The 67,502-nt window shown below is 44.2% G+C and overlaps 3 protein-coding genes across 4 annotated transcripts; 1 reads left to right on the top strand and 2 right to left on the bottom strand.

The window, feature by feature from the left end:
• Nucleotides 1–15,683: 15,683 nt before the first annotated feature.
• DDX25 (DEAD-box helicase 25) lies at nt 15,684–33,871 on the bottom strand. Its single transcript, XM_052661996.1, has 12 exons — nt 33,692–33,871; nt 33,121–33,187; nt 32,830–32,874; nt 32,222–32,357; nt 30,720–30,812; nt 30,532–30,634; nt 29,383–29,497; nt 27,810–27,987; nt 20,836–21,073; nt 18,968–19,130; nt 16,869–17,057; nt 15,684–15,787 (listed from the first exon to the last, which is right to left on the bottom strand). Exons 1-12 carry the CDS (start codon nt 33,869–33,871, stop codon nt 15,726–15,728), a joined length of 1,569 nt encoding a protein of 522 aa, XP_052517956.1. The 3' UTR covers nt 15,684–15,725.
• Nucleotides 33,872–35,493: 1,622 nt separating this feature from the next.
• On the top strand, nt 35,494–45,686 carry PUS3 (pseudouridine synthase 3). Of its 2 annotated transcripts, none has more exons than XM_052662203.1 (5): nt 35,494–35,516; nt 43,253–43,673; nt 43,786–44,351; nt 44,875–45,065; nt 45,182–45,686. In XM_052662203.1, the coding sequence occupies exons 2-5, from the start codon at nt 43,296–43,298 to the stop codon at nt 45,490–45,492; spliced, it is 1,446 nt and encodes a 481-aa protein (XP_052518163.1). In that variant the 5' UTR covers nt 35,494–35,516; nt 43,253–43,295; the 3' UTR covers nt 45,493–45,686. The 2 variants fall into 2 exon arrangements, with proteins under 2 accessions (XP_052518163.1, XP_052518165.1); XM_052662205.1 differs by lacking the exon at nt 35,494–35,516 and adding an exon at nt 37,488–37,597.
• Nucleotides 37,961–42,653, bottom strand: HYLS1 (HYLS1 centriolar and ciliogenesis associated). The gene is made up of 2 exons (XM_052662206.1): nt 42,598–42,653; nt 37,961–38,891 (listed from the first exon to the last, which is right to left on the bottom strand). The coding sequence occupies exons 1-2, from the start codon at nt 42,609–42,611 to the stop codon at nt 37,961–37,963; spliced, it is 945 nt and encodes a 314-aa protein (XP_052518166.1). The 5' UTR covers nt 42,612–42,653.
• Nucleotides 45,687–67,502: the final 21,816 nt, after the last annotated feature.

Raw genomic sequence — 67,502 nt, 5'->3', positions numbered from 1 at the left:
CAGGCTTTTTCCCTAGTTTCAGGGAGCAGGTCCTGCTTTCTAGGTGCAGTGCTCAGCTTCTCATCGCAGTGGCTTCTCTTGCTGCGGAGCACGGACTCTAGGGCATGTGGGCTTGCTTCAGTAGTTGAGGCTCGTGGGCTCAGTAGTTGCAGGTCCCAGGTTCTAGAGCTCAGGCTCAATAGTTATGACACACCAGATTTGTTGCTCTGAGGCATGTGGGATCTTCCTGGATCAGAGATCAAACCTGTGTCTCCTGCATTGGCAGTCAGATTCTTTACCACTGAATCCCCAGGTAGGTCCTACTTAGTTATATTTTTAAGTAAAAATAAATTGATTTACAGATATATTTATACATCTATGTCATGTGAAGATTGGCAAAGAAGGTGATAACAAAGAGTGATTGAAATCTGGGCAGTACTGATGCAGGGAAGGGCAGAGAACAAGGATTCAGACAGGCCTGCAGTCCAATGCCAGACCTGCTGCAGGATGGAAACCACAACCTCTCAGCTGCTGCATTTATCAAAAGGGATCTTTTCTTATTTCTTTTTCTGTCTGGTTTATTTTACTTAGCATAATGTTCTCCAGGTTCATCCATGTTGTTACTAATGACAGGTATTCCTTCTTTCTCAGGGTTTAACGATACATTTCATTTCATTTATATACACTACACCTCCTTTTCCATTGATCTTGGTGTTGTTTGATCACCAAGTTGTTTCTGACTCGTTGCAACTTCATAGACCATACACTGTAGCCCACCAGGCTCCTCTGTCCGGGGGATTTCCCAGGCAAGAATACTGGTGTGGGTTGCCATTTCCTTCTCCTGGGGATCTGCCCCGATCCAGGGATTGAACCCAAGTTCAATCCTGCAATGGCAGGTGGATTTGTTTTACCACTGAGCCACTTGGGAAGCCCTTTCCATAGATCTATTGATAGTCAAATAGGTTTCCCAGGACTAGTGAGGATCGAGTTACTCCCTCCCTCTCTTCTTCCCATCCTTCCTAAGGAGGCAAACACAACCCCCATCTTTAGGCTGCTAACAGTCTAGGAGACACACTCTGTCTGTCATCTTTAAAAGCTTAGAAATGGTAGGAGTTGTTACAGTCCTGATTCCCCATCCTAAGACAAAACCCAAAGCCCTCCCTCCCTCTGGCTACAGCCCAGGACTCTGGAAGGAGTGATAAGCCCAGCCTAGGGGGCAAGTGGAGGGCCACACGGGCATCCCCTCCTGGATGAGCAGACCAGCCTCCCTCTGCTCCAGAGTCCTTCCCTTTGGGGCAGCTGTTCTGTTCCTAGTCACACTGCCTCAGGTTAAAAACACAGCTGCTTGGTGACTCCTGAGCCCAACCCCACGTGAGAGGGCAGGACCCAGGCCTGGCCCAGGAAATCCACCCAGGACAGAATCCACATTCATTTTTTTTAGAGCAACAAGGCTGACTTCATGAGCCTGCTGTCAGTGGTAGTAGGGCAGCAGGAAAGAGAAAAACATGACTTCATGAGACAGGAAACCCAATATTCTTGGGACGATCTGCAAGAAGAAACCACACTGGGGGGCGGAGGGCTGTTGGGGGTGGGGCACTTCAAGGAACTCAGACCAAACCCAACTAGGGAGAGGCGGCCTTTTAAGCCAACCCCCTGGGTTCGTGCTTTTGGCTGAGGCCTCTAGACTCCAAGTGGGGTTCCCGTTCTGCCCCCAATTCCACGGGGCTTTCTGCTCTCTGCCCTCCTCATTTTAATGATCTCAGACAGACATAAAAACAGCTGAGCTCAGCACAGGCGACTGAGACAGGAACGTTGCCTCAGGGTCCCCCAGGACCCCAGCTGGGTACCATGCCGCCCTTGGCTCCATTTTGAGGGGATAAAGTGAACTCATTTATTCGGTTGTTTTAAGTGAGCTCACACCAGGCAGTGCCAGAGAACGGAGGAGACATAAATCTCTCCTGGCTCACGGAGTCACTGCCAAACACCTTGGATAAAACTCTCTGCCTGTTCGAGACAGTTTTCCCCCCTTTCAGAAATGAGGAGGAAAAAAGTACTAAAAATCGAAGGGAGTCAGGGGAGGGTGTTAGCAGATTCTGGGAATGACAAACTTGTCAACGCTTTTGCCTAATAAAAATTCTTCCAGTCACAAAGGCGAACTTTTAACTCAGAGATTTTCCTGAGCGGGCTTTCGGGGGCGGGGAGTAGGGTGGAAGGTGTTGCTGGTCATCTGGCTGGGGAGCGGGTTAACCCTAAAGGGGGAAGCAGGGGTTTTCTTACATCCTTCAAGGCTCTGTCTGCACCAGAGGTGGGCAGCTGGTCACGTTTCACCCTCAGTGCTGTGGGTACAGCCTCAAATGTTTCTAAACTGGAGCAAACTCAGGCAGGCTGTTGGAAAACATTTTGAAAACTCCCCAGCCAGAGAGCAATCTTACCTCCAGGGGTGTAGTCACTCAGGGAAAGGACAATGAGTGATGCGGCCTGGCCAACCCCCAGTCACCACGTGACCAACCACTGCTTTTGCTTTCCTGCACCGAGAGAGGTCTTTAGGGTTTGTACTCTTTGCAAACACTGAAAGCAACAAACACATAATTGAAAGTCACCCACAACCTTATCAGCCCTGTGATGCAGGGGTCCTCAACCTTTTTGGCATCAAGGACTGGTTTCATGAGAAGACAGTTTTCCCACAGTGGAGGGGATAGTTTCAGGATGATTCAAGTGTATTACATTTATTTGCTCTTTATTTCTATTATTATTACATCAGCTCCAATTCAGATCATCAGGCATTAGATCCCGGAGGCTGGGGACCCCTGCTATAATGTATCCAACTGTTTTGTTTCCACATTTCTTGTCTACACACAAACTTTTAAAGCATCATTGTGGCTAAGACTCCAGGCAAACCTCCTGTCCACTACCTCTCCTTTTTTAGCCAAGGAGTCTCACCTAGATCGGTGTTCTAGAATTTCACTACTCAGATGTGCTCTGCAGACGAAGGGCATCATAGCCACCCAGACCTGGGATCTCAGGGCCCCAGCTTCCCTTGGTGGTTTTGTTTACACTCATGGCTGGGAGAGGGGACTCTGAACACATTCAGGTCAGTTCAGTTGCTCAGTCGTGTCCGACTCTGTGCAACCCCATGAACTGCAGCATGCCAGGCCTCCCTGTCCATCACCAACTCCTGGAGTTCACTCAGACTCACGTCCATCGAGTCAGTGATGCCATCCAGCCATGTCATCCTCTCTCGTCCCCTTCTCCTCCTGCCCTCAATCTTTCCCAGCATCAGGGTCTTTTCCAATGAGTCAACTCTTCGCATGAGGTGGCCCAAGTACTGGAGTTTCAGCTTTAGCATCATTCCTTCCAAAGAAATCCCAGGGCTGATCTCCTTCAGAATGGACTGGTTGGATCTCCTTGCAGTCCAAGGGACTCGCAAGAGTCTTCTCCAACACCACAGTTCAAAAGCATCAATTCTTCGGCACTCAGCCTTCTTCACAGTCCAACTCTCACATCCACACATGACCACTGGAAAAATCATAGCCTTGACTAGACAGACCTTAGTCAGCAATGTCTCTGCTTTTGAATATGCTGTCTAGGTTGGTCATAACTTTTCTTCCAAGGAGTAAGCGTCTTTTAATTTCATGGCTGCAGTCACCATCTGCAGTGATTTGGGAGCCCAAAAAAATAAAGTCTGACACTGTTCCCACTGTTTCCACTCTTTCCCCATCTATCTGTCATGAAGTGATAGGACCAGATGCCATGATCTTAGTTTTCTGAATGTTGAGCTTTAAGCCAACTTTTTCACTCTCCTCTTTCACTTTCATCAAGAGGCTTTTTAGTTCCTTTTCACTTTCTGCCATAAGGGTGGTGTCATCTGCATATCTGAGGTTATTGATATTTCTCCTGGCAATCTTGATTCCAGCTTGCGCTTCTTCCAGTCCAGCGTTTCTCATGATGTACTCTGCATAGAAGTTAAATAAGCAGGGTGACAATATACAGCCTTGACATACTCCTTTTCCTATTTGGAACCAGTCTGTTGTTCCATGTCCAGTTTTAACTGTTGCTTCCTGACCTGCATACAGATTTCTCAAGAGGCAGGTCAGATGGTCTGGTATTCCCATCTCTTTCAGAATTTTCCACAGTTTATTGTGATCCACACAGTCAAAGGCTTTGACATAGTCAATAAAGCAGAAGTAGATGTTTTTCTGGAACTCTCTTGCTTTTTCCATGATCCAGCAGATGTTGGCAATTTGATCTCTGGTTCCTCTGCCTTTTCTAAAACCAGCTTGAACATCAGGAAGTTCATGGTTCATGTATTGCTGAAGCCTGGCTTGGAGAATTTTAAGCATTACTTTACTAGCATGTGAGATGAGTCCAATTGTGCGGTAGTTTGAGCATTCTTTGGCATTGCCTTTCTTTGGGATTGGAATGAAAACTGACCTTTTCCAGTCCTGTGGCCACTGCTGAGTTTTCCAAATTTGCTGACATATTGAGTGTAGCACTTCCACAGCGTCATCTTTCAGGATTTGAAATAGCTCCACTGGAATTCCATCACCTCCACTAGCTTTGTTCCTAGTGATGCTTTCTAAGGCCCACTTGACTTCACATTCCAGGATGTCTGGCTCTAGATGAGTGATCACACCATGGTGATTATCTGGGTCATGAAGATCTTTTTTGTACAGTTCTTCCGTGTATTCTTGCCACCTCTTCTTAATATCTTCTGCTTCTGTTAGGTCCATACCATTTCTGTCCTTTATCGAACACATAGGCACGGTCTAAACTCTTCTATAAACTGGGACGATGCCATTCCTTCCTTCCCCGCTCTTCCTGTAGGAATGGGGCCTGAGTGAGCAGCAGGCACTGGTCTGGGTGCAGGATGGGTTAAGAGGGTACCTTCTTGCACCACCATGTCTTACCCCCCACGAGGCAGAGATGAGAAGGATGTCAGAGCTGGAGGGGACCTTGGGGGATGGGACTAGAAACCAGGTCTTTTGACCCCTCCAGACGTGTCAGTGTCTCTCACCTGGACTCCCTCAGGCAGACAAGTCAGCAGGTGGGCGTGCCCAGCCCAACCTGGGAACACTCAGAGAGATTCCTCACTTCCCCACCCTTGGTGCTCACAGCCCCTTGTGTCTTGGCTCCAGGTGTGCTTACTGACCTTTTTGAGACAGGAAAGATCTACCTCACAATTCAATATTGTAAAGAAATCAGTTCTCCACCAACTAATGTATGTACTGAGTAAATAAATTATTACTCCCAAGTGGGTACAGATAAAAATTAAGAGGGTTTTTGAAAGTTGAGGACATGGATCTAAAATTACTCTTGAAGAATAAAACTGGTAATGATATTTTTTTAAAAAGATGAGAATTAAGATAGCCAAAAGGAGGAACAAGTCCTAGAGCAGGGTCAACATTCTAGAACCAGCAGACAAAATCCATAAAACTATTGAATTATTTCACTACAAAAATGAGACAGTTTTGTGTGTAAAAGCCATAGTACAAAAAAAAAAAGGGTAAACTAGAAAAGCATATGTTCAGTAAAAAGTTAACCTCTTTATTTGGAAAAACCAAGTCACACAGGTATTTCACAGACTTAAAAAGGACAACATTAAGATCTCATAAGATAAATGGGCAAAGGACATCACAGATGTTTTTTAAACAGTGAACCACATGCCAAAAAAATTTTTTTAAAAAGGAACTTTGCATTAAAAGAAATGTAAACCAGAAAAAGTTACCAATATTGAAATGAAAATGGGTAGGTGAGGTGAAATGAGTGAGACTAATATAAACATCTCTAATTCTAAGAAATAATTCAAAATAATGGGCAAGATTTCCTACAGCTTTTTTTTTTTTTTTTTTTTGGCCTGTTGCATGGCTTGCAGGATCTTAGTTTCCCAGTTCAGTTCAGTTCAGTCACTCAGTCACGTCCAGCTCTTTGCGACCCCATGAACCACAGCACCCCAGGCCTCCGTGTCCATCACCAACTCCCGGAGTCCACCCAAACCCATGTCCATCGAGGCGATGATGCCATCCAACCATCTCATCTTCTGTCATCCCCGTCTCCTCCTGCCCTCAATCTTTCCCAGCATCAGGGTCTTTTCCAATGAGTCAGCTCTTCGCATGAGGTGGCCAAAGTACTGGAGTTTCAGCTTCAACATCAGTCCTTCCAATGAATACCCAGGACTGATCTCCTTTAGGATGGACTGGGTGGACCTCCTTGCAGTCGAAGGGACTCGCAAGAGTCTTCTCCAACACCACAGTTCAAAAGCATCAATTCTTCCGCACTCAGCTTTCTTTATAGTCCAACTCTCACATCCATACATGACCACTGGAAAAATCATAGCCTTGACTAGACAGACTTTTGTTGGCAAAGTAACGTCTCTGCTTTTGAATATGCTATCTAGGTTGATCATAACTTTTCTTCCAAGGAGTAAGCGTCTTTTAATTTCATGGCTGCAGTCACCATCTGCAGTGATTTGGGAGCCCAAAAAAATAAAGTCTGACACTGTTCCCACTGTTTCCCCATCTATCTGTCATGAAGTGATGGGACCAGATGCCATGATCTTAGTTTTCTGAATGTTGAGCTTTAAGCCAACTTTTTCACTCTCCTCTTTCACTTTCATCAAGAGGCTCATTAGTTCTTCTTCACTTTCTGCCATAAGGGTGGTGTCATCTGCATATCTGAGGTTATTGATATTTCTCCTGGCAATCTTGATTCCAGCTTGCGCTTCTTCCAGTCCAGCGTTTCTCATGATGTACTCTGCATAGAAGTTAAATAAGTAGGGTGACAATATACAGCCTTGACGTACTCCTTTTCCTATTTGGAACCAGTCTGTTGTTCCATGTCCAGTTTTAACTGTTGCTTCCTGACCTGCATACAGGTTTCTCAAGAGGCAGGTCAGATGGTCTGGTATTCCCATCTCTTTCAGAATTTTCCAGTTTATTGTGATCCACACAGTCAAAGGCTTTGGCATAGTCAATAAAGCAGAAATAGTTTTTCTGGAACTCTCTTGCTTTTTCCATGATCCAGCAGATGTTGGCAATTTGACCCCTGGTTCCTCTGCCTTTTCTAAAACCAGCTTGAACATCTGGAAGTTCACGGTTCATGTATTGCTGAAGCCTGGCTTGGAGAATTTTGAGCATTACTTTACTAGCATGTGAGATGAGTCCAATTGTGTGGTAGTTTGAGCATCCTTTGGCATTGCCTTTCTTTGGGATTGGAATGAAACCTGACTTTTTCCAGTCCTGTGGCCACTGCTGAGTTTTCCAAATTTGCTGACATGTTGAGTGCAGCACTTTCACAGCATCATCTTCCAGGATTTGAAATAGGTCCACTGGAATTCCATCACCTCCTCTCGCTTTGTTCCTAGTGATGCTTTCTAAGACCCACTTGACTTCACATTCCAGGATGTCTGGCTCTAGGTGAATGATCACACCATCGTGACTATCTGGGTTGTGAAGATCTTTTTTGTACAGTTCTTCTGTGTATTCTTGCCACCTCTTCTTAATATCTTCTGCTTCTGTTAGGTCCATACCATTTCTGTCCTTTATCGAGCCCATCTTTGCATGAAATGTTCCCTTGGTATCTCTAATTTTCTTGAAGAGATCTCTAGTCTTTCCCATTCTGTTGTTTTCCTCTATTTCTTTGCACTGATCACTGACGAAGGCTTTCTTATCTCTCCTTGCTAGTCTTTGGAACTCTTCATTCTAATGGATATATCTTTCCTTTTCTCCTTTGCTTTTTGCTTCCCTTCTTTTCACAGCTATTTGTAAGGCCCCCTAAGACAGCCATTTTACTTTTTTGCATTTCTTTTTCTTGGGGATGGTCTTAATTCCTGTCTCCTGTACAATGTCATGAACCTCCGTCCATAGTTCATCAGGCACTCTTTTCAATCAGATCTAGTCCCTTAAATCTATTTCTCACTTCCACTGTATAGTCATAAGGGATTTGATTTAGTTCATACCTGAATGGTCTAGTGGTTTTCTCCACTTTCTTCAATTTCAGTCTGAATTTGGCAATAAGAAGTTCATGATCCGAGCCACAGTCAGCTCCCGGTGTTGTTTTTTGCTGACTGTATAGAGCTTCTCCATCTTTGGCTGCAAAGAATATAATCAATCTGATTTTGGGGTCAACCATCTGGTGATGTCCATGTGTAGAGTCTTCTCTTGTGTTGTTGCAAGAGGGTGTTCACTATGACCAGTTCGTTCTCTTGACAAAACTCTGTTAGCCTCTGCCCTGCTTCATTCTGTACTCTAAGGCCAAATTTGCCTGTTACTCCAGGTGTTTCTTGACTTCCTACTTTTGCATTCCAGTCCCCTATAATGAAAAGGACATCTTTTTTGGGTGTTAGTTCTAGAAGGTCTTGTGGGTCTTCATAGAACTGTTCAACTTCAGCTTCTTCAGCATTACTGGTTGGGGCATAGACTTGGATTACTGTGATATTGAATGGTTTGCCTTGGAAACAGAGATCATTCTGTCATTTTTGAGATTGCATCCAAGTACTGCATTTCAGACTCTTTTGTTGACCATGATGGCTACTCCATTTCTTCTGAGGGATTCCTACTCGCAGTAGTAGATATAATGGTCATCTGAGTTAAATTCACCCATTCCAGTCCATTTTAATTCGCTGATTCCTAGAATGTCAACGTTCACTCTTGCCATCTCCTGTTTGACCACTTCCAATTTGCCTTGATTCATGGACCTGACATTCTAGATTCCTATGCAATATTGCTCTTTACAGCATCAAATCTTGCTTCCATCACCAGTCCCATTCACAACTGGGTGTTATTTTTGCTTTGGCTCCATCCTTTCATTCTTTTCTGGAGTTATTTCTCCACTGATCTCCAGTAGCATATTGGGCACCTACTGACCTGGGGAGTTAGTTTCCCAACCAGGGATCAAACCTGAGGTCTCGTCAGTGAAACTGTGGAAACCTAACCACTGGACCACCAGGGAATTTCCAGCATTATTTATAATGTTGAAAAACTGGACAAACACATAAATTTTCAACTAGGATAGTAATATGCATTGTGTTATATTTACCTGATAGGATAATCTGATCAATCAGTGTTATTATAATAATTCCAAAGACTATGTAGTAACATGAAAAAAACACTTTAATGTTTCAAATCAGTTCAGTTCAGTCGCTCAGTCGCATCCGACTCTTTGTCACCCCATGAACTGCAGTACGCCAGGCCTCCCTGTCTGTCACCAACACCCAGAGTTCACCCAAACCCATGTCCATTGAGTCGGTGATGCCATCCAACCATCTCATCCTCTGTTGTCCCCTTCTCCTCCTGCCCTCAATCTTTCCTAGCATCAGGGTCTTTCCCAATGAGGCAGCTCTTCGCATCAGGTGGCCAAAGTATTGGAGTTTCAGCTCCAACATCAGTCCTTCCAATGAATGTTTCAAATAAAAGACACAATACCATCTATGCACTACAACCAACCACAGTCATATTAAGATGAAAAGGGCCATTTCCAGACAGTAAGTGTTATAATAATTTTAACAATTATCCCCATCACTTCTGTTTGCTGTTTTATTGCTTTCATTGTGTTAGTCACTCAGTTGTGTCCAACTCTTTCGACCCCATGGACTGCAGACTGCCAGGCTCCTCTGTCCATGGAATTCTCCAGGCAAGAATACTGGAATGGGTTGCCATTTCCTTCTGTTTGCTTTTATAATGTAAATATTAAATAAAAATCATCCACATTCCGCATGTGAAGTGAAGTTGCTCAGTCATGTCCAACTCTTTGCAACCCCATGGACTGTAACCTACCAGGCTCCTCTGTCCATGGGATTTTCCAGGCAATAGTACTGGAGTGGATTGCCATTTCCTTCTCCAGGGGATCTTCCCAACCCAGGGATTGAACCTGGGTCTCCCACATTGTAAACAGATGCTTTACCTTCTGAGCCACCAGGGAAGTCCTCACATTCTGCATAAACTGATGAAAATAGGTATAATGGCTACACAGGGAAGATGGTTACACAGGGAAGTTAGCACATCTGATAATTAAGGCAGGTAAGAGTTATTCACTCCAGGGACTTCCCTGGTCCAGAGACTAAGACTCCATGCTCCCGATGCCCAGGGGGCCCAGGTTCAACCCCTGGTGGGGGAACTAGATCCCATATGAGCAACTAAAGATCTTGCGTGCCACAACTAAGACCCGGTGCAGCCAAATAAGCAAATACATTTTAAAAGGAAAAGTTAGCCACTCCATTTTCTTTTTGCTTGTGGGAAACAATCTTCCTGTGTACAAAGCTCCCATGGCACGTACTCTCCTCTGTGTGTGTGTGTGTGTGTGTGTGTGTGTGTAGATCTGCTGTGTGGGGTCATAGGTGGAGTCTCAGAGATCATTTTATTTCTGACTCCCAGCTAATTCAAGAACCAGAACTACAGTCTCCATTGCAAATAAGTGTAATGGATGCTTCTGAATGATTGAATATTCCCTCAAGTGGGGAGCTCACCACCTCACAGAGCAGCCTGATTAGGCTCTGCCTTCTCAGACACACCCAAGGCTGCTGTGCAGAAACACACCTCCAACCCTCACACAACGCGGGGCTCCCTTGTCAATCGCTTCCTTCCACTGAGATTTCAAGTCACAAATCACAAACTAAGGGACTGAGTGAGACTGCATCACCTTCCTAACAAAAGGAAAACCAACACAAAATAAGAGATGATCCCTATTCATGTCAAATGTATAGTAGAAATGGGAATGTAGAAACCCACGGCTACTCTATTGAATAGAAAAAAAAAAGTTATTAGAAAGCAATGAATCCCTAAAGTGCAACAGATAGTTGCCTATGCTTCTCTCTAAAAACTAAAGGTTTTTTTTTTCTTTGTTTTGGTCGTGCTGTGCAGCCTGTGGGATCTTAGTTCCCTGACCAGGGATCAAACTTGTGCCTCCTGCAATGGAAGCTCAGTGGAGTCTTAACCACCAGACAGCCAGGGAGGTCCTGAAACGAAAGACTTTTAGATCTATAAAGACTCTCATTTAGAAAATTCCTTCAGTTGTTCTGAATACCAGACGGGGGAGGCCATCTTTTCTGTGCTCATCTTTTGCATTATCCTAGCGCTTCTGGTTGAGTCTAAGCTCAGCACCAGAAGTACAAGGCTGACGAGCGGAGAGGGAGGGCTGGCAGCCCCACATGGGCAGTGGAACTCTGCCTTGGGTTTGCAGGACACACGAGTGCTTCTCTTAACCAGGAATCATCCCATTTCACATGTGTTTCCTGTATTTTGTGAGAAGAGCTCAAAAGTTTCATGTTTAAAGAAGGGGTGGAAGACCACATTAAAAAGACATAATGGTGCTTCTGGTGTGTGTCAGTCGCTCAGTTGTGTCTGACTTTTTGCGACTCCATGGACTGTAGCCCACCAGGCTCCTCTGACCATGGAATTTTCCAGGCAAGAGTACTGGAGTGGGTAGCCACTTCCTCCTCCAGAGGATCTTCCTGACCTAGAGATTGAATGCAGGTCTCCTGAATGGTAGGCAGATTCTTTACCATCTGAGCCACTGGGAGAGCCTACTGTCCTCCACCCCAAATTCACGTGTTGCAACTTTAACTGCCTTTTGCCTCACCATGTGATGGTATTTGCAGGTGAGGCTTTGGGGAGGTAATTAGGTAGTGAAGGGGGCCCCCAAGGTGGGACAGTGGGATTAGAGCCGCCAGGTAGAAGCCATGTCCCTTTCTTTCTCTCCAGACCAGTCTGCACTTCATCAGAAGCCGACCCTGCCGGACCTTGATCTCAAATTTCCCGGCCTCCAGAAATTTAAGGAAATACATTTCTGTTGTTTAAGCCCCCCAGTCTATGTGGTATTTTTTAATAGCTTGTTTAAAAATTTTTTTTAATTGGAGGATAATTACAACATTGTGATGGCTTTTGTCATACAGCAACACTAATCGACCATAGACATACACGTGGCCCCTCCCTCCTGAACACCCCCATCTCCCTCCCCATCCCATCCCTCCAGGTTGTCAAAGAACATTGGCTTTGGACGCCGTACCTCCTACATCAAACTCCTGCTGGCCATCTATTTTCCATCTGGTAATGTATATGTCTGAATGCTAGTCTCTCAAGTCACCCCACCCTCTCCTCCCACTGAGTTCCAAAGGCTGTTCTTTATGTCTGTATCTCCTTTGCTGCCCCGCACGTAGGATCGTATCATCTTTCTAGATTCCCTATATATGTGTTAATATGTGATATTTGTCTTTCTCTTTCTGACTTGGTTCACTCTATGTGGCATTCTGTCACAGCAGCCCGAGCCCACTAAGACACAAAGCAGGAAAGGAAATGGAGGGAGAGGGCAGTGTCTCTGACAGCAATCCGGCTGCCCCATCCCTCCTTAGAGAGCCCAGGAGAACAAAAAGGAGAATGTGGGCCTGAGGAGGGAGCTGCACCATGGGGGAGGAGTCAGCGGAGAGGAGGGAGGAGTGGGAGCCCCAAGTCTTCTCTCAGCTGATGAGTAAAAAGCATAGAAAGATGCTGGGGTGACTTCTGTAGGAGTTCCTCCCAAGGCTGAGAACTGGTGCTCCCCACTGCATAGTGCAAGGCTGGGGTTTTTCTTGGTCTGTGGGATACCATGTCATGAGGGTCTTCAGTATACAAGCTGACTCCCTGAAGGTGGTGGAAGGTGGAATAGGGGGAGGAGTTAACAGGACTCAACTCTTCTGTTGTTTCTTGGGGGAAACTAATGTGGCCTCTGGACCAGCCTGCAGGGCTGCCTGTTTGGCAGCAGCAAGGGCCCTGAGCTCAGAGGGTGAAGATGAGCAGGCCCATGGGGAGCCCCTTGCCCTGGACCCCACTGCAGCATCCGTGCCTGCAGTTGTGCTGTCTAAATCTGGGTCCTCTAGTCAACCTGCCCGTCCCCCCCCAAACCCACCCTGACTTGAGTCCAAGGGAAGGAGGCTGAGCCTCTCAGGGAACCAAAAGCAGAACTGAGGCTGGACACTGGCTCCTCTCCTAGGGTCTTGTCTGGAAAGGTACCACTCATCTTCCCAGCAACCCTCCAGACTTTCCACCACTGACATGTGTGAAGGTGGCCAGAGCTCTCCCGGGGCCCGAACTCTGCTGGGAGCATCAACGCTTTCTCCAGGGCAAAAGCCATCACACCTCCTGGGAAGGGCTGTCAGACACCCTACCAGCCCAGGACCCACGCATTCGCCTCTCCTGTCATTCATGGTTGCCTGTGATCCAGCACCTAACGTCCAGGACCTGTGCCCCCCGCGGCGAGGTGTTCACTCACAGCTCCCACTGGAAATCATAACCCTGCTGTACGTAATCGGGAATTTCAATATGCTCACGGTCTGAAGCTGGCCAAGATAAACCGAATGGGTCTGGTTTAGTATCTGGTGCCAAGTAATACACAGCTGATTAACCCAGCTCCCAGATGCGCTGGAATCATCTGGCCATTCCCAGCTTCTCCATGGACTCTTTCTCTCAGGCAGGCATCCATGGAGAGACGATCTGGCCCGGCCAGGCACGAGGACGCGGAGACTGCTGGCAGTTCTGAGCAGGGTGCTGCTCCCCGGAGACAAGCCTTGGGAATGTTGACTTGCCAAGCCGGACAATCAGTGTGCGGACAGACAGCTGAGATGTACACAGGACGGGGATGGCTTTCTTCCTCCTCAGTAGCGAGACAAAGGGAAGTGCGGAGAGGGGCAAAGAGAGGGGAGAAGGGTGCACACTATGTGCAGACGCTGTGGGAACAGCTGCCAAATGGAAGACGCTTGCCAGGGTAACTGGTGGAGAGTCCATTAGAGATCAGGTCCGGAAGAGGAAGTGGTAGAGTCTTGTTTAGGAGATCCGCAATGCTCAGCTGACTGTGATGCAAAGTCCAACTCAATTCTCAAATAGTGAGAGAGGTCTAGCGATCCTGATACACTTTCTATGGATATTCATCTTGTGCTACAGGACTGGGGTTCAAAACTAAGATGGCAAACATCAGGGAATGACATTAGTGAATGAAGAAATGGCAAGAGAATATTTACACAAAAGAACAAGAATTTACAGAGTGCGTATTAGGCGCTGGGGGCTGGGTACTGAGTGGACAAGCGTATTTGGCCCAGAGAGGAAGGCAGACACGTAAAACGAGAACACGCATGGACCTTCAGAGGCAGAAGCTCCACGTTTTACAGATTCTGTCCCTGGGACTTGTCTTTGCCTTGGCATCTCCTCCCTAACACAGTAGTCCAAAGGACCTGTGGCTTTACCTGTTCTCAGCTGACAGGTAACTGTGCTTCTGGGCTCTACCCTAAGAGAGTCTGGACTTCTGTGCACAGTATGGGAAGAAAGCTGTATTTTTCTCCCAAGTTCTCCAGGTAACTCTGGTGGTGAACAGAATCTGGACCTGCTAGAGGACAGCAAGGTGGTACTAAGAACCTGACAGGAGGCACCTTGCAACCCGTGTCCTCTCGATGAAAGGAAATGCAGTGTCTTCTCCTCTGGGAAGTTGGCCCCCATGGTGCTGGGGGTCCCTCCTCTGTGCCCCTTATTTAAGCAAACACCATTATTAAAACAAAGCTGGCTAATTCAGAGTCTCAGCCGTGAGGCTCTGAATTTAGAAATGACTGGTACATCTTACTCATCTCGCCTCCTTGGTGTGTAGCCTACAGGATGCACAATAAATACCTGTTGGAGGATGAGGATGTTGGATGAATTTAATCTGTCTGAGCCCTGCCCATGGGAATAAAACATTGGCAGGTGACATGCACGTGGAATACCAGGAGAGAGAGGCCGGGAACCACCTTCCAACCTGGGATGACAGGCGCACTCCCCAAGGGCACTGGTGGCCGCCTGGTGTGACAGGCGCAGATTGCAAAGCCTGCTCTGGCTTTCTGGGAGAGTACTGACTCCCCGCCGCCACCCTGCTTACTCAAGCCCACTGTTTCCTTTTTCTAGAAGTAAATGTAAGGAATGAGAAGCTTGTCATCGGGACTTGTAGGAAAATGTCTAGGATTCTCACATCCACCGTGAGATTCTGAAAATCAAACCTGACAGCTCCCTGAAACGTCACCTCTTTAATGAGGCAAGTGGGTTCCCCCAATCCCCACTGCCTGTCTTAAAGAAATGCCTATAATAAAACCACATTTTCATAGACTATAAAATAACTGAGGATGGAGTAAATCTTCTCTCATTTGAAGACATTAAGAACTAAAATAGAAAAATATTTTGAAATTCTCTCTGTCAGTTGAAACGTTAAAAAAGAAGCAAAATGTTCTCTCCAACTGTTTTACTTTGTAAAGATTTACCCTGCACTCACAGGGAGGAGTGTGTATCTGTGCGTGGGGTGTGTGCATGTAGGGGGTGGGGTGGGGTCGAGACGCTAGGGCGGGTCGAGACCCTAGGGCGGGTCGAGACCCTGGGGTGGGAGGCGCAGCGCTTGTCAACCACTCAAATTCCAAACCAGTGACGTTCTACTGCCATCTCGTGGCACCCTGAGCTATTCACAGGCAGCAGGACCACCTCAGGTGCTTTATATGAACTAAATCCCACAACATCCCAGTAGCCCTGCAAAGATGTTTGTCTGTGAAGAGACTGGAGTAAGAAATTATCTCACCTTTTTATTCAAAAGAATCAACTGCTTCACATCAATTTGGCTCAAAAAAACCTCAGGTCTTAAAACTAAGGCTACCATGACATTTATTTTGCCATACGTAACAGCTTCATGTTGAAAAAGGCTCAACATAAAAAATTACCTTCAAAACCTACATTCTCACATAAACCAAAATACATCTAAATGATAAAGTTATTTCTTCAATATTCAATCTTTTCAATTTCATCCATGTCTTCAGGGTCGAGTTGCTTAATACTGCTGTCTAAAAGAGCAAAAGAGAATGGAACAGTCTTATCCCGGGGCCCAAATGAAATTTCATTCCATCCAACTACATTTCTGAAGACAATGACACCTCATATGGGAATCCTCAAGATAGGAACATTCTCTAGATTAGGTGAGGATGGGCAGGTGTCCAAATAACCAACTCACACCAACCACAACAGCATCAAATGCACCACACAAGAGAACATACATGTCTATATACCTTGGGACAAAAAAAAGGCCAAAGTGCAGTGAGGGGAGCCTGCGAAGGGGCCTGGCTGAGTTCATGGGGAGTGAAGTGGGTGTGTACATGCATGGCGGGGATGTTGCTGGCTGGCAACAGGGAGCATTGATCAGCACAGCAAAGGCAATCTTAATGGGTCTTTCTCCACACACATCCCTGCTCTGTTATCCTAACACAGGAGTGCTTAACCAACTTCCCTAAAGGGTCCACAGTTAGCAAGCAAACCTTTTAAAATTATATTTCAAATTCCACCTCTGTGCCTATGTGCACTCCCCCAGGGACAGTATACTTTATTTCCCACAGAGGATAAGTACCACTGTCCTAAAGGTGAAAGATAACGTTTGGAGTCCTGCAAGGGTTCCTCTTCCCCTGCTCCCCAGCCATCTTCCCAGCAGGTTATCAGAGCCTGTCTTGTTTCGATGAGGGGAAGGAGGGCTGGAGGAAAGCAGCAAGACTCAGGATTTAGAACTGCCTAAGCTGGTCACTGGGACAACAGGGTAGAGGAAAATGTAGACAAAAAAAGGAAGCTGGGGACACAATATAATCTTACAGGACCTCATTAGTTACGGTGGTTCTTTATGGATGCGAAATCTGCTTCAGATCCCAGAATGAGCAATAAAGTAGAAATCTGAGCTCAGATGAATTCCACTTGGTTTTTGGGTCTTTCTCTACCCCCGTCTCAGGTTAGGAGTTCTGACACTGAGAAGTGGATACCTACTACTGTCTGGTTCCTGCCCCCACCCTATTGTATCATGAACCCCAAGCTCGAGGCCCATGACACACGGCCACTGTCAATGTGGGCAGGTCCACAACTCTGACTGTGAAGGGTGCCACTCACTGAAGTGGTCCTGGATCTTCATCAGTAGAGGCAGCTTATCCACCTCGATCATGTTGAAGGCAAGCCCTTTTTTCCCGAAGCGGCCCGTGCGCCCGATGCGGTGGAGGTAGGTCTCGTAGTCCGGTTCCTCTGCTTGGTTCACAGGGAGGTCAAAGTTCACGACGATCGTGACCTGCTTCACATCAATCCCTGGAAGAGAAAGGACACCACAGGGCCCTGCAGCTTCCACCTCAGGACCCAGCTATCCAAGAACCACATTTGCTGAGGGAATTCTCATTTCACAGACACAGTCTAGAATCAAGCTTGCTTTGACATATATTTGTTTGTAAGTATGTATGTCTACGATGCTAGGTAAGAGTGCCAGTAGAACTGAACTCTACAGAAGTCTAACTATGTACAAAGTGTGTGTGTGTGTGTGTGTGTGTGTGGCGGGGGGTGGGGGCTCTCACGGAGCCAAAGAGCCCCCTCTCTCTGCTCCCGCTGTGCTGAGTCCCCTGCAGCTTCTCTTCCCCATCAGGGCCCCAGCTCCGCCCCATTCCACAGCCACTGTTCGCATCAATTTTATCCAAGGCCTCAATTGTTATGATAATTTCTGGGCTGGCTCCCCAGTCCCTCATGTCCTACCCCTCTAATCCTCACCACGGTTGCCACAGCGATGTCCAGAGCACTTGTGTTTAGAAGCCGGCTGCCCAAACCGTACAGGATAAAGTACACACAACTCAAGACTTCCAAGGGTTCTCCCCTTCCATCCACACCTCTCACTCCTCCTGTTTCCAGGAAGACTTCTGGGCTCGCCTGGGGCCTCCACGCCCAACACTAGCAGGCTGTCTGGCCCGTGACCCTGGTCCTCCCTGTGCTGCGCTTTGACTCTGGGGCTCTCTCTGGCGTTCTGCAGACGTGCTGTACAGTAATGGTAACCATGAGCCTCACGAGGCTGTTTAAATTAATTCACATTAAAAATCCAGTTCCTCAACCACACTAGCCACACTCCCAGTGCTCAAAAGCCACTGTCTATGGCTTGGACAGCAGAGAATAGGAGATTTCTCTCAGTGCAAGCATTTCTATTGGACAGCGCCGGTCTAGAGGGTCAGGAGGTGGTGTGCTCCTGAGGGGAAGGCCCTTTTTCAGGCTACTCCTCCAAAATGCCAGGCTCAGCCCTCATGGCAGGTCCTCAGTTCTGTTGGGCGAACCAGTAATACACTAGCAAACAGGGTTTGAGTACGTGGTATAGGCAAGAATACAATGGGAAAGTGAGGAAAGTAGGAAGACCCTTTGCTTGAAAAAGAGATTTTCTCCCCAGCAGTCAATAGTTTTAAAATTAAAAACACCTCAGAGATGACCAACATCATTAGTCATTAGGGAACACAAGTAAAAAACACAAGATACCACATACATCTACTGGAAAAGTTAAGATGAAAAAGTGTCAATACCAATTACTGACAGGGATGGAGAAAACTAGAACCTGCCTGTACTGCTGGTAGAAATGCAAAATGGCATGGCTACTCTGGAAAATAGTTCTGCAGTTGTCTCTAAAGCATACATTGACCCTATGACTGAAAAATCCTACTCCTAGGTATTTACCTAAGAGAAAAGAAAATGTATGTCTGCATGAGCCCTATACATGAATGTTTATTACAGCTTCAGTCAAAGTAGCCCTGAGCTGTAAGCAATCCAAATGTTCATCAATGGGTAAATGGATGTACTAATTGTGGTACACCCATTCAATAGACTACTACTCAGCAATAAAAATGACCTGTTGATACATGTCACAACACTGATGCATTCCAAAGTATGATGTCAAGAGGAATAAATCAGACACTGAGGTTACCAACTGCATGATTTAACTTACATGGTATTCTGGAAGAGACAAAAATAGAGGCAGAGATCTGGTTCAGTAGTGGTCAGGTGCCATTAGTTTCAGAGACTGATTGCAAATGAGCACAGAGAAATTTTGAGGGGAGACGGAATTGTTCTGCATTTTGATTACCGTGATGGGTACATGACTACATATGTTTGTCAAAACTCACTGAACCACATCCTTAAAAAGAGTGAATTTTATCACGTGTAAATGATAACCTCTTTAATACACACACACACACCTCGAGCACAGACATTGGTGGTTATAAGGACTTTCTCCTTCCCGTCCCGAAACCTCTGGATGATGGAAGCTCGCTGATCCACAGTCAGCTCTCCGCTCAGCAGAGACACCTGGTGGCCATCCTGCATCATCTCCACAGTCAACCATTTGGCATTTCGACGAGTCTGCAGGAAAATCACGGAGAAGGCGATGGCACCCCACTCCAGTACTCCTGCCTGGAGAATCCCATGGACGGAGGAGCCTGGTGGGCTGCAGTCCATGGGGTCGCTAGGAGTCAGACACGACTGATGACTTCACTTTCACTTTTCACTTTCACGCACTGGAGAAGGAAATGGCAACCCACTCCAGTGTTCTTGCCTGGAGAATCCCAGGGACGGGGGTGTCTCTGGGGTCGCACAGAGTCGGACACGACTGAAGCGACTTAACAGCAGCAGGAAAATCAAAGCCCAGCATCATACCCAAGTTGAAGGAGCCTTACTGTGTGTGCAGCACTCATGTCTGCAGGGCATGGGAGCTGGAGGTACGGGGGTTGCAGAGGGGTTTTGCTCCCCCTTCCTTTCAGGCCTAGAGAGACCTGTGAATGTGGCAGGGAGTTCTCCTGCCCCCGGGCCTCTCAGGGGCACATCCTCTCAACCTGTCAGAGCTCTGCTTCTCAGCCCTGAAACAGAGAATAAAATGCTCCGTCCACCTCTTGCAGTGGTTGGATGACAAAATGAGGTAACCTAACGATGATGGGCTCAATGGTAAAGGATCCGCCTGTCAGTGCAAGACAGCAGGAGATGTGGGTTTGATCCCTTGGTCACAAAGACCCCTGGAGAAAGAAATGGCAATCCATTCCTATTCTTGCCTGAGAAATTTCATGGATAAAGGAGCCTGGCAGGCTATAGTCCATGAGTCTGCAAAGACTCAGATGTGACTCAGTGACTGAACAGCAACGATGACGAGTAAGTTTTTGTGTGTGCCAGGCACCCTGCAGAAGCCTTTACTTATGTCACGCTCATCTACTCCCACAATGATCTGACGAAGGAGGTGTCTAAGCTCATTTGAAAAAACTAAAAAATTAACCTAAAGCATAAAACCTTTAAGTGGTCTGCCCAGGGTTACATGGCTAGTCTGTGGCAGGGCCGCACTTTCCTTTACTCTGCAGGTGTGTTTCCAAGGCCATCCACTGCTGGGCGGGCCTCTTCCAGGATGGGGGCATGGAGGTATGTAGAACAGACTTTGCTCTCACGGAGCTGACAGTGTTCACGTGGTGGTGAAAAAATACAACCCAGAACAGGAACACGAACAATGTCAGAGAGAAACAGTAAATAAGAAAATGAAAATAAGGGGCTACCAACAGCGAGTAACTGAGCAGCTGCCTTGCTCATAGTAAGTTTGGAAACGAAGAGAACGTTCTTAACCTGATAAAGGGTATCTGTGAAAACAGCCACAGTAACATCAACTTGAATGGGGACATGTTAGAAGCAGTCCCTCTAAAAGAAGAATGCCTGGGGAGTTTCCTGGAGGCCCTAATCCTAATTCCAGTGGGTAGGATTCTGGGCTTTCACTGCCATGGCCCAGGTTCAATCCCTGGTCAGGGAACTGACCAAGTTGCATGGCATAGCCAAAAAAGAAAAAAAATTTTAAATCAACATAAAAGGAGGATGCCCTGTTTCATGTCATATTGAAGTCCTATTTTATCACTTCAGTGTCAACCATAAAATACAAGTAATCTCTATGCAAAGTTGCTCTGAAAATTGACCGACATCATGAATAAACAGTGTAGGACACAGGGCCCGGCTCCCTGGCTCTCACTCATCTGACTGTCCCCTGTCCCTATCTGCACGGAAGTCTGGGCACGAGGAAGGCGAGCCCCAGTGGAGTTACCTGGCAGAAGATGATGGCCTGGCCTATGGTGATGCCGCCGTAAATGTTGCAGAGAGCCTGGTACTTGTCTTTCCTGTTTCCGCACAACACGTAGTACTGTCGGATGTTGTTCAGGGTCAGCTCCTCTTTTCGTAACTTGATAACATTGGGGTCAGGAATGATTCGCTCGGCAAACTGCCACACAGAGTCTTCAAAGGTCGCTGAAAACAGGAGCATCTGGCACTCGGAGGGTAAAGCTCTGGGAGAGAGAAGGGAAAAGGGCATCACCCAACTGCCAGGCCTGTCCCACTCCAGGGGGCAGCTTCCAGCACTGGATGCCCATGGCCATCAGCTGCCCCCTACGCCCCTGCTCCCACTCCAGGGTCACCGTGAAAGGCACTGTGGACACAAAAACTACACCTGCTACAGAGTGTCACGTGTCAGCCCCTCCTTCCCACCCAGGGTTTGGGGAAACGCATAAACTGAACATAGGGCTCCAGAGTGAAGGTCAGCTGAGAGATCTGGAGGGCTTGGGGGTTTACAAGCCAGTCTTCTCCTTAGGAGACGGCTTATGGAGCCTAGGGTGTCAGTCCAGGAGCTGTCTATGGCAATCATCTCACACAAGCTCCATGCAGATGAAGGGCACAGAGGCTCATCACTCAGCGGCAGGTGTTCTATCTACTGAGTGGGAAAGAACAGTCATGTGAAGTCTATGTGGAATGGGAAGACCCGGATATAACAGGGTGCAGAAGGGGAAGATGCTGCTGCATGGAAAATGCAAACTAAACCCACACTGAACACAGGACAATTGATACCCCAGTTCAAAAATAGGTAAGATGAGCCCACAGAGTCTGCAGTTAGGTCAGAGCTAAGTCTGAGGAGAAGAGAGGGCTGCAGGGCACTTTCTGGAGCACAGCTGAGAAAGATCTCGGTCGTGATCAGATCCACTGTCCCATAAGCACAGCCTCTCTGTGATAATTCATCCAGTGTACACTTAGGATTTGGATATTTCTCTGTACATATGTTAAACGTCAATTAAAAAGTTAGTTTTCAAAAAAACAGAAGAGACCAGAGAGAAATCACTGCCTTTGAGAAGACAACAGAGGTCTTAAAAGGAAAAGTCCTTAGTGCTAAAAGAGAACAGGAGAGTTCATACAGCTCAGTGATTCCCAAACATTATATCAAGCCTGGGACCTGAATCCCCAGGAGCTTTTCACACAACTGGACCGATTTCGGGTTGACTGTGGGAAACTGACTACATGTTACCTTCTCAGTGTCCCACCTCACACTTATGTGATTATAAAGGGATGAAGATATGAACTCACAAAACGTGAGGAATCCAAGAAGAGAAACGGGTGGAAGAGACATTTCAATGTAGTTTTGCAAGATGGAAAAGCATGATAGCGGAGAAGGTGCGTGAAGGAAGCTAAGATAACGTGTGCTACAGAGGGAACGCTGATGCAAAGGCAGTGGGTGTGAGAACCCTGGGAGGCCTAAGACCTGTGAGACCAGAGAGTTCAGAGGAAGGACTGGCAGCGGGTCGGGGCTGTGAAGAGACTGGAGGAGAATCTGCACTGGCCATCTGTTCTAACTACAATCTTTCATCTGAAAAAGACGGCCCCAGGACTGGTACCCCAAGGCTGGGGCCATTTCCTTCCAAAAAGTAAATTGATACAAACTATCCAAGGGAAAGAAACATGGGTTGTTCTGTAGAACACTGGACTTTAAAGACTTAGTATACAAAAAAATGCAGACTATTGTATTAATAATTTTTATACTGATAAAATATTGGTTACTTGTTAAGACATTCATTTTGATATCAAATGAAATAAAATGATTTTTTTCATAGCATGAATTTCACCTGTTTCTTTTTTTAATGTGGCTACTAGAAAATTTTAAATTACACATGTGGCTTGCATTGTATTTCTATTGGACAGTGCTGTGGCTTAATGTATTTTAAACGAAAGGAAGGAAAAACTAAAAATTGGAGTCTTAAAAACATCTTGACTTCTATAAAGTTTTTATACAACACAGAAAATATAGAACAAAAGGCTGCTAGATGTTGTTTCCAAACACAAACCAGCCTCTGTTCAACCCCAGCAGGAGCAGCAGACAGAGCAAATATAAATTCTGGCAGATTCCATTCAACCTATGAACTCCTTACCAAAGAACACGAGCAGCTCTTACCAGCTAAACGTCTGCATCTTTGTACACAACACTACTAACAAGGCATACGATTCGCTTCCCTGTGATACTGAGCTGTTCACTACCAAAGTTTTGGGGCGCTTTGTTAGGTCAAACTTGCAGAAGCCTTGTAAGATTTCTTTCTGTGAAGAAATGGAAGCAGAGTGTTCCTTTGGACATGTGTCTACAAGATGCCAGGCATTGTAGCTGGCCAGTGAAAGGACTGAAAATGTTAGTCTATTTTCAAAGCTTGAGACAAAAACAATGCCCATCTCTAATTTAGAAATAAATTAAGGATGAGAGAGAGATGACAGTAAAACAGAATTAACACACGCTATCTCCACAACGGTCTGAGGACCAATGAAGATGCTGCATACTGACTGTGCCCGAGTTGTCTGGTGCTCTGTAAAGGCTGCAACAAAAACTCACAGCAGACATTTAAAATGGGGAACTAACAAGGACCTACTGCACAGCACGTGGAACTCTGCTCAATGCTATGCGGCAGCCTGGATGGGAGGGAGGTTTGGAGAAGAATGAATACATATATATTAAAAAGCAGAAACATTACTTTGCCAACAAAGGTCTGTCTAGTCAAAGCTATTGTTTTTCCAGGAGTCATGTATGGATGTGAGAGTTGGACCATAAAAAAAGCTGAGCGCTGAAGAATTGATGTTTTTGAACTGTGGTATTGGAGAAGACTTTTGAGAGTCCTCTGGACTGCAAGAAGATCCAACCAGTTCATACTGTGGCCACCCGAGGCGAAGAACTGACTCACTGGAAAAGACTCTGATGCTGGGAAAGACTGAAGGCAGGAGAAGGGGATGACAGAGGATGAGATGGTTGGATGGCATCACCGACTCTATGGACATGAGTCTGAGTAAGCTCTGGGAGTTGGTGATAGACACGAAGCCTGGCATGTGCAGTCCGTTGGGGTCACAAAGAGTTGGACACGACTGAGCAACTGAATTGAACTGAGTCCCTTGGCTGTTCACCTGAAACTATCACAATATTGTTTACTGGCTATACTGCAAAACGAAATAAATAGTTCAAAACGAAAAAAAAAACCTCGCAGCAAAAAAATGACTTATTTTTCCTTTTTTAGAAATAAAACTGCAAAACTGCTTCCAAAGTCCAGCCAAGTTGAGGACTTTCTCATTTCTTTACTAAATTTGTAAGGAATCCATCTTTTAATTTCACAAGTTTAAGTCACCTCTGTGGTTTATAATCTTTATCCCTGAGGAGGAGAGGTTTCACTTATGATGAGATCTAATAGACTTTGGGGTGTTTGAAAATGACGGATATTTTAGGTACGGATAACCCAGACGATGGATTTACGGATGCAAAGGATCTGAATGACAAACACTTGGTCTACTAAAACAAGTGTGTGGATGCAGGGGAAGGACATCCCGAGGGAGCTGGAAATTCTTACAGGTCTCAAAACCACTGTTGCTAGCTCCAAGTATTCTACGCTTGGACACTTTTGTTCAGAGGATATCTCACTGGACTGTGGGCTTCTCATACATACACACACACACACACACACACACACACACACACACACGTGATAACTAGAACAGATAACTAATAAGGACCTACTGTATAGCACAGGGAACCCTACTCAAAACTCTGTAATGACATATACAGAAAAAGAATCTAAAAGAGAGTGGCCATATGTATACCCGATTCACTATGCTGTTCAGCAGAAAGTAACACAACGTCGTAAATTAACTGTGCATGTGTACTACACTCCAAAAAACTTTTTTAAAAAAAGAATCAGTGTGGGCTTACTGATGGCAGAGCTACAAGTCAAAATGAATTTTACATTTGATTATATTCTGTTTTACTGCCACATACAAGGAGAGAAGGCTGCAAGGAGTCTCAAGGACACTGGAGAAGAGAAACATCCTGTAGCACTGTGAGACACAAAGCAAAGCGTCATGACTATCTCTGTCATTAGGTACAGGTAGTATGTGTAACTAGCTCTAATGGATTTACAGTCTCTTCATAAAAAGCTCCGTAATTCTGTACTGTAAGAATATACAGTAGGGACTCCCCTGGCGGTCCAGGGGGTAGGACTCTGTGCTCTCACCACCAAGGGCCAGGATCGATTCTCGGTCAGGGAATTAAACTCCCACGAGCTGTGTGGTGCCGGTCAAAAAATATATATACAAACAGCACAGCCTCCAAAATTTAACATCCAATCATGTTTTAAAAGATTAAATTGCTGTATCAGAGATCAAACATTATTGTATTTTTCTCATGCATATTTAACTACTTCTCCTAAGAATTACTACCTATTGCCACAGTTTAGTTCGATGGTTTTGTTTAAACAGAAAAGTACATAATAATATATAATTTCAAATAAATACATATTTTACATATTTTTATGTTAAAGTAATAACACATGTGCATGATTAGTTCTTCTGTATTATATTATTATATATACATGATATATATATATGTGTGTGTGTGTGTGTGTGTGTATTTCCCTGCTGTGAATTTCCCTGTGTGTGTATTTCCCTGCTGTTGGCTTCCTAAAAAGTTGGTCACTGTAGGGAAAGAAGTAACGTAAGAAATTTCCCCAGATCTGGTCAACACAAATTCTGGAAATGAAAAGCATGTGCCATGTGTGTAGTACAATGAAGGAAAAAAAATCTGAACCAAGCTGAGAAGTCTCATTATACTGTGGATAAAAAGATTCCAAAGTCTTCTAGAGAAGAAAGAATGTCACAGACAAAAGTCTGGGGATAAGGATGACATTAAACTTTCCAGTAGCAACACCAGAAACAGAGTATTAACTACAGTAGAAAAACCAACCAACCAAACAAAAAAACCACCACCATTTTTCTGTTTTCAACACTGGTTCTGAATTTATATGGAGAAAGCTTTCTAGGACAAGATTCCACATCCAGGCAAAATCAACTCAGAGATCAGATTTACAGGCACAATAAAAACATTTTCAGACAGGCAGGGGCTAGAAAATGGACTTCCTACACTTCCTTTTGCAGGAAGTCACTGGACTGTACATTCCAGCATATTCAGCAAACCAAGAAAAAGGAAGCACAGGACAGGAGATTCAAAACTGGGAATGAGGACAGGGGAAACTGACATGACCATGGCTGCAGGAGTGCAACCAGCCCAGCTAAAACCAGAGATGGTGTGTGCGGGCGACCTCCTGGAAAAAAGAAACCACTGGCACTTTAAGATGCGTTTGACTATCTAGAGATATCACTGACATATGACACCTCTGATGAAATAGGGGAAAAACGGAAGGCTCCTACATAACGACAGTGCCAAAAAAGGAAAACAGGCGACTTTAGGGGGAAAAGTTACACACAAAAAAACATAATTAGAGACTCCCTTGTGGTCCACTGGTTAAGAATCTGCGTTGCAACGTGAGGGACAAGGGATCGATCCCTGGCCAGGGAACTGAGATCCCACAAGCCACAACTACTGAGCCTGCAAGCTCTGGGGCTGAGGTAGTGCAACTAGAGAAAGTCCATGAAATTCAACAAAGACCCAGTGCAGCCAAAATAAACAACAACAACCCACATAATTATAATAATTGAAGGTTCCACAGGGAACAATACTTGTGTTGTGATAATAATATTAATACTGACCATTAATGTAACCAAACTCTTATGATACAACCACCGAGGCCATGGAGGGGACAGGACAGTGAGAGTGGGGGTGGGAGAGGACTAAACTCCCACTTTCTCTAACGGGAAGCCAGCTGTTGTTCAGTTGCTCAGTCATGTCCAACTCTGCAACCCCATGGACTGTAGCCCGCCAGGCTGCTCTGTCCAAAGCATTTCCCAGGCAAGAATACTGGAGTGGGTTGCCATTTCCTTCTCCAGGGGATCTCCCCAACCCAGGGTTCGACCTGCGTCTCTTACACTGGCAGATTCTTACCACTGAGCCACCTCGGAAGAGACAACATACAATGAGAAGCAGCAACGCGAGCTTGTTATTTAAAGATATGACAGTTGATGCCAAAACGGACAGTGTTCTCTAGGCTTTGGGGGCAGGCGATTACTGGTTTTCATTATAAGTCTTTCAATATCCTATTTGAATTTAACACAGTCCCTTGTAGCTCAGTTGGGAAAGAATCTGGCTGCAATGCAGGAGACACAGGTTCAATTCCTGGGTTGGGAAGATCCCCTGGAGAAGGAAATGGCAACCCATTCCAGTATTCTTGCCTGGAAAATCTCATGGACAGAGGAGCCTGGTGGGCTACATACAGTCCACGGGGTCGCAAGAGTTGGACACGACTCAGCGACTAAACCACCACCACCACAAACACTTTAAAAATAAGTGATACAGAGAGGCCCACTCCCAGAAATTATGATTCCATAAGGTTCAGATTAGGCCTGATAATCTGAAATTTTATGCCCCGTGGTGATCCTGGGAGAGAGGCCTAGCAAAATGACAAGATTTACTTAACAACTTACAGGCAAGGTCAGGACTAGACCACTAGGTTGCTGACCCCAGGTTACTGCGTCTTTACAATAGCGCTATGGGGTTTTAATAAATTCTCTTTAGAATTTTGCTCAAATATAAGATTATTGGCAAAATTTGGTGCAGACCCACTATGAGCCTGCAGCACAAGAGTAAAGCAAAGTTACAAGATGAAGTGGGAAACTGCAGGAGGTCGAAGGCTCACTGAGCTGCTAAAAATGATGAAAACCCAACCTGCTTTAAAGGAGAAGGAAGCGAGGAATAAGCAGTAAAGACAATGAAGAGCACTGGACACATGAAATCCCTTATCTGGACAGAAGATCCAGGAAGAAAAGGATGGGCGTGAAGGTTACCTTTGAATACGAATGCTTTGGTCTGCAAATCCCTGCGTGTCGATCATCACATCAGCTTCATCCAGGACAAACACACGAATCCTAGTCAAATCAATTAATTTTCGCTTGAAACACCAATCCAGGACAGTCCCAGGAGTGCCAATTACAATCTGTTTGGTGACATCCGTGCCTCTGGGAACTATGGAGAAAAGGGTTGGAAGGTCTTTAGCTGGAAACCACTCTAACCGTCTGGAATTCTGAGTCGCACAACACATTTCCTACTGGTTTCCCAAGGGCAAACCCTAAGGATCATTGTGGTTTTTGATTTTACAGAGTTTTAGGAGAAGCCCCCCGAGTTTCTTGGTTTACAGTAATGGTAAGAGTCCTGAGTAACTGATTCTGCCTCACAGTCATTTAAGAAGCCGGCCTGCAACATCTCCACCATCCTACAGGAAAGTGGCACAGTGGTGAAAGGCCTTCAGACCTTCCCCAAACGGAAAACCACCACAATGTCCATCAAGAGGTCCCATGAAAAAAATGATGGAATGTTATACAGCTGGTCAAAAGGAGGATGTGGGGCTATACACACTGACATGAAAAGATGTTTAAGATGCGTAAGTTTTTGAACAGTACGAAGAAAATGCTCCCATTTTTTTGTCAACAGTCAAAAACAAAACCCCCCACAGATTTGATAACAAAACCATAGTTGTCTTTGGAAATAGGTTTTTGAAAGATGAGAAAGAACAACTTATACTTTTACCTTTAAATTTTCTGGGTTTTAAAGACTTTTTTTAAGCTATATGCATGTAGCACTTTCATGAAGAAGTGAAACAATAAAACCTGTTCTGTACAAAACAACTGAGCCTCACAGAAGAGAACAGGCAAAGGCAGAGCTGTTGTTCCAGCTGTGGGAGGGATAAGCTAACATGCACTGAATCTTTATTACACGCTGGAGGTGTACACAGTGCTTCATCTCTGTCATTTCATTAAATTCCAGTTAACAACTCTATGATACAGGTGCCATTATGTCCTCATTTTAGAGGCGAGAAAGCAGACAAGGTATTAATATACCATGATTGGTGGAGTCAGGATCTAACATATGAGCCAGGGAAACTTCCCTGGCAGTCCAGTCATTAAGACTTCAATGCAGGCAGCGCAGGTGTGATCCCTTGTCAGAGAACTAAGATCCCACGTGTCACAGGGCTCAGCCAAAAGAAAAGATGAAATTTAAAAGCTGGCTGCTGCTGCTGCTAAGTCGCTTCAGTCGTGTCCGACTCTGTGCGACCCCATAGACGGCAGCCCACCAGGCTCCCCCGTCCCTGGGACTCTCCAGGCAAGAACACTGGAGTGGGTTGCCATTTCCTTCTCCAATGCATGAAAGTGAAAAGTGAAAGTCAAGTCGCTCAGTCGTATCCGACTCTTAGCAACCCCATGGACTGCAGTCTACCAGGCTCCTCCGCCCATGGGATTTTCCAGGCAAGAGTACTGGAGTGGGGTGCCATTGCCTTCTCCTAAAAGTTGGCTAAAAATAAGTAAATAAAATAGTTGATTTAAATATACATATATCAGCCAGGACTGGCTCGCTGGTACATACTTTGATTTCCTCGAATGGCATACATCACTTGAACATCCACACAGAATTTCCCCATCCGTTCGACCACACGGCCAGTTTGCAGAGCCAGTTCATAAGTAGGAGCCAAGCAGAGGCACTGACAGAGAGATAAGGGGGAAGGAAAAAGCTTCATAAGAGCCATTATGCAATTCTGAAATACAATTAAAATTTGTGGAGGTATAGTGATATTATGTATAAAATAGATAACTAATGAGAAGCCACTATATAGCTCAGGGAACTCAGTGCTCTGTGGTGACCTAAATGGGAAGGAATCCAAAAGAGAGGGGATATATGTATCTGTGTGGCTGATTCACTTTGCTGCACAGCAGAAACGAACACAACATTGTCAAGCAACCACACTCGTGTCTGCTCAGTCATGCTGGGCGTGCTCAGTCAGGTAATGATTCTTTTTGGCCTCATGGACTGGAGCCCACCAGGCTCCTCTGTCCATGGGACTTCCCAGGCAAAAATCCTGGAGTGAACTGCCGTTTCTTTCTCCAGGGGATCTTCTCGACCCAGGGATTGAACCTGCATCTCCTGTGCTCCAGTTCCAGCCCCTGCTCAGCCACTCTGTGACAACTGTCACCTCACAGGCAACCTCTCCCTCTCCAAGGCTGTTTCCTTCCGCGTTAAGTAAAAGGGACTGGGTGAGCTACAGCCTTATAGCCATCACTCCTGAATGCTCACTTTATGTTGAGCATAGTGCTAAAACTGTGTATTGTTTCACTCAATCTGCATGACACTCCTATGAGGCAGATACCCATTCATTCAATGTTTAAGGAGCGGTTTCTACAGGGCAAGCACCGTGCTTGGCGTAAGGGCTCAAGGGCAAACTGGACAACTGTGATCCACACCTTTATAGATGTTATTTTTATTAACAAGAAAATGTACACCAAAAGATTTACTAACTCTCCTAAGATTTTCCGCTGGTAAGTAGAGAGGCTGGTATTGGAACCAGTCGAACTATGAAGACTGTGCTCTCAGTCACTACCCTATACTGCTGCCTATAACCCTCTGATTTTAAGAAAGAACGTCTATTCTAAATGTCACCACATCATGGCAGCACTACTGCCCATTACTAAAATACCACTGGCGCTGCAAGCATTCCTATCTCTCTCAGCCTTTCCTTACCTGTGGAAACAATTTCAAGGCATTAACTCTGCTGAGCATTGCCAAGACAAAAGCAGCTGTCTTTCCTGTTCCAGACTGGCTCTGGGCTATGAGGTTCTGGGGTCTGTGGGAAAGAGGAGACGCTGGCCATCAACTGAATTTGAGACCAAAAATAACCAAGTTGCAACACTATTTCCCTGGAAACTCACGGATATGCCAGCATCATTGGAAGAGCCATCTCTTGAATTTTGGATGGTCTATTAAATCCCATTGCATAGATCCCTTTTAGCAACTCTTCCTTGCTGTCAAAAAAAGAAATCAAATACTTTAAGGCTATGATGCATCAGTAGCCTCAGAAATACAAACATGAAAAGTGCATTTCTAAATTAGGCCACTTTGCAACGGAGTATGAAAAGTATTAATAACATATCTAAATCTCAACTCTCAAACATATACAATCATGCCTGTACATTTGGAGCACTAAAGCAATAAGTTATGTTATTAGCTTAGACCAAGCATAGTAGTAAGGGCCTAAAGGTGAACTCTCTCTTGAACCAAGAGAAAAAAAAAAAGGGAAAACTCATCTGAGAGAAGTACAATTTTCCAGGAGAGTTTTGTTTTCCACACAAGCAGAAAACTAAATGATATTTAGCATTTATTTCTTTTTAATCAATGACAAACTTCTATGTTTTAATTGCAATTTTCAGAGAAGACAAAATTTCATTTAGGTGATTCTTATATCAGTTCTATCTAGGAGAAGAAGATGCAACAATAGCTCATTCTTCTAAGCTGGTATTTTAAATGCCTTTTTCCTGGGCAGGGCGCGGGAGGGGGTGTCTCAAGACAGGTGTTCAGAAGAGAATAAAGTGAAGTAGGCTGGAATACTTCCACTACAGTGACATGCACAGTCTGGATGTGTTTAATTGGTAGATGAACTGCTAGATTACTGGCAGCCAACTTTTCATCATAGGTAAGCATCTCCCCATTTAGAAAGAGGGCATCAGGATTTTGGGTTTCTCCACATCAGTAACTCTCCCTGTTAAAATACATTTCCTTAATGCCAACTGATAAATCCCTAGGAAATACAAACCAATTTAAGAAAGTTATTTACATACCATTTGAGACAAAAGTAAAGAGGTAAAAGTTTGTAACTTATCTCAAGGGATATTTGGGCCACCTAATTTCCTGTTATCTGTATTCTGGTATTGCTATTGCTGTTTAGTCGCTAAGCCATGTTCAACTCTTTTGCGGCCCCATGAACTGGACTGCAGCCCTCCTCTGTCCATGGGATTTCCCACGCAAGAAAACTGGAGTGGGTTGCAACTTTCTTCTCCAGGGGATCTTCCCAGCCCAGGGATTAAACCTGTGTCTCCTGCATTGACAGGTAGATTCTTTACCACTGAGCCACCAGGGAAGCCCTGTATTTTGGTATGGAGAGTAGCAATGTGGCTGTGTCTGGCTTAGCTATCCCCCATAGCCCAGCAAGGTTAAAAATTTTACTTTCAGAAAGGTTCTCAAGTCATTGTACAACTCAGATAGCCTGGTGTTCCTCTTTAAGCTGCATTTTATTTCCAGGCAAAATGTCCACATCTCAGTTGAATGCTGATTATTAGAACATGAAGGAGAATCTGATGGATTTTTTATTAGCAGATTAGTTTGTTCTGTGCTACACTTTCTGGCATTTTCCCACACTTAAGGCACAAATACTCACAGCCGCAGCTCTTCAAATGTTTTCACTGAGTAGAGTGGAGAGCTGGGATCCTTTTGTAAGACTTCAACCCGGTGACTGGATTCTACTAAGGACTGCCGGATTAACTTGTTTAAGAGTGAATTAGCTGCCAAATCCACTAGAAAAGGAAGGATAAAAAAGGGGATGTTGCAGGGGAAAAGTCAAGCCTCCCGAATGACATCTAACAAGTTGCTTCCTTCCATTCAGTGACTGTGTATCAAGAAACTGCTCCTGCTGTCATTTTTCTTCTAAAAGAAGGTTCTAGAAAGGATGACAGAATTCTTGTTTCTTAGACTCTGCCCTACACCAGACTCGATCCTCAAGCAAGCCTACATCCATTGCCACCAGACCTACTTTGTCCTTGCCAGCTGAAAATTCTTAACCCATTCCTACATATTCTATTTCAATTTTCCTCGGAAGAGGTAATCCCCACTCCCAAGTTAGTGTTTTTTCTGACATTCACTATTCATAAAGAAAACAGAAGAAAAGATGGTTCTTTTCCACTTAAGATATTATTCATTCACATTGTGAAGTCATGATTACATGAAACAGAATGCGAGTAAATACCCACAAATGGATTTATTTCCTACCTACATCATCTTCATCATCGTCTTCAATCCTATTAACAGAACCATCTAAAAGGATGTGAGGGAAAAAAAAAAAACTGTAAAGATAAATGCCAAGCATAAACATCTAGTATATTATCCCAGTTTCTCTTGCTGACTCTACAGTGTGCACAAAAGAGTCAAGCAGTAGAGAAGAGGGTAAAAAGACTGGGAAGGTGGTGGAGGGCCCTGAGTGTTAAGGGAGCTAAAGTTGGGATATGAGGAAAACAACACTTTTTCAAGGAACTGAGCCCAGTCTCCTTTAACAGCACTCACCTACGTTTGGGATGGTAGCACTCTTGATACCCAGAAGGTTCTTCTGGGAGTGGATGAGGTTTGAAAACTATTGAAAGATACAAAATTCAATCAGTATTAGGAAGCAAACCATCAAGCAGCCCAGGGCTGCCCCCTAACAGACTGGAAGGAAGAAAGGGAAGATTCCCCCTCCCAATACTGTTTCTTTTGCAATGTTATGTATAAATGGATTCCTTTCAGGAACTGGTCTCCTGTATGAATTACCCTAAAATTGGAAGGAGACTTTCCGCTGCTCCTGCATGTGAAATTCCTCTTTTAAGCCTCTGGTCTAAATGGGACGGTTCTTGGGGGGTCCCAGGACAAGCAAAGGAAAGTGGACAGGAAAGCGTGTTGGTAGTTAAGACGAAGATGAAGGCTAGCCAAGGCCTAGTGGTCAAATTGGGAGAACAGAAAAGTCGGGGTCTACTTGGGGCCACCAGCTGCGTTCCCTCCCGGCGCAAGTGTCTTCATTTTGCCCTTTCCAACCCGAGGTCTTGTTTCTCTCGGAGTCTCCCTTCCGATGGCCCGCTTCCAAATCCTTGCCACATCTCACCTGACACCCCACTCCAAACGCTACCGGGGCTCCCCCTTCCCCTCCCCAGCACATCTCCCTCAGGGAGTGCTGTTCTGGCTCCCACCCGCAGGCCCTCCCCGGCTCGGTGGCGGTTACGTGGCCGTTCAGCCGCTCGCTCTCCGCGGCCCCCGCGTCGCCTCCCCAAAGTAACGACGCCATCGCTGCGACGGCTGCTTCCGGCCCCAGCACGTGCGACAGTCACAGGCGCGAGGGAGCACGCGGCCCCACACAGCGGCCAATGGGCTTTGCTCCGGCCGGGCGGGGGCTGGGGGTGGGGGGTGGGGAGAGCCACCACCCGCCGCGCGCAGGCGCTCTAGCTCCGGGGAGGTGGGAGGAGTCAGGGGCGGAGGGCGTGGTCCGGGGAGGAGGGGGCGTGGGTAGCGGTCCTCCGCCCAGCCGCAGGTCGGCTCTAGGAGTTAGAAACCCGGCACGGGCGCTTCTTTGGCGAATGTTAGAATGTTAGGCGGACCTCTGCTGAGCCAGCAGCGGCGTGGGAGACTAAGCGGCAGGAATCTCCGCAATGATTCGAGAGTCCTACCTCTTCTCCCCCACCACCCTCTCCCCAGACTATTCTCCAGGTGGTGGGGCAGGACCCCCGCACCCCGCTTCAAACTCGCATGTTCGCCTTCCCCCGAAATTTCTGTTGCTACGTTGCAAGATGTCAGAAAGGCTAGTAGTGAATGGCAAAGGAAAGTGGAGTCAGAAGGAGTGAGGCTCACTGGACAAATGGGAAAGATGCAGAAAGGAAGTAAAGTTATTCAAATTCTAACTACTGTCCCTGTTACTCGATACCTGTCATGTTTCCAAATACCGGCTTGTTTTCATCTTAGTTCTGATACGTGTCTCTTGCTGAAACAACGCGGAGAAAACTGTTTCCCCTTTGGTACAGCCTTCACCTCCCACCTTCACCTGCACAATCAGGGATAGATTCTTTGCACCAATGGCTGCTAAATCTGGACAAAAGAAGCAGAATATTTTTTTCTTCAAATTTTCTAACCGGAATCTTGAGATTTCAATCAGCATCTCTAGAAAAACGCGCAAAAGCCTAGTTATGACCTCTCCGTGGTGCTGAAGCAAGACTCCCCATCCTTGTTTGGTTACTCAGACATCTCGGTCATTTGTTATGAGACGATCACATTCCTTTTCAGCCCTTCGTGTGGAGTCTAATTGTAAATGGTTTTGACGTTCAATGATAGCTTTCTACTAATTTAACTACGAGTAAAATCGGGTCTGCTACTGCTGCTAAGTCACTTCAGCCGTGTCCGACTCTGTGTGACCCCATAGATGGCAGCCCACCAGGCTCCCCCGTCCCTGAGATTCTCCAGGCAAGAACACCGGAGTGGGTTGCCATTTCTTTCTCCAATGCAGGAAAGTGAAAAGTGAAAGTGAAGTCGCTCAGTCGTATCCGACTCTTAGCAACCCCATGGACTGCAGCCCACCAGGCTGCTCCTTCCATGAGATTTTCCAGGCAAGAGTACTGGAGTGGGGTGCTATTGCCTTCTCCAAAATCGGGTCAAGTTCTTTAAATTTAACGTTCTATTATTTTAGCGGACTAGAAATTATCCTATCTTTTATTCTTGTCCTCGCGCAGGCCCCAGATCATGCCTTGTTGGAGGTGCACAGATGGCGGCCGGACTACAAAATATTAGGCAGATTTCAGTGTTAAACCTGCACTCCCGGCTCTTAGAACTACAGTTCCCATAAAGGTGGACTACATTTCCCATGAGGTCCCGGAGGAGCACGTAGAAGACGCAAAGTGACAGCTTCCTGTCTCGCGGAAAGCTGCGTGGCCGACAACCGGAAGGTAAGTGTGCGGGTTTTGGGGGGTGAATTATTTTCTGGGTTCTACAAAGAGGAACGAACAGATGGGCAAACAGATGGACGTTTCTCTCATTTCCCCTATGCTCCTTTTTCTGTACCTTGATCTTTTCAAGAAAGCACTCTTTTGAGTATGGAAGTGGAACCTCACTAAAGACCCTGTGTTTTTGTGTCTGATGCTTCTTGGAGCAGTCGTCAGAAACGTGCAGCAGTTAGGAGCTTGCTTACTTCGATTTGTTGAGGGCCCTGGGACTGCGGAGTGTAGTCTCTTCTGCCTCAGAATTCGTTTGCTCATGGAACCAAATAGAAATGGAGATTCCGGTAGTATGTGGAGTGTGGAGGTGTGGCAATATTTTCCCCCAAAATTTGAAAATTGGTTTTATAATTCGGTGACCCCTTTCCTGGGCTTCCCTTGTGGTTCAGCTATAAAGAATCCGCCCACAATGCGGGAGACCTGGGTTCGATTCCTGGGTTGGGAAGATCCCCTGGAGAAGAAAGGCTACCCACTCCAGTATCCTGGGCTGGAGAATTCCATGGACCATATAGTCCTTGGGGTCGCAGTCAAACACGACTGAACGACTTTTACTTCACTTCCTGGTATTACACGGCTGCTTGAGAACCACTGCACTTCACCCTGAGGAGCGGAAGTGGTGTTCTGGGGAAAACTATATTGAGTCAATTCTGTTTTGCCAAAAATGTCTTATTACCGGTTTAATACCTTTGGACTAGTTAATTGGTTTAATAAGGTAGGTAATATTGGGCTTTGAGAAATATATGAAGAAGCAAACCATTGGGAGTTTTTTTTTAACTGATTTGTATGTAAAAAAATACCATGTGGCTGTTAACTTTTAAAAGAGGTACAAACTACCTTGAATCCCACTACCTGGAGTTAGGTGTGTTGATCTTTCCTTGTGCTTTGTGTGTGCAGCAAGACAGTGCGCGCAGCCTATTTGTTTGATCTAGTTTTCATTTTTCTATTAGCTTCCCGTATATTTCCAATGACTAACTTCTGATTACTTCACTATTGTTGGACATTTGGCAGTTTTTGCTTATTTGCAGTGAATGTTATATGTATCTTTGAGCCACTGATTATTTTTCTCCCTGATGAATGCTTAACAATGGAACTGGGTGAATGAATGAATGATGTAACTTAAATATTACAGAGAAAATATATTTTAGCAGGTAGTAATGGTCAAGTGAAAGTGAAGTCGCTCAGTCGTGTCCGACTCTTTGCAACCCCATGGGGTGTAACCTACCAGGCTCCTCCGTCCGTGGGATTCTCCAGGCAAGAGTACCGGAGTGGGGTGCCATTTCCTTCTCCAGATCTTCCCAACCCAGGGATCGAACCCGGGTCTCCCGCATTGCGGGCAGATGCCTTACCATCTGGGCCACTGGGGAAGATTTTTGTTACATGGCTGTTTTTCCCTTGAACAAGCAAGCTATTTCTGCTGTCACTCTTCTGGCTCAAATGCTAAATCTGACAGCCTCCAGGTTTTAGGTATTATTGGACCAGAAATCAAGAACAAACAGATCTAAGTTCAGATGAGCTCAGTTAGTGATTTGACCCTAACAGGCCAGATTCATTTTGGTTATTGTCTGCATCTGGCTCCAGCTGCTAGTAGTTTGAAGCTCTGTTGCAATGTGGCAATAGCCTTCAAATGACAGACATGATTTCTAAGAAAATCTCAGAGGCAAATTATGAAAAGTATGGCATTCCAGAAGTAAATGGAGGGCAACATATTATTGAAATAATTCTGAAACAAAACTTGGGTTAGAACCTTGCATGTGGTATCGTGCTATTATTAAGCATCTATTAAAAAACATTTAACATGGCTAGTGGAATTACTGTATTCCTTTAGTAACAAAGGTTATCTTGCTGTTCCTTCATGTAGGATTGTGTATAAAGGGCAGGTTTTTGTTCATTCCCTTTGGCTCTCATTTAGGTGCGGAGAGTATGATGGAGAGTATAATTGGAAGCAGAATCATAACCTAGGTTTGAGATTGCCTTTGGAAAATATTTAAGAGAAAATAAGGTCAAGTTCACAAATTTCCAAAACTGTTTAATAGGTAAGCTTACTGCTCAGCAACTTTAAAAACACACTGATAAAAACAGCAACTCACATTGGCCAAAGGTAACAAGTTCATGAAACAAGTGCTGGCTTTGCTCACTAAGACAAAACAGAAAGCCTAGGTCTGTTTTTCTGGCATGATTCCTCTTGCAGTTGCTAGATTTGATGGTCATTTGGAAGTTAAGTGGTAGATACCAATGTGACATATACCTAGAAAAGACCAGTGATGGGTGAAGTCCTTACTCTATGTTCCATGGTATTTTGAGTTAGTTGTTTCTATTTAAATAAAGGAGAGGTACTAAGAACCAGGTTATGCAAACAATCCTGTGAAAAGAGAGACAAGTTTAAAAAAAAAAAAAACTTAAGAAGGAGAAAGAGGGAAGGAAGTAAGTTTCTTGGGCATCACACCATTTGCAAGGTCACAACGAACACCCCAGCGAAGGGCAGATCGTTTCTTCTCAGTTGGCACTAGGTAATTGTTTGGAACATATATATGCTGAGGCTTGGACTGGGCTTCTGCACGACAAAGCATCTGCTCTCGGATACCCCAGCGTAATTCCTTCCTATGATCTTCACCAGGTAACCGCATGGAGTCCCAGTCTCGTTTATATTCAAAATAGCGGGCTACCCGGTCTACCTTGCCCCGGTTTCGGCTCAACTGGTCCAGCCTTGGGAGGATAAAGGACTTGGGCCGGCTGGCAACAATCAGGTCTTGTTCATAAGCTGGAGGGCCCATTTCTTCTCTTCGTAGATAGCAAATGAGCTTATCTTGAGAAATTCCTTGGTAGTCACGTGGTAGACTAAATTTTTGTGACATATCAACTGGAGATTCCCTGTCTTCCTGGAAGTGCAGATTCATCAGCCTTTGTCTTAAGTCCCAGACATCCATGTCACTTTCTGTACCAGACTCTGATTCACTGATCATCGACTCATCCGTCACTAATACTTCCCCACCTGGCTTTCGACGCAGCACCTTTCTCTTCATAACTGGCTTTCGGAGTCTTTGGGAGGTCTCTGAGACTGCTTCTGAAGGGGCATTGCTTTCTGTATGTGGGTAATGCGGTTGTGCAGGAAAAGCAGGTTGCTTTCCTGAGGTTACTGAGGCTTTACTGTAGGGATCATACAGGAGGGACTGGGCTTCTCTTCTGACATCTCCCTCACCGTGGCCTGCACAGATGTGAGGGAAAGCTTTAGCGGCTACTAACATTCGTTCTTTTGGATCCATATCAGCCCATTTTTGTCCATCAGGTCCCACAAGTGCCTCCACTGCTTCCCCTACACTGAAGGACCTTCTGTAAGAGAAAATCACCAATTAGTTTCCTGACAATAAACTCCTACCTCAAAAACCATTCCCTTCCTATGTACTATTTTATAGCAGTGAAACAGAACAGTCATAAGTACAACAGTTAAGTATATGGCCAAATACAGATTAGTACAGGCAGTAAGGGAGCACTTTGGAGGGGCATTAACTCAGTTCAGTTTAGTCGCTCAGTTGTGTTCGACTCTGCGACCCCACGGACAGCAGCACACCAGGCTTCCCTATCCATCACCAATTCCTGGAGCTTGCTCACTCAGGTCCATCGAGTCAGTGATGCCTCCAACCATCTCATCCTCTGTTGTCCCTTCTCCTCCTGCCTTCAATCTTTCCCAGCATCAGGGTCTTTTCCAATGAGTCAATTCTTCCCATCAGGTGGCCAAAGTATTGGGAGTTTCAGCTTCAGCATCAATCCTTCCAATGAATATTAAGGACCAGTTCCCTTTAGGATTAACTGGTTTGATCTTGCAGTCCAGTGGACTCTCAAAGAGTCTTTTCCACCACTACAGTTCAAAAGCATCAATTCTTCGGTGCTCAGCTTTCTTTAGAGTCCAACTCTCACATCCATACATAACTACTGGAAAAACCACAGCTTTTACTAGACAGACCTCTGTTGGCAAAGTAATGTCTCTGCTTTTTAATATGCTGTCTAGGTTGGTCATAGCTTTTCTTCCAAGGAGCAAATGTCTTTTAATTTCTTGGCTGCAGTCACCATCTGCAGTGATTTTGCAGGTATTAACTTAACTCAGGGTTTATTACCCGCTTTCATTTCCAGGCTCTTCTTAATCATTCCCAATTTAACTGCCTGGAAGTCTTGCCACCTTTAGTAGCTCCTAGGATAGGTGGGTTCTGGCATAACAAAAGCTCAAGAGATTAATGATATGGGGCATAATGGTTCATGTACATTATCTAACTTGTACTTAAGAGGGACACTTTATGTACCCAGCACTATTTCTCTGTCCTTGGGATTCTCTGGGCAAGAATACTGGAGTGGGTTACCATTTCCTTCTCCAGGGGATCTTCCCAACCCAGGGAATGAACCTGGGTCTCTCACATTGGAGGCAGACGCTTTAACCTCTGAGCCACCAGGGAAGCCTTTTGTGCTTTACATTTATTAATTCATGTTAATCCTCACAGCTGTGGGATAAGTACTCTTCAGTTCAGTTGCTCAGTCATGTCCAACTCTTTGTGCCGCAGCACGCCAGGCCTCCCTGTCCATCACCAACTCCCAGAGTTCACCCAAACCCACGTCCATTGAGTTGGTGATGCCATCCAGCCATCTCATCCTCTGTCATCCCCTTCTCCTCCTGCCCCCAGTCCCTCCCAGCATCAGAGTCTTTTCCAGTGAGTCAACTCTTTGCGTGAGGTGGTCAAAGTACTGGAGTTTCAGCTTTAGCATCATTCCTTCCAAAGAAATCCTAGGGCTGATCTTCAGAATGAACTGGTTGGATCTCCTTGCAGTCCAAGGGACTCTCAAGAGTCTTCTCCAACACCACAGTTCAAAAGCATCAATTCTTTGGCGTTCAGCTTTCTTCACAGACCAACTCTCACATCCATACATGACCACTGGAAAAACCATAGCCTTGACTAGACGGACCTTTGTTGGCAAAGTAATATCTCTGCTTTTGAATATACTATCTAGGTTGGTCATAACTTTCCTTCCAAGGAGTAAGCGTCTTTTAATTTCATGGCTGTAGTCACCATCTGCAGTGATTTGGGAGCCCCAAAAAACAAAGTCTGACACTGTTTCCATGGTTTCTCCATCTATTTCCCATGAACTGATGGGACCAGATGCCATGACCTTCGTTTTCTGAATGTTGAGCTTGAAGCCAGCTTTTTCACTCTCCTCTTTCACTTTCATCAGGAGGCTTTTTAGTTCCTCTTCACTTTTTGCCATAAGGGTGGTGTCATCTGCATATCTGAGGTTATTGATATTTCTGGCAATCTTGATTCCAGCTTGTGCTTCTTCCAGCCCAGCGTTTCTCATGATGTACTCTGCATATAAGTTAAATAAGCAGGGTGACAATATACAGCCTTGACGTACTCCTTTTCCTATTTGGAACCAGTCTGTTGTTCCATGTCCAGTTCTAACTGTTGTTTCCTGACCTGCATACAGATTTCTCAAGAGGCAGGTCAGGTGGTCTGGTATTCCCATCTTTTTCAGAATTTTCCACAGTTTATTGTGATCCACACAGTAAGGCTCCTTTTCACAGATGAGTAGCCTAAGGCATGGACAGATTAAATAGCCCAAGGTTATAGCGCTAATAAATGGTTGAGCTGGAATTCTAACTCAGGCCATCTGGGTTGAGAGTCCATGCTTTTAACTGCGAGAGTGATTTAATCCAAAAGACCATCACATGCACACATTCCTTATGCTTAAGTACTTTAAGTACCCAAACCAAACACCCAATGCCAGCTTCCTGACTGGATCTAGAATAGGTATCTACTGCCCACTATTTCCTGTATCTCTGCTACTTTTCTTAAGCTGAAAAACTAATACATGTAGTTTAAAGCAAGGACTCCCCACCGCCCAACCCAAAGCAAGTTTCACTGTCAAAGGCAGCTTATCATTTCTCCAATAATTTTCCATATTGACATGCACATTTTTATACCATAAAGATTTCGAATCGACAGTCTTAGTGGTCCAGCTTTGTCAGTGTCAGAAGTAACAGACTGACTTCATTGTTTAAAGGTACATGGAATTCCAAGGTATGGACGCACCATAATTTATTCAACCTGTTCCTGAGTGATTTACTTTAGTGATTTTATTTTTGTTCTTAAAAATGAGTCTTATAACAAATATCTTGTAAGTTTTACATACTTGTTTAAGATATGTGTACATTCAATTTCTAGAAATGTAATAGGTGGGTCAAAGGCATGTGTGCACTCAGTTTTGATAGCTGTTGCTGATTCCCTATAAAGAAGTACTGAGTGTGTGTGTATTCCAAAGCTTGTTTCTCATTCCTCTCCTCTCTTCCAGGTGGTATCCTATCAAACACTCTCCACTTTGCAGTCAGTTTGATACAGAAAACAGTCCTCCTATATACTGGCATTTATTTACATTGAGTAAATTTTAGCATCTTTTCATACATTTATAAGATTTTTTTCCCCTCTGTATGAAATATGCATGTTTCCGTTTACCTCTCAGGTTGTTGGGTTTTTTAATTGATCTTTATATTAAAGCTGATTATATATGAAATACATACCATCATTACATTTTTCTTCCTAGTTTGTTATTTAACTTCTGACTTTTTGCTGTTAGAAACATATTCTTAGGTGGTTGCATTTTTTGGGTTTCTGCAATGCCTCACTTATGCCTTTCCTACTTCAAGATTATAAGAAGGTTATGTTATGTTTTCCCCTAATACTTTTATAGTTTCATTTTTTACATTTATATTTGTAATCTATCATAGATATAGAAACTCAAAGAGCAAAAAACTAAATTGAGTTGCCTAGACTTAAAGTAACCATCAGCCCAAGACTGTCTAGTACTGTCCCAGTTTACAGATGCAGTACAGTTGTCCTCAGGTTATTGCAATACGTCAAGAATTCCAACACTGATATCTAAATTGTCCAGACTGACTTTATTTTCCAGCATGACAATTTTAACTGCTAGAGGTACAGAAATCTCTTATCAGAACATGCATTAAATTTGACTTAAAAAGATCTTAATGCTTAATTACCTTCTTTGTGCCATCAAAGCTGCTTAAAGGGGTATAATCTTGATTCCAGATTCTACTTCCAATATGAAGTACAATCACTGACAAGTTTCTTCCACTGGGCCAGCTTCTATTGCACCACCTTTGAGACAGAACTGTTTTAGATGACAGAACACACAACCAACCACAAGCACTAATTTTATCTGCAATATTAGAAAGCAACAGAAACTTGGAGTAGACATAAATACTCCATATAAAAAGATTTTATGATTGGAAGATAGCACAAATATAATGAGAAGTCAAAAGGAAATGTTTTAGGGGAAAAATATCAATAGCATCAGTCCTCCACCATCTCAGCTCATGAAGAATAGAGAAATGAAATCTACATTTCCCCTAAATTCTCACTACTTAAATCTTAACAATGCTAGCTGGATTTTTTTTGTTTTTGATGCTACCTTCCTTTTCCACTGTGAATTGGCCAGACATGATGGAAAAGAATAATATCTAGATGATTGACCCATAATAATGAAGCTAATGCTTGTATCGCTGGGCAGAATCAAAGTCTATATATCCTTTAGGCCTCAAATTAAATCTTAGATACTGTTTGAACATAATGGAATGATACCGACATCACCAAGGCAATCAGCACTAAAATTTTATCTCTTTACTCTCTTTTCAGATAGGGTGGATCTCTCTGTATTTATTCCTGAAGTTGTCGTATCATGGCTGAAAATGACGCAGACAGAATCCAGACTGAGAAACTCCTACAAAGAGTACAGGAACTGGAGCAGGAGGTAAAACGACTTAAAAAAGAACAGGCCAATAACAAGGACTCAAACATCAGAGAGAATTCTTCAGGAGCTGGGGGAAAAGCTAAGCGTGCCTTTGATTTCAGTGCTCATGGTCAAAGACATGTAGCTCTAAAGATCGCCTATCTGGGCTGGGGATATCAGGGCTTTGCCAGTCAGGAAAACACAAGCAATACAATTGAAGAGAAACTGTTTGAGGCTCTAACCAAGACTCGACTGGTAGAAAACAGGCAGACATCCAACTATCACCGGTGTGGGCGAACAGACAAAGGAGTCAGTGCCTTTGGACAGGTAAGGGCCATTGTACTCTTTTGCAAAGCAAGCGACAGTAATATATTCTAGGTGTACATACTGAGGATTCAGATCATTTGTATCTCTAAATATCTTTCTCTTAATTCCACAGGTGATTTCTCTTGACCTACGTTCTCACTTTCCAAAGGGCAGGGATTCTGAGGATTTTAATTTAAAAGACGAAGTCAATGATGTGGCTACAGAGATCCGTTATACCCACATTCTCAATCGGGTACTCCCTCCAGACATCCGTGTGCTGGCCTGGGCGCCCGTAGAAACTAGCTTCAGTGCTAGGTTCAGCTGTCTGGAGCGGACCTACCGCTATTTCTTCCCTTGTGCTAACTTAGACATTGTAACCATGAACTATGCAGCCCAGAAGTATGTTGGCACACATGATTTTAGGAACTTATGTAAAATGGATGTAGCCAATGGGGTGACTAATTTTCAGAGGACTATCCTGTCTGCTCAAGTACAGCGAGTGGGCCAGAACCTGGCCGAGGAGGGATGGCAGGAACCCTTTCAGTTATGCCAGTTTGAAGTGACTGGCCAGGCGTTCCTTTATCATCAAGTCCGCTGTATGATGGCTATTCTTTTTCTGATTGGCCAAGGAATGGAGAAGCCAGAGGTTATTGATGAGCTGCTGAACATAGAGAAAAATCCCCAGAAGCCTCAATATAGGTAAGTTAAAAACACAAACCCAGGTTGCCCCCCCAAAAAAAACAGCTTTTGCCTGTAGATATATTAGAATATATTTTAAAATATTCTTCCTCTCCCCACCATTGTCTAAAAAACTAAATTTCTGATTCTCCCTTCATGAGGCTTTTACTCTAACTTGTAGAATGTTGTAAACATGTAACAGTGATTATCTTTTAATTTTCTTCTGTCATTGTTCTATCCCTTTAGTAAGTAACAGGGGTCTGGACCAGGCTCCTTAAATAGTTTTACAGCATTATGGTGGGGCCAAGTCAACTCACTTCTAGGTGACTTGTTACAATTGAAATTTAATGTAGATCAAGCCTAACTAAGTGATCCATGGTTTGCTGCGTTTTTCTTTAAAGTTCAACATGAGGGATGGTGTCATATTTTCTCAACTATTAGATACTCAATATTGACAAAATTTCCCCCCTCCTAACCCAGCTAATCCTGTTTTTTAAGAACTGTTGGATGGCTGCTGTGTATTCTCATACTATTTCTTCTCTAGTATGGCTGTGGAATTTCCTTTAGTCTTGTATGACTGTAAGTTTGAAAATATTAAGTGGATCTATGACCGGGAAGTTCAGGAATTCAACGTTACCCACCTTCAGCAACTGTGGGCTAATCATGCTGTGAAAACGCAGATGCTGTATAGTATGCTACAAGGACTGGACTCTGTTGCAGTACCCTGTGGAACAGGTATGATGGGAACCAAAGGTATGCAGGCTTGTGGGGGAGGGAGATTCACACAGAGCTTGGACGTGACTCTGCTGTGGTAAAGTACCCTTTGTAATGCTTGACTGTATATATTACAGGACCAAAGATGGATGGGATGATAGAGTGGAGAAATGTTAAGCCCTCTGTCACAAAGCAGACCAGTGCCTTTGTAGAAGGAGTGAAAATGCGCACTTATAAGCCACTAATGGATCGTCCTAAATGCCAAGGATTAGAATCCCGGATCCAGCATTTTGTACGCAGGGGACGCATTGAACACCCACATTTGTTCCATGAGGAAGAAACAAAAGCCAAAAGGGACTGTAGTGACACACTAGAGGAAGAAAATACTGTTTTTGAGAAACCAACAAAGAGAATTTGTGTTGATACAGAACTTAAAAGCATCATTTAAACCACAGAAAACTCACCAAGATCTAGGAGGCAACAAAACACCATTAGGCTAAAGAAGTCTCTTGAACAAGAAAAAGTTTAAACATTCCTTCATTCCTGTACAGAAGAACTAGAGGTGGGAGAAGCAAGAAGAAATTTTTAAATGGACATACATTGACATACACCTGGAAACCTGTGCCTTGTGTTCAAAGTCATTAAAACCAGAACCCACAAGCATCTGATCTGTTGTGTGGTTCTTTTTAAAAGCAAATGATACTACTCATCTGAGTTCTCATAAAGAACTTTGCCCAAGTGTCAAAACTTAAAAACACAAAACTTAGTTATATATTTGATAAACTGGTTTAGTGAAAATGATCTAAGTAGATAAAACACAGCATCTTTTACGAAGCTTATCAATCTATTAATAGTGCTATGTGAGCCACAAATGGTCTTTCTCCTTTAATTTTGAGGTAAAGATTCTTCTGTTTTTAGCATAATCATGGAGTGTAGCAAGATATTCCCACTTAAACATATAAGAACAAACCAAAGCATTTTATTTTTTTCAACTTTCTACCTTATTTCAATGTACTTTCACTGGCGTTAGTTTTCAAGTAAAAAAAATAAAACCTAGGAAAAGAACAGAGTTTAGGGAACCAAAAAAAAAATCAACTCTAAAAAATGATACATGACACAAAAAGCAACTAACTAAAAAGCCATGCTTAGGAGAGTCTATCGGAGAAGGCAATGGCGCCCCACTCTAGTACTCTTGCCTGGAAAATCCCATGGACGGAGGAGCTTAGAAGGCTGCAGTGCATGGGGTCGCTGAGGGTTGGGCACGACTGAGCGACTTCACTTTCACTTTTCACCTTCCTGCATTAGAGAAGGAAATGGCAACCCAATCCAGTGTTCTTGCCTGGAGAATCCCAGGGACGGGAGAGCCTGGTGGGCTGCCGTCTATGGGGTCACACAGTCGGACACGACTGAAATGACAGCAGCAGCAGCTTAACGGGAGAGTCTATAGTAGAAGCAAGAGAGGATCAGGGTCTTTGATCTTAAGTGAAATCCTTTCAAAGTTAACAAGATGTATTATCAAATCTAGAAGAGTAAGGATTTAGTGACATTATTTTTGGTAGTTGCCATAGAAAAACTCAGGACAATCATCACAGATGAAGCAAATCAGAAGTCCCCAAATGTAACTTTGCAGAATTATCTGTATTGTATAATACAATGTACAAACTCCAAAGTCTGACCCATGGTAAGGACTAAATGAATGTGAGAAGTAAAGTAGGGCTTAGCTTTTACTTTGGAAAACAATTATTTCAATAGGTTGTGAAGTTTAAACTATTTTATATACATATCATGTAAGTATATGTTACATATATAAATAAAATGGTGCTTTGCAAGAACTAATACCATCCATTTCAGTGTTCATGCAATACAAAACTACCTACTGAAGAGATAAACACAGAACAGGAAAGTAGGGACAGAAATGGAACAGGACGCTGCGCTGGGTGGATTTCCAACACTAAAGCCCAAAGTGATTTTTTTTTTTAAATGGCATGTGTACTATACTATGATTAGCATGTTTTCTTTGCAGTTAAATTATTGCACTTTTTCTTGAGTGTATGAAGATAGGTGTTTGCAAATAATAAAATATATAATTTAGCAAGATCTGTAAGTAGCTGTCAGTTTTTCTCTTTCTTTTTTAATATAAAGAACTGATAATCCTTTCTCTTTACCTATAGGGAAACTTTCACACAGAAGCTAGAACAGCTTATATTTTGTAGATAAATACAGATATTATCTGTACCAAAATACCCAGCAGTATCTTGTCAAAATTTGAAGCAATTAAGTGTTCAGTTGAGTTAGTTACAAATGAAAGGATTTCAAGGGTTTTAAATTGGAAGAGGGGCTGGGTCACTAAGATTCTAAACTTTGCTGAGCTAGAACAAATTCCTTTACTTCTTGGAAGGGTTGCAAGTAGCTTCAAGCGTGGCAATATTAGAACAAAAGAAAACGAAATACCCTAAAACAAGATAACCATAATCCAAAGAAACAACAGACTAGTGGAAATTCTGTAACAGGCTCAAAATCACTAATTGGCATTCCTCTTAGAAAGCTATTAAAAGGTACAAACACCAGCAGAATAGACAAAAGACAGATGATTTATCAAAGAAATCATGACTAATAAACATAAAAGTTCCATATCATTAATAATGCAAATAAAAACATCAAGCTATCCTTTTAGATTGGTAAGATTTTTTAATGCAGGGCAGAGTGTGAAGAAATATCTCCTCTTAACACTGTACTGTTGAGAGGGGAGGGGGAACCGACAGTTTTTACAGAGGGCGCTCTGGCATCATGAATCAGAATTTAATTGTTTTACAATGCTGTATTGGTTTCTGCCATGCTGTATTGGAATCAGCGGTAAGTGTGTATCCCCTCCGTGTTTAGCCTCCCTCCCACCCTGAATCGGAATTTAAACTGTACCATTATTTCTAAGCCACAATCCATTTCCAAGAAATTATTCTAAGGAGATAAACTGGACAAGATGCAAACATATATGTGTGCAAGTAACCACTACCGTACTATTTTCTGATGAAATTAGAAAAACAAATGTCCATCCATTAGGGGACAGGTTAAATAATATGGCATAGTAGAGGTGTTGGAGAAGACTCTTGAGAGTCCCTTGGACTGCAAGGAGATCCAACCAGTCCATTCGGAAGGAGATCAGCCCTGGGATTTCTTTGGAGGGAATGATGCTAAAGCTGAAACTCCAGTACTTTGGCCACCTCATGCAAAGAGTTGACTCATTGGAAAAGACTCTGATGCTGGGAGGGATTGGGGGCAGGAGGAGAAGGGGACGACAGAGGATGAGATGGCTGGATGGCATCACTGACTCGATGGACGTGAGTCCGAGTGAACTCCGGGAGTTGGTGATGGACAGGGAGGCCTGGCGTGTTGCGTGCGATTCATGGGGTCGCAGAGTCCGACACGACTGAGCGACTGAACTGAACTGAGAGCCACAGCAAGAAATATGCCCCCATTGAAAATGATAATGCATGTCTACATTCGATATGGATCAAATATCTTATTCCTAAACTACTAGGGACTGAGGCATGATCTGCTTTTTAAATGAAAATGCTTTGTTATATTCAAAATAAATACATTTTACAGTCATGTAAATATCTGAAATAAACCCAAATATGAACACTGATTTTTTATCTGTGGCTGATAGAATCTCGAGTATTTTCTTCCTTTTTTAGTATGTATTTAACAGTGCCGGGATTTCTAAAAATAATGAGACTGTATAACTTTTATAACCAGGAAAAAAAGTTTTTTTGTTTCATTCTGGGGCAGGACTATAGGGTTCTTCAATTCTACACGCTATCCTAACTCACTAGGCAAAGAGTTTCTCGCACTGTAACATACAGAATTTGACAAAGGTGAAACCAACTAGAAGGGGAGAAGAGATTTCCCCCTTCACAATGACAACAGAGTCTGCACCAGCTGGCCCGGGGCGTGGTCATCGTCTCGCATGCTCGCGGCCAGCCTCCGGGGAAGCGGGACTCCTCCGCGGGCACGGGTCCCGCCGCCCCGAAGCCCGGTCACCTCGCAGAGCCGAGTGGACGGACCCCTGGGCTCCTCGCCGCTGCAGCCGCCGGCGGGCAGTGGACCGGCAGTGGGAGCATAACGTGACCTCGGGGTTCGGGCGCGCCGGGGGCACGCACAGCGCGGCTCACACGTGCCTCCGGAGGCCCCACACCTGGGCTCTGCACCGAGCGCCCGGGGGACCGGCAACCACGGGAGGGAGACTCCAATTCCTCGCTACTCAGGGCCCCATCTCTATAGCCGTGGGTGGGCGGGAGGCCCGTGTACCACCTCTCTCCTCCTTTACCCGCTTACCCGCCCAGCCGACGTCCGTCAGCCGCACCGAGTCCTGCGGCGCAGCTATCGCACCACCGCAAGTTTCAGTTAGCTTCCCGCAGCTCGCGCAGGCGTACGGACCACAAACGCGTCCAAGCTGCCGTTAACCGCCCGGCCGCCCAGGTTTAAACACGAAGAGCGAACTGCCCCCTAAGCCCCGCCCACCACCTTCTTATTGGCCCAGAGAGTGAACGTCTTCCAAGTCTACGTCCCGATTGGTGCATATTTTCTCTTGGCCCTCCCCATGGGCGGGAGGAGCCCTGGGACTTGCGGCTTGGATTCGGCGAGGTCCGCACGCCGCCAAGCTCGAGCACGTAACCCGGAAGCAACGCGGCGTCGCCTGGAGGTGGCTCGAAGGGGAGGGGCGGGCTTCTGAGGCTCGGTTAACTCTCGAGGTTACCTAACAGCGAGATAGCTGGATTTGGGGAGGGGCAGTCTAAACGTTCCGTCTACCTCCGGGAAATCAATCTCTTCCTTCTTTTGGAGCCCTCCTCCCCGATTCCGCCTCCTCCACCGCCCCCTCCTCCCCACCCCACCCGGCTCCGCAGCAGTCTCCCTGGAGTCTGATGAGCGCAGTTTCTGTATAAAGACCCGTATAAAGTGCAGTCCTTTCCCTAGCTTCCTAGGCTCTCCGATTTGACCCATTGTGTGTCTCCAGCGCTTGCCAACGTGACTCTCAGACTGATTCCGCCACTCCGACTTCCTTGGTAGAAGAAGCCCTCGCTTAAGCTTAAAGGCTCCCTTCCACTCCCTTCCCATAATCTTAACCCTTAAGTGCTGTTTCGTTTACATACCTGGGAAAAAATGTTCTAGGGCTTTGGGAATTCTTGAGGGTGAGGCCTAGAAGAGAAAAAGGGTAGAGGTCTTCACAGCTCAAGGTCCTAGTCATCTCCCTGCAACCTATGTAAAGCAACTTGTCCTTTCCCGTCCTGAGTGTTCTATACCCCACCTCATGCAAATAGGAAGGTGACAGATTTAATTAACACGATTTGTTAAATTCAGGATTGAGTGAGAGGGAGAAAATGATCTTTAACATTTTCCTCCAAACTTCAGTTATCCCTTACTCTTAACCACCTTTATCCTAGGGCCTGTGCGCTTTGGATTTGTTGAGGAAAAAGGAATAAACAGAGAAGATGACAGAAGTCGTTTTGCAAAGGTTTGAATGACCCTACCCCTAGATCTCCAGTGTCTTAACAAGCCTTTAGTGCACATTCTTTTCTCATGAACAAATATCCCATGTTGCGGTTTGGTCATCTCATCCCTGCATGTCTTTTTCATTGACATTGAATCTCTACTTTGTCTTAGAAGAGTGGACAGAATCATTTTTCTTAACTATTGGTTTGCTCATTCAACAAACTCCTTAACACATCCCTTATTGATTTCTTGTCCTTTCTGTTAGAATTTTAGCTTTGAAACCCTTTAATAACTTGAAGCATCTATCTCCTGTCATATTTCAGGTGGAACCTTGTGTTCTAAGTCCTTGTTTTTTGATGGACCACTTCATTTTCTAGCTTTGTCTAGATCTGATTTGATAATCCCCATGATTCCTTGAAATCCATAACCCAGGTCAAGAAAACTTAACCATGGTGATCTAAACTACAGTAAATGGAAGAAAATCCTATTCTTGCAAAGCAAACTGCATCTTCAAAAAAAATGTAGTGAGGAAAATTTCAAACATATGGAAAAAATGAAGCTGCATGAACTCGATGCCCAGCTCCAGCAATTAACTTCTGGCCAATCTCTTTACGTATGGATGTGAGAGTTGGACCATAAAGAAGGCCGAGCGCTGAAGAATTGATGCTTTTGAACTGTGGTGTTGGAGAAGACTCTTGAGAGTCCATTGGACTGCAAAGAGATCAAACCAGCCAATCCTAAAGGAAATCAGTTCTGAATATTCATTGGAAGAACTGATGCTGTAGCTGAAGCTCCAGTACTTTGGCTACCTGATGTGAAGAGCTGACTTATTAGCAAAGACCCTGATGCTGAGAAAGATTGAAGGCAGGAGGAGAAGGGGATGACTGAGGATGAGATGGTTGAATGGCCTCACGACTCAATGGACATGAGCTTGAGCAAGCTCCTGGAAATGGTGAAGGACAGGGAAGTCTGGCGTGCTGCAGTCCATAGGTTCACAAAGAGTTGGACACAACTGAGAGACTGAATAGCAGTCTCAACTTCTATATCACTATCCACATAACTCCTGTATTTATCTGAAGCAAATATCAAGCATCAAAAATCTATAAATAATCAATATGATTTCTAAAAACATAAAGGAATTTTAAAAAGCATAACCACAATCTTATCACGTTTAAATATTTAATGTATTTTCTTATTTACTTGTCACATAGTTTTTTTTTTCCTTTACTGTGCTTGTTTAACCTAGGATCCTATCCAGTTCACACGTTGTGATTGGTTGATAGGTCTTTCACGCTTCTCTTATTCTACAGGTTTCACCTCCATATTTCTCCCTTGCATTTCGTTTGAAGGAGCCCGGTTGTTGGTCCTGTGGTGTTTCCCTTAATCTGAATTTTGCTGATTGCGTCTGAGTGATATAGATTAACATAGTTTCCTTACCTTTTGGTAGTAATGCAGCCCTTTTCCAGATGCTTTCCCTGATTCAGCCTAACTGGTTTAATTAACCCATATGTGTCTTTGTACATTCGAATATTGCTTTCAACTAGTTATATACTCATGCTTAAGTTAATGACTCCTTTGTGATATCTTTGCTTACCTCAGCCCTTTGTTGACATATTCAAACTCCTTCAATTGTAGCCCTCTCTTACTTCTTACTTGCGTGTGTGTGGATAATAGTGTAAGGAATAAGTGAGAATGAGATCTTCCAGGAGAGAATATAGAGTGAATTAGAAGGCAGCTGCTCTCTTCTTGAAAGTCTCATCTGTTGAACTCTGCCCTATCCTGCTTCTGCTCCTGCCGCTTTCCTGCCTTTCAACTTTGCTGGTCCCTAAAGGGTAGTTCTTCCCCCCCCCCCACCCCCTTAAAGAGCTTAGTTTTGTTGCTTCCTCTATTCATTTTATGTGAGATAATTTCAAAAATCTATAATTTCAATCCTTCCTCTCTCCTGAGTTTCTAAAATGTATCTTATCTGCATACTCTGATTTCTACATGGATATCTTTTCATCTTTCCAAATGCAACATATCTGAAATACTACTCATCTTTCCCCTCTGGATTCACCTGTGTGATTTCCAAGGATGAATGGTATTATCATTTCCCTGTGTTTTCACTCCTGAAGGGATGATCATTTTTCATTCTTTCTCATCCCCATGTATCTCATACATACTATGTTCTGTCATTTTGTTCCCTTGTAAAGTCTCATCTCTTCCTTACATTTCCTTTTTCCTACTAATCACTAGTTCAGCCCTAATTATTTTGTTCTTGGATTCTTTAATAGAATTTAATAATACTGACACATTTAGTAATACAGACACATTTAGTAATACTGAAGGATATGGCATAGAAGCTAAGACTGTAGGCTGTGGGGTCATGTTATCTGGGCTCAAATTCTGACTCCTCCACTCCCTGGATTTATGACCTGGGCAGGTTATGTAGGTTCTGTTTTCTCATTTTAAAAATGGAGATGATAATTCAACTTCCTTCATATCGTTTTTGTGAGCATTAAATGAGAAAAGCTAGCATAGCGTCTATGAAATAATAGCTCAGTTCAGTTCAGTTCAGTCGCTCACTCGTGTCCGACTCTTTGCGACCCCATGGATCGCAGCACACCAGGCCTCCCTGTCCATCACCAACTCCTGGAGTTCACTCAGACTCACGTCCATCAAGTCAGTGATGCCATCCAGCCATGTCATCCTCTCTCGTCCCCTTCTCCTCCTGCCCCCAGTCCCTCCCAGCATCAGAGTCTTTTCCAGTGAGTCAACTCTTTGCATGAGGTGGCCAAAGTACTGGAGTTTCAGCTTTAGCATCATTCCTTCCAAAGAAATCCCAGGGCTGATCTCCTTCAGAATGGACTGGTTGGATCTCTTTGCAGTCCAAGGGACTCTCAAGAGTCTTCTCCAACACCACAGTTCAAAAGCATCAATTCTTCGGCATTCATCTTTCTTTGTAGTCCAACTATCATATCCATACACGATCACTGGAAAAACCATAGCCTTCACTAGACGGACCTTTGTTGGCAAAGTAACGTCTCTGCTTTTGAATATGCTGTCTAGGTTGGTCATAACTTTCCTTCCAAGGAGTAAGCGTCTTTTAATTTCATGGCTGCAGTTACCATCTGCAGTGATTTTGGGGCCCCCCAAAACAAAGTCTGACACTGTTTCCATGGTTTCCCCATTTATTTCCCATGAACTGATGGGAATAATAGCTCATGGTATTATAAATATTGTATAGTATTCTTTAGTCTATAAAATTCTTTGTTATTCTTATTAGAAAAATAGCTCTTTGCCTTCCCTTTTATTCTCTTGGCTCAGTCCATCCTATACGTCATTGCCATATGAGTCTTTCTAAAACGTTAATTAAGTTATTCTGCTTAAGCACCTGCAGTGGTCTCTGTCAGAGTAAATTCAGCCTTCCTGGGACTCTGCACCATCTTGAGCCATCATGCTTTTTCAGCCTCATTTCCCAGGTCCTAGGATTTCCTTACCTTATCCAAATTATCCTCTTCTCTCAAATCCTATACCTCTTGAATGTTCATCTCCAATTTATCCCTTCCACTAAGCCAGCCCTGATTACTTTCAGCCTTTGGAATCTGACCCTTTTTGGAATTCTTATAGCACTTACCTTTATTTCTTATTTAACATCTAAAATACCTAGACTGAGACTGTTAATATACTATTTAGTTTAATCTTATCTTTTCATCCCAAGGTGCTCATTCCATTCCAGTCTTACTTTTTGATACTTCATAATAGGAGCCCTTCACCAGTCTACTCACTGAACATTCACATATCCGCAGTGAAGGATGCTGATGATATGCATGATACCATCATCCATACATATGTATGACAAGGATGTACATTTCTCCTAGTGCTTATACAGGGGCCTTCTCTGCTCACCTGTCTTTCTCTCCTTTTTTCTTTTTTTAGCAGTCACAAAGACAGTGGTTGCAAAGGAAAGAGCAAAGAGTCAGGAATCAGGAGACCAGAGTTCTGTTCGCAGTAAATTGCTATCATAATTTGGACAAGTTTCTCTTTGTTTGTTTTCTCAGTTATTAAATGGAGTTACATTAGATATTATGTTAATTGGTTTCAGTTCTAAAATCCTTTCATTTTAAATCTACTTACAGGGCCAACTCAAGTATAGTATTCCCAATCATTCTTATTTACATCCTAAGCCCTGATACTCATACCTTGCTTTTTATTCTTATTACTTTTCCAAGTATGTATTTCTTATCCTCCCAAGAAGATTCAGCTCTTTAAGGGTAGTATATGCATACATGTCTCATATTTGGTATTATTTACCACAACTATCAAAGCTATGTGTATAATGAAATTAAGTATGGTCGAATTAAATTATTATGGGGATGGGAAGAATCTTCCACCAGCAAAGGAGACTCTTCAGAATTTAGAGGCTCCGTATCCCTACATTTATCATTCCAACTTAGAGTGTCCTATTCTTTTCTAATTGTAGATACACAGTATGAGGTTCTGTGTTTGGTTTTCAGCAATTTCAGCCCTTAGCTCCAGGAGGAGCTAAAGGTCTGCATGGATACATGTAGAAGCTTCCAGTCATTTATGTGGTCCTTGAGCTGGAAATTTCAAATCCCCAAAGTCATCCTTTTACCACATTGTCTGAGATGGGGAGTAAGTATAAAGATATAGTCATCTGATTCTTGTTTCTTGTAAGTGGCTGATTAGAAGTATTCAGTGGAGATACATTGCTTATCTCTATTTCCAGATCTTGGTGTGGTCTGTCATTGCTCTCTATACTACTAGAAATAGTCATTCGTATCTTTAAATCAAATTAGAGAGCCAATTCAGAAAACCCCAGAACTGATACAGAAAACTCATCTTTAAAACTTTGTTCCTCTAGAACCATTCTCGGGCTTTCCTGGTAGCTCAGCTGGTAAAGAATCTGCCTGCAGTGTGGGAGACCTGGGTTTGATTCCTGGATTGGAAATATCCCCTCGAGGAAGGCATGACAACCCTCTAGTATTCTTGCCTGGAGAATCTCCAGAGACAGAGGAACCTGGCAGACTGCAGTCCATGGGATCACAAAGAGTGGTACACGACTGAGCAACTAAGCAGAACCATTCTCAGTACCAAAATCTGTATTAAAGATACAGATTCAATAGGATTGATTGACTGATTGAATGGCTGATTGAATTGGTTAATGTGATTATGGACACCCAGAGGTCCCACAGTCAACTGTCTGCAAGCTGGAGGACCAGGAAAGTCTGGTATAATTAAGTCTGAGTCCGAAGGCCTGAGAACCAGGATTCTGGGTGCCTGTCCTGGCTCAAGCAGAGAGCACATTTGCCTTTCTTCCACATTTCTGTTCTGTTCAGTGGATTAGATGATGCCCACCCTCACTGGTGAAAGTGATCTTCTTTACCCAGTCTACTGACTCAAATGCTAATCTTTTCTGAAAACATCCTCACAAATGCACCCAGAAATAACATTTTATCAGCTAGCTGGACACCCCTTAGCCTAGTCAGATTGACACAGAAAACCATCATATCTTTCACATGCATCCCTCCCCCTGCTTTAATGTTACTTCTCAGTCTTATCTCCTGAGCTGCATAGTCACAAAATTACTGCCTTTTTGCCATTTTTGCGTGAATGGCTCACTTAACTCTCAGATGTAATATGTGTAAGTTGAACCATCTCCCCTTTTCATGCCACGCTTTGAGGAGTCCTCAGTGAGTCGTGATACTTCTACCCAGTAGTGTATACCAAGTAGCATATACCAGTAGCATATACCAAGTACTTGGGCGTCTTTGATATTCATTCCTCTCTCCCTCCTAGTAGGTCAGTACATTTTCACTCAAAATGTATCTCAGATGCTTCCATTTTTCTGTCTTTACTATTAAAACTAATACTAAACACTGTACTCCATGCACCTCCTGATCGGTGTTTTCACTTCTTCTCTAAACTGTTCTCCCCACAGCAGTAAAAGGAAGTCACTCTCCCTTGTTTCTCATCTCATTAATCTGCAGCCCTCTTCTTCCTTGATTTCCTTGAATAAAACATACCCTTTTAACTTGACTTTGGATCTTTGTATATCCTTCCCGTCCACTGAACAAATATTCCTTCTTCTTTCTCTCAATGGCACAATCTCCAGAGCTCTTCCCTGATTACCTAATCATTTTGTGTTTTACACCCAGGACCCTCTTCAGATTGTTAATAACATATATCAACCTTCATTCTTTTAGCTGATTACTTGCATGTACATTTCATGAGAATAGGAACCACTGGCTATGATATTTATCGTTGTCTGCTCAGCTCCTGGGACAGCTCCTCGTATCTAGAGGTGGGATCAGTGAATATTTGCTGAAGGAAAGAAAGCCTTGAGACAACGCCTCTGCTTCTCCATGGACCCTCAAGAAGAGCAGCCTAATCCTGTGGCAATCACAACGTTGTCCAGCAGGGGGTGTTACCTGGGAGAGAAAGTGTTTCCGTGGGATCAGGACTGCTTTAGGGTCTCTCCACTCCGCTAGTGGAGGAGGCTTTCTGTTCCAATTGTTAGCTTTCTTACTGAGGAATTTAATTCCATTCGGTTGTAATCACACTGTAAACTGCTTACCTTGAAAGTATGTGATTTGAGAGTGGATGTTATGTGTGAGGGGAATAGGCAAAAACATCAACTTCTTTTTACATTCCTAAAATTGTTTAAAATTATAACAGCCATCTATTATAACTAGAAAATTAAATGAAGTTAAAATATTAAAAAATTCGAAATATAATTTGGCTTGGAAATAATAATGCTGCATGATTAATTTCTGTAATGGTTTTTACTGGTCCCAAGAGACCTGTCTTCAAGCATAAAATATTTCTTTGAGCAGAGTCAGACTGAATCAGACTGTTTTCTTTATTTGCTGTTTACTTGCTTTTCTTCCTAATCTTCTAAGAATTTCTTGCGCCATTATAGCTTCATTTTCTTTTGGTTTTGATTTGTCTAATTCTGACTTGTGTTCTGAAGGGCACTGCTCTTTCAAAATCAGGGCAGTTCTCCTTTTTGTTGAAATTTATTTTATTGAAATATAGTTGATTTATAGTGTGTTAATTTCTGTTTTACAGCAAAGTGATTCCATTATATGTATATATATATGTTCTTTTTCATTATGGTTTATCACAGGATTTTGAATATAGTTCCCTGTGTTATGCAGTAGGACCTTGTTATTTATCCATTCTATATATAATAGTTTGTATGTGGTAATCCCGAACTCCCAATTCTTTTCTCCCCAGCCTCCCTCCCTCTTGGCAACTACAAGTCTCTTCTCTATGTCTATGAGTCTGTTTCTGTTTTATAGATATGTTCATTTGTGTCATATTTTAGATTCCGCATATGAGTGATATCACATGGTATTTGTCTTTCTGACTTTCTTCACTTAGTATGATCATCTCTCGGTCCATCCATGTTGCATTATTTCATTCTTTTTTTTATGGCTGAGGAGTACTCCATGCACTGCATGTATATACCACCTCTTTTTTACCCATTTGTGTGTGTGCGCGCGCGCGTGTGTGTATATACCGCAACTTCTTTGTCCATCCCCCTATCAATGGACATTTACGTTGCTTCTGTGTCTTGGCTACTGTGAATAGTGCTGCTATGAATGCCGAGGTTCATGTCTCTTTCTGAATGACAGTTTTGTCCAGGTATATGTTGAGGAATGTGATTGCGGGATCATATGGCAGTTCTGTTTTTCGTTTTTTGAGGAACTTCCATACTGTTTTCTGTAGTGGCTCAGCACAGTTCTTTATCTTCCCTCCAGGGAGGGAGACTAGACGAAGATTCCATACTTTTTCTGAACTAGTATGATCTTGCAGCATTCTGGGAACAACATTTGTGCAAAAAGACCATCATCCTGCCAGGGTTTTCTATTCAGTGGTTCATCATGGACAGCCATGGCCAGAAATAGCACCTGTCCTGCCTGACAGCAGAGGCTGTGGATGGGAACCTCCTGTGCCTGGAGGTGGGGAGGAGGAGGGAAGGGTTAGAGGCACTGTGGTGCAGCAGATACGCACAGTGGGCGATTCCCTAAGGCTGCATTGTTCAGTGTCCTTTCCAAAGAATTCAGAAAGGGACTGGGTTCCAAAGTGGGCTGGCTCCTTCCTAGGGCAGAGGAGATGTAAATTTGAAGCTCTTAATAATGGCCAGAGAGAGCTCCTCTTTTCTCTCTCTGGCCAGAGAAAAGAAAAACGTATATTCATGGAAGGGGCAGAAAAGATGGGGGTATTTGGTGTGTTTATATTAAAATTTGTTCCTGTGTCTTTCCTTGTATGCCATGAGACACCAGAGTATCCTTAGAAGAAATTCCCCTTTTTATTTAAGCTACTTTGATTCCTATTACTGATACTTGCAAACAGTAGAATCCTAACTAATATTTGCATGTTGAGTGTAAAACTGCCAACCAGGTGTTACGAATTAGGTTAAATTGGTTACATCTGGAGAAAATAGAGAGCAATAGAGGCTATAAGAAACTGGACAACCCTTGACCGAAAAGGCAGCAGCTGTGGAACTCGGGCTTATGGTAGCCATGCAGTATTTCAGGTTCAGCACTGACAAATACTTCATTGATTCAAAATACACAAAATCTTTTTTAATGTGGATTTTAAAGTATCCACAGATCTGGATATTTGTGTGATTTACTCTGGTATTTAGTGTTGCAGTACTGTGCCATGAAGGCCAAACAAAACACATTTGGTGGCAGAATACATGAATAGTATTGATTTGTGTCTCCAATCACTCAACTCAGAAAAAACAGTCCCTGGGACTTGACTTTAATTGTCAAGGAACCCACAGATTTGTCTCATGCTAATTCCCCATGTACAGTCACACTGCATTTTTCTGGTGCCCATACTCTGTACCTGGTGAACTCATGGTCCATTTTTAATTTATGCCTCAGGCAGTACTCCCAGGAAACATAGGCCATTTTCCCTTTGCTGAATGGAAAGGGAAAATGGCCTCTTAGCCTCTGCTGACTGACTGAGACCTTCATTGAGCCCATTGGCTCGTTTCTCCCCCAACCCATTGCCAGTGCCCACCCCCGCCCTCCCCACAAGTCTATGTCTTTAGGACATCTTCGTGTCCCACAGCAAACCCCAAGGCAGGCCCACTGGCTTTCAACTCAGTGTCCACTTCATACACGAAGTAGGGTGGTTTAGAAAAGCTCTCCTTGGGGTCCCCTTTTGCTGTCTATGCTTTTCCCCCATGGTCACTGTGAGAAGCCTCTGCCCAGATCAGTAGAGGACAATTATGTAAGGGGAACTCCCTCCCAATGTCCCAGATAGGAAATAGGGCAAGATTTTCCTCTGCCAACCTGTCAGATTCCACTTCTAGAGCCCACCAGGGATAAATGAGATGTTTGCTTTCTTGTTCTTTCTGCCAACCCTCCCAGCTTTCTCCTGGAGCTGGAAAAGTAGAGTACACTGATTTTTTTCCTTCCTCTACATCATACATGTCTTTTTATGATACAGTAGACCTAGGCATTATAGTCTTTGGGCACATTCACTCTCAACCATGAAGTTTTCTCTGAGTACCTCAGTTTTAATTATTGACTTGAGAAGGAGCTAAAGAGAGTTGGCTAATCCCTTTCCATTTTTTTCCCACAAACAGTTATCTGGCTTTCAAGGCTATTGTCTTCTACATAATCTGAGTTTGAATGTCTATCTTTGAATAATGTCACCTTTGTTTTAGTTGTGAAACAAATCCCATTTCATCCCTGGATAATAAAGTTGGCTACTGCAAACGCCAAAAGTAAAAAGTAAAATAAAGTCTGTTATTTTTTATACTTTCTCCCAGTCTCGGAAGCCATGGGATCTGTGTGCAGGACCCTGGTTGCCAGCCTGTATCTATCTACCTTAGTCTCTAATAAGAAGGCTAAGCTTCAACCTAGAATGTCAGCTCTAAACCTTACATATTCTCTTTTAGGCTGACGGAATGTCTTTTCTCTCTTCTCCCTCTTTAATTAACAGTGAGAGAGCTCTTCTTCAGAAATCTAAATTTATGCAGTATTTTACTGTGAAAATCATTGCTTTTCCTAATCCTGTGTTATGTTGCTCCCTTCCCTCTGCCTCTCGAACCATTTCTCTAACCCTAATACCTTGGCAGGGAGTTTTTCTCTCTCTCCGATATGTGGTCAGAAATTGAACATGCCAATTTCTGCTACTATCTGTAAGGCCAAATACTTGGTCCAGGGCTATGAACAGGTTGTCGTCACTACTTTGAAGGCCTAACAGTATCTAATTCGGATCTCTGAAGGCTGTCTCTCACTCTTGGCTGCCTCTCTGCCTAAGGGCTGACTGCCTTCCACACTTCAGTGGTTGATCCAAGAGCAATTCAAACCACTTTCTCCAGGCTGTGTGTCTGTTCTTATAAAGCCCCCTTTAAAGGACTTCTCTTGCAAGTTCATTTGGGAGTAAAGGGGATTTGTATGATCATGTTCACTTCTGTACTAGTTACATGTAGTTGATGATCCATGTTAGTTTTAGCTCCATGAGAACCTTTGTTGAATTAGATCTTAGGCATGTTTTAGAATTCTTTGGTTTCCTCCCAATATACTAATCATAGTCATAAGCATCTAATGGACATTTTCTTGTAGTAAACACTCTTCTAAACCATTTACATATGTTATCACATTTCATTGTCACAAAATACCTATGAGGTTAGTAAATTACTTTTAAAGATTAACTTAATTAGTAGTAGATATATACACTAAAGTTGGCCTTTTTTTTTTAATTAATAAGGAAAGGAAAGCACAGAGAAGTTAAATTGTGCATGATTACGTCATTAGTGGGAGGCACGTCTGGAATCTGAAGCCAGATAGTCTGAAGCACAATGCCCAACTGCTGAGACGCCGCTTGTCACGGTTTGGGGTTCTGCAGAAGGACAAAAGAGGGGAAGCCACGCTTCTCCTGCCCACTTGTTTACTCCTAGTAATACCGCAATAAAAGGTTGTAGGAATGTTTGCAATTGTAGACTGTTACGATGCTTGAAAATGTGTGGTTTAACAAGAGAAGCAAAAATTTTAAACTATACACAAAATATACCTATTCTCATGGTTTGAGGGACATAAACCCCAAAACCAAAGAAAACTCATCACAGGTGGACAAAATCCAGCTCCTGGCTATGGTTGTCTCTCTGCCCTCTTAAATCCTCTGTAGTGTAAATCCCCTCCATCCTTTTGAAAAGGTACCCTCACATGCCCTAAGTCCTACCCTCAGGAACAGACCCACTTCCTGCCCCCTAGTATATATTCTGATGTACAATAAGTCAGATTCTTTCACCCAAAGTGCATTGTTCAGACAGGCATTGGGGTTGTATTTAAGCAAAAGATCCTTGGTAGCCTAGAGGAGAACAGGAGGAATGCTCTGTGGTCCAAAGGTCGTCATCACTGGCATGCCCATCCAAAAGGGTTTTGCATCTTGGGATCCATAAAACAGTCCTGGTTGGTGTTGCTGGGCCAAGTTCCCTCCTGCTTAAGATCACTTATCAGCATAAGATGTGTATGTCCTCCTTGATCTTGCTCGCCATTCAGCAGGAAAATAATGGTATTCACGCACCTGCATACATACACACACACACACACACAGAGGCTCACACATGTGAACACAGCCACACATATACAGAAGCTTATCATTCTCTGAAAAATTGATTCTCAGAGACAACACAGTCGGTTTAGCTCATAATCAGTAAGAGAAATACTCTCCTAAATGTAATCTGCAAAAATTTATGCCAACCCTAGGAACATTGTTTCACCTTATTAGGCAGAATGATAAAAGGACCTACTTCATTTATTCTCCTAAACCATGGTCAGTGGCCTCAGATATAGAGACATATGGGGTATAGATCCAGTTTTTTTTCATTTATTGTATTGAAGGATAGTTGATTTACAATGTTGTGTTAATTTCTGTTGTGTAACCAAGTGATTCAGCTATACATGTCTATTCCTTTTCATATTCTTTTCCATCATGGTTTCTTACAGAACATCGAATGCAGTCCCCTGTGCTATATGGTAGGTCCTTGTTGTTTATCCATTCTGCATATACTGGTTTGCATCTGCTAATCCCAAACCCCCAATCCTTCCCTCCGCCATACTCCCTCCCTCTTGGCAACCACATGTTGGATCCCGTTTTTATAAGCAATAGACTCTTTGGTGCCTGATTGCCAACCAACGGTTGCACAAAGACTTGGCTGAAATTCTGAAACTGCTGTTTTTGAACCATACTTTAAGGCTGACTGTTGTTCACTATTCCCTTTGAGGGAAGGAGGCAGCAAGATGTTTCGTTATTCTCACATTACAAACCAAAAAGCAGATATGGGAGCTGTTCTTCTGGGTACATAAAAAATTGTGACTTATAGCACAGTGGTTATCAGACCATCCCACCTTTCTTATGTAACCAAAACCTTCCAAGACAATTGCTTTACATTTATAGAATTTGGCTGTCTAAAAAGTAAACAGCTTGAATCTTAAATGACCTGTATGACCTAAGATATAACCTGTTGTGTGTAATGACAGGAACAATTTGTGGTCCTTCCCCTGGACTGCCAGGTAAACAAAGGAGAAAAAAAGTCGGCATTAACCTCACTCCTGTGGCATCCTAGCTTCAGTGGGAAGAAGCACGTTATTAATGAGAGATAAAGGGCGCTATGAAGAAAGAAAGTTCAGGAAAATATAGGCAAAGAGACAAAGATTGCAATAGTATCACAAAGTGAGGCCTGAGAGAATGAGCACTTCACAGGGTACAGCTACAGATGCTGTGGTCACAGCATTGAAGAGCTGTGGCTCTGTGATCATTCTCTAACTTTGTGGCTGTCTTTCAGTCACGGATTGTGGATAGTGTTGAAGAGTTGGGGTTTTAATTTTTCCCAAGGTAGGGGGAAATGAATGAACTCCAGGTCAGGTCTTTGGGAAGGCAAATAGGGAAGAGGAGAGTCAACTCAGCATTCAGGACTCGGGAAATTGTGCCTGACTCTGCACTAGGTCTGGGAATAGAGTCTTTTCTAATGATCCTGAACCAACTCCCTTCTGCCTCCTCCTGGAGAAAAGCTACTTGTAGCTAGGAGTTTGGCATCTAGAAAGGCTCCTGGGGACTCCCCGAAAATCCTGATGAGAAAGGAAGTCTGGAGATGGGGGAAAAGATACAAGGGAATGATTCCCAGGACACTTGAGCTGAGTGCCTTTTAGAAATAAAAAATCTTTTGGGTATTTCTGCAGTCTTTGAGTATTCTGAGGAGTAGCACTCCTGATGCCACCCTGTTTCGGTGAATGACAGCTTAGTTAATTTCCTTGGAGCTCACTCATCTGAGAGAAACCAGTCTGTGCTGAACCTGAGTCCCTGACTTCAAAGACTGTTCTGAAAGAACCTGTTCTTGATCTTCCCACCCACTCCAACACACAAGACATGCACCCACCTACTAAGAGCTAACCTTTAGCATGTCGTTCCTCTAACCAGCCCCACCATTGGGCGCTTCTCCTTGACAAGCCAGAACTCAGTGGCAGACCATGGCTGTCTTTGGACTGGTGACCTCTCAGGGTATTCTGTGCTGACTGACGCCTCAATACTACTCCAGCTGGTGGGACTGTATGGCTCCTGAAGTTCCCAAATGCCAACATCTGCCGAAACTCTTAGCTCTGTTATGTCCTATGCCTTGGCACTGGGGAGCACGTTCAGTTCACTTTTGCCTGGGGAAATAGAAATAGTGAATCCCATAGAGTCATGTTGCACAGTGGTAGGGATACCATATTTCCGCTGTACAGGTTTATAACAAAATAAAGGCAATGGCACCCCACTCCAGCACTCTTGCCTGGAAAATCCCATGGACGGAGGAGCCTGGTGGGCCGCAGTCTATGGGGTTGCTAAGAGTCGTTCACAACTGAGCGACTTCACGTTCACTTTTCACTTTCATGCATTGGAGAAGGAAATGGCAACCCACTCCAGTGTTCTTGCCTGGAGAATCCCAGGGATGGGGGAGCCTGGTGGGCTGCCATCTATGGGGTCGCACAGAGTCGGACACGACTGAAGTGACTTAGCAGCAGCAGCAGCAGCAACCTTTTGAAATGGTTCTCCCACAAAGTTAGAAAATCTCCTGCCATGCTGGGCCTCACGTCTAAGAGGGGAAGTGAAGTACAGCAAGAAGGGTGTAAACTCCCAAGGAGTTCTGGCCATGAATTTCTGCATGGGTCTCACATGTTCCAAATGCAAGACATGCAAAGGTGGTCCCTATGCGAATTACTTCCTTGACAATGGCGGTAAGTCTTAAATCCCAGCCAGGCTTCTGGGAGCCCGAGTTTCAGTGGAAGTTTGCCCATGAATAGTGTTTTCTCTGCAAGCAAGAGAGAGATTTTATATTTTTATGAGACGGTGTTTTCCTTAGCCATTCTCCCCATCTCTCCCTGCCATGTGATGATTCAGGGTGCAGGTCCCTCTAGACCTCGAGCCCTGGGAGCCGTTCTCCGGATTCTAGAGAAAAGGAGACAGCACGGTGGAGTGGATGGATAACAGCCCACTAAATCAGACAGGTGTGCGCCTTGTGACATCTGGAGGGAGATGCTGCAGCTCTCAGTGCTCCTGGGTCAGCAGTGAGCTGGAGTCAATTATTCCCAACCTACGAAGTTGTTCAGAGAATTCAAAAGATGAAGTGGGTCAATTATTCCCAACCTACGAAGTTGTTCAGAGAATTCAAAAGATGAAGTGGGTCTCATGCCCAAAGACTGTTTGAGACGTCTTTGTGTTTGGCCCCTCCCCTTTGCCATTACCCAGGAGTGAGTCTATTAAGTCCGAACAAAGGTATCAGATATAGCTCTGAGAGGTCCTGTCTCACCTATGCAGTCACAGGGCACAGAGACGTTCAGTAACTGTTTGAGGTCACACAGCAGACAAGCAACACTCTTGGGCTCCCATCCCAGGTGTGTGTGGGGTCCTCTCCGGATGAAGATTACATGAGGGATCTCACCTGGGTAGATTGTGTGTGTGGCTCTGGGGACAAGCCTGTTCAGGTAATCAGCCCCCACACTCCCTCCCTCCCCCAGAAGGGCGACCTGCCATCACCACCGCCTGTCTTCTGTGTTGTGACTCCTAACCACAAGGTGAAGGCCAGGAACTTGAAATCAGGTTGTCACCGCAGAGGCCCCATTCCCTGTGCCTCTCAGGTGAACCACACTCATCGTCCCATCCAGTTTCTCATCGGGCGTCTCTGCCTATCTGATCTGTGCAAGGCATCATTCTAGCTGCTGAGAAGAAAGCAGCGCAGCACACGAAACCCTTGTGTTTGTGCAACTTCTGCTCTTGTGAGGCGAGAGAGACACAATAGCCATAAGGAAGGAGAGGCCAGAGAAGGACAAAGTGGGTTAAGTACTCTGGAGAAAATGCCAAACAGGAAAGGGGGCTGGGAACTGTGGTCAGGGAGTTTGGGGTATGCGCATGTACACATGCGTATCCTTAGCTCTAACTTTCTAATCCCGCCACATCCCTTTCGAGCGAGTGATCGAAGCACTTCTTCCTCTTTCTCCCCATCACTCCGAGCGTTTGTCTCTCCATTTAATCATTCTTGGTCTTTGTCCCCACTCAAAATTTTAATGAATAAAGCTGGAGGGAAGCGGGGATCACTTTCACCTCATCGCCTATTTTCCTGGGCTCTCCCATCCATCTCAGAGAAGGATGCTCCACCGGGCAGTCAGACTGTATCTGGGGAATCGGCTGAGGTGAGCGTCCGGGAGGGTTGTGGTACCTTCAGGGACCTGAGAAACTCACTCCCAGATGCTCAGTGGCCCCAGCTTTGTTGTAGCTGAGTGGACATCACGTGGGTGTGGATATACACCTGTTGTGTAGACCAACAGGCAGAAATACCATCGTGTGAAGAGGTGCTAGGGAGAGAGATTGGATACCAGCATTGATTAGTATTTTATGCTGGATCTAATCAAATGAAACAGGACATCTGCTTGGCCTGAGTTCTAAGTAGGTGGGAATAGACAGGATGTACTGTCTCCTGGGAACACTGGAGAGAGAGGATTCAAGTAGACTGACCTGAAATTTATGACTTTGCGATTCTAGTGGGATGCCTGAGGGCAGGTGGTGGGGATAAAAGAGGCTGGGGCCTCCTACTGGGACCTCTGCAGGAATGGGCCCCCGGATGTCCCGGTTGCTTCTGATGAGCGTGTTCACGGTGCTCTTCATGAATGAGAGTGAGCCTGGAGGGCGGTACTTGGTGGGCAGATGGGTGGGCAGGGACTGTATGGGCAGGAGGAGAGGGACTTGGTGACTTGACTGGTGTGATGTGGTTCAAGGAGAATTTTTCTTCTTCTCTTCGCAGGAGACAGAGTCCTGAGTGTGAGAAAATGTACGGTGCAGTTCATTTCCGGTTCTCGGATAAATAACGCCACGAAGGGAGGGGACATGTTTGAGTTCTTTTCATAGTATCTCTCTACCCTCCCTGGCTACACTCCCCTCTCCCCACTGACTGTTCTAGTGTCTTCTTTTAGCCCCCAGCCTTGGGTGAGAGGGGGAGGTCTTTAACTTCCTGAGGGGAGTGACGACCCCCTGACAGAAGCTGGGAGGGTGTCTGCATCCCTCCTGTGTGTGTTACACCACTTAAGTGTAAAGGTTTCCAGGTGGGGGTGGGCTTCTGAACAGAATCCCTGTCCCTAGAATTCTGCATCAAAGTCTTCCTCTCTTCCTTTAGATATTCAGTTTTGCTTTCGATGTGAATTCCACGATGGATTCAGTTGCTTCCAAGGGATGAAAACTTGCTGGAAATTTAAAATGGCTGGCCTGAAAAGAGCTTGTGTCACAGACAACTTTTACTATTATGATCGTATTGCAGGTAAGTGGGGTTAGAAAGAGACAAAAGATACTATCAGTGGTGGCCGAGATCCCTGGACTCAACACGTGGAGGGAGACTGGGACCATCGCTGAGTGGGAAAGTGGGATTCTCCGTACACACACCTGGGATGGAGGCTGTCTGGGAGACAGATATCT

This window comes from Budorcas taxicolor, chromosome 25 (assembly GCF_023091745.1).
Source record: "Budorcas taxicolor isolate Tak-1 chromosome 25, Takin1.1, whole genome shotgun sequence".
NCBI classification, from domain to species: Eukaryota; Metazoa; Chordata; class Mammalia; order Artiodactyla; family Bovidae; genus Budorcas; species Budorcas taxicolor.
The sequence above is the reverse complement of the archived record's forward strand: the minus strand, read 5'-3'. Positions and strand labels throughout refer to the sequence as shown.

What these genes read in the sequence shown, in the direction of transcription:
- DDX25 (XM_052661996.1), bottom strand. Translation starts at nt 33,871, where the DNA reads ATGGCGTCGTTACTTTGGGGAGGCGACGCGGGGGCCGCGGAGAGCGAG. An exon ending in AGGCCATCATCTTCTGCCAG is followed by an intron (nt 19,131 to 20,835) that starts GTAACTCCACTG and finishes ATTTTCCTGCAG; the next exon opens with ACTCGTCGAAATGCCAAATG. An exon ending in GAAGATCCAGGACCACTTCA is followed by an intron (nt 15,788 to 16,868) that starts GTGAGTGGCACC and finishes TTGCTCTTTTAG; the next exon opens with ACAGCAGTATTAAGCAACTC.
- PUS3 (XM_052662203.1), top strand. Translation starts at nt 43,296, where the DNA reads ATGGCTGAAAATGACGCAGACAGAATCCAGACTGAGAAACTCCTACAA. An exon ending in CCCCAGAAGCCTCAATATAG is followed by an intron (nt 44,352 to 44,874) that starts GTAAGTTAAAAA and finishes TTTCTTCTCTAG; the next exon opens with TATGGCTGTGGAATTTCCTT. An exon ending in TGCAGTACCCTGTGGAACAG is followed by an intron (nt 45,066 to 45,181) that starts GTATGATGGGAA and finishes TATATATTACAG; the next exon opens with GACCAAAGATGGATGGGATG.